Raw genomic sequence first — 72,089 nt, forward strand, 5'->3', positions numbered from 1 at the left:
TCAGGCCAACGAACATAAGCCTGGTACTGCTCAGGAGTCATAACCGGGTACTCAGCATTTGCCGGATGCATGTGAGCATTGTAGAGGTCCTGGTGTATGCCCATGTTGCTCCTCCAAATTTCCTCATTCTGATCCATTAAGAAGCTGTTCTGGTCCCTCACGTACTGGTTATGCATCTGCTGCTCCAGCATAAAGGTCTGCAAACCTGAAAAGTCAAAAGAACCAGCACCCTCAGATGGGCCACCTTCATCATCAGAGAAATGGTATTGGGCTGCCCTCTGCTCTGATTTCTCCCAGGTGCGAATATGAGTGTCAGTAATGGCCCCTTCAATATCTTCATCATAGGGTCCAGAAATGGGCACTCCATTAGCCTTAAGCAATCCCATAATCAAACCCGGGTAGAACAATGCCACCTTCTTAGCACCTGTGGCAACTTTCAAAGCCACAGCCTTCATCTCATTGGCTATGATGCGAGCAATATCAACAGGCACTTCTTTCATAATGCACCAGATGAGTGGTAGAACGGCTTTTGGGGCATCGGATGTATGGGCTCTAGGAAGGGCATTGTGGACAAGGAATTGGAAAACTAAGCGGGCAGTAGCGGTCATCTCCTTGGTAAGTGCATGCCTAATCTCTCCCTTGTCATTCTTGACAAAGTGCCTACCCTTGTTCATGATATCACGCTCAATTTGCTGAAATTTCCAATTTCCTTGAGCGTTTCTCTTAGCATAGGTACACAAGGTGGGCATTGTGGGGTCCTCAGATGGCTCAAGGTTTAAGGCATTTTCAAGGAAATCATTGATTGCATCCCTATCAAATGGGATTTGCTTTCCTCGGACATAAGAAGTCCAAGAGAAAGTCTCAGCAAAGGTAGCGGGTGAGGCATCAGGGACAGCATTACAATAGAACTCCCTGATTAGGTCGGTGTTAATCTCAGTTGCGGGCACAAGGAGTTTGGTCCATTTGCGACCAGTGAAAATGTGGAGCATATCAGCATGCTCACCACTAGGGTGAATGTCAAAGGTCTTCTCGTGCCAGGTTTTGTACTGTGCCATCTTCTTAAACCTGGCAGAGTGGGCAGGGGTGAGGAAACGGTTTGGGATTGCAGGTGCAGCAGAGGTAGAGGCACCTTTGCCTCTAGGACGTTTAGTCCCGATAGTTTTTTCAACATTTTTCGGTGCCATCTGCAACAAAACCAGGAAACACCAACATATTGCATAGAAAATATTAGCACAAAGTAGAATTGGTCATTTAAAAACATCAAAAATTTTGAAAATCTGGGCAAGTAGGAAGATCTACGCTATTAGCGCCTGCCACGCTAATAGCGAAATTTTTCTGGGAAACTTTCGCTATTAGCGTAGGGTACGCTATTAGCGAAATTTTTCTGGAAAAGTTGCGCTATTAGCGTATATTTCGCTATTAGCGTAGTTCTTCGTACCTACAATTTTCAAATTTTCAAAATCTTTGTTCCTGCAATTTCACAACACCAACCAGCAAATTTCAACCCTAGGTTTCATCCTATGTCTCTAAAACACAATAGAATCATGAAAAGGAATCAGAATCACAACATTGGTACACAAATCATTCAAAACCCTTATTTTTCAAATTTACAAAATGGGTCAAAATCAAAAGATGAATGTTTGTTGCATGTGGGTTATGATTATTGTTCCTTTTCCAACTATTATCAATGAAGAACAATCTCTATTCACAAATCAAAACTCTAACCCTAACCTAACCATCTCTAATCATGTCAAAAAACATAGATTTTTTAAATTCAAGAACAAAGATAGGAAGAGAAGATCAAACCTTGTTAATGAAAAGAGAAGCAACACAAATGCAAGAAGAAAAGATGCAAAAATGGATGCTTGAAACCAATTGAAACCTTGTTTGTGAATTAGGGTTATATGTGAGAGAGAAGTTGTTTTGTGTGAGAGTGAGAAAATGAAGGAATGAAACCGTAAAAGGGGAAAAAGAGGGGTTGTGGGAAGTTATGGGGAGTTAATCCCCTGGGCCCACAAAATTTTTTTTTCTCCCACGCCAAACTCACGCTAATAGCGTGGCTCTCTGGAGCTCTCACGCTAATAGCGAAAAATACGCTAATAGCGTGAGGCTTCAGGATCAGTTTTTCAAAGTCTTTCATTTCTGCTTGTAAATGTATATGTACTACTACTATATGCAATAAACATAAAAATACTTACAAAACTGGGTGTGCCTCCCAGCAAGAGCTTGTTTTACGTCCTTAGCTTGACGCATTTTTGAAGAAATCATGGCTCGATTAGTGAAATCGTCGTCAAACACCGATCAATTTCACCACCGAAGTAGGGCTTAAGCCTTTGCCCATTAACAGTCCAGTTGGCTTTGGTGACTGGGTCCTCAAGTTCAACAGCTCCGTACAGTTTGACCTCTTTAACCATGAAAGGTCCGGACCACTTAGACTTCAATTTGCCCGGAAACAACCTCAGTCTTGAATTGAAAAGTAATACCATTTGTCCCGGCATGAATTGTCTCAGAATGATCCTCTTGTCATGATACTTCTTGGTCCTTTCTTTGTAGAGCTTTGAAGATTCATAAGCTTGATTTCGTAATTCTTCAAGCTCATGCATTTGAACTTTTCTTCTTTCACCGGCCTTCTCTTGATCAAAGTTTAGGAACTTCAATGCCCAAAATGCTTTATGTTCGAGCTCGACCGGTAAGTGACAAGATTTGCCATAGACCATTTGGAAAGGAGTGAGGCCTATAGGAGACTTGTATGCAGTCCTATATGCCCACAAAGCTTCATCAAGTTTAGCCGACCAATCCTTCCGAGATGTAGAGACCGTCTTCTCAAGTATGCGTTTGACCTCCCGGTTAGAAACTTCGGCTTGTCCATTCGTTTGCGGATGATACGGTGATGCTACTTTGTGCTTGACTCCATAATGATCTAGGGCCTTGGCAAGTTGTGTGTTGCAAAAGTGTGACCCTCCATCACTAATGAGAACTCTTGGTGTACCAAACCGGGTGAAAATATTCTTTTTTAGGAACTTCACTACCGTCTTGCTATCGGCTTTAGGCGATGCTACGGCTTCCACCCACTTTGAAACATAATCAACAGCTACCAAGATGTACTCATTTGAATATGATGAAGGAAAAGGGCCAACAAAATCTATACCCCAACAATCAAACACTTCCACTTCAAGGATGAGTTGTAGAGGCATCTCATTTCTCTTTGACATTGATCCGGTTCTTTGGCATTCATCACAATACTTGCAATGTAAATTGGCATCTTTGAATAAAGTTGGCCAATAGAACCCGGATTGAAGTACCTTTGCGGCTGTTCTCTCCCCGTTGAAGTGACCTCCATAGGGCGAATTATGACATTGCCATAGGATCTTCTTTGCCTCTTCATCATCCACACACCTACGCAAGAGATTGTCCGCTCCAATTTTGAACAAATAAGGCTCATCCCACACAAAGTGGTTAGCATCATGAAGGAACTTCTTGCGTTGTTGCCATTCAAAATCTTCCGGAATGAACCCGGTTGCTTTGTAGTTCACCATGTCGGCAAACCACGGTCTCACACTGATAGCTAGCAACCGTTCATCTGGAAATTCTTCACGAACCTCCGGTTCATTCTTGGTTACCTCATTGTTTGTCAACCTTGAAAGGTGATCAGCTACAAGATTCTCCGTGCCTTTCTTATCCTTGATCTCTAAGTCAAACTCTTGAAGCAACAACATCCACCGGATGAGTCTAGGCTTTGAGTCGGACTTAGTAAGGAGATACTTAATAGCTGCATGGTCAGTATAAACAACAATTTTGGAACCTACAAAGTAAGAACGAAATTTCTCCATTGCATAAACTATTGCAAGTAACTCTTTTTCAGTTGTGGCATAATTAATTTGTGCCTCATTTAAAACCTTACTTGCATAGTGAATAGCATGAAAAATTTTGTCCTTACGTTGACCCAAGACCGCACAACCAGCATAATCACTTGCATCACACATTAATTCAAAATTTAAATCCCAATTAGGAGCAATGATTATTGGTGCGGTGGTCAACTTTTCTTTTAAAGATTCAAATGCATCAAGACATTCATTATCAAAAACAAAAGACTTATCTTTGTTGAGCAAGTTGCTCATAGGCTTTGCAATCTTTGAGAAGTCTTTGATGAACCTCCGGTAGAAACCGGCATGACCAAGAAAACTCCGAACACCTTTGACATTTACCGGTGGAGGAAGCTTTCCTATGACATCGACCTTTGCTTGGTCTACCTCAATACCCTTAGCAAAAATCTTATGACCAAGGACAATACCCTCGGTAACCATGAAATGACATTTCTCCCAATTGAGCACCAAGCTAGTTTCAATACACCGCTTCAGCACGGTATCCAAGCTATTCAAACACGTATCAAATGACGAACCGAAAACCGAGAAATCATCCATGAACACCTCCATGCATTTTCCAATAAGTTTGGAGAAGATTGCTTGAACACACCGTTGAAAAGTTGCGGGTGCATTACACAAGCCAAATGGCATTCTTCGATAAGCAAAAATACCAAAGGGGCAAGTGAAAGCCGTCTTCTCGTGATCATCTGGGTTCATGGCGATTTGATTGTAACCGGAGTAACCATCTAGGAAGCAATAAAAGGATTGACCGGAGAGTCTTTCAAGCATTTGATCCATGAAGGGCAAGGGGAAGTGATCCTTCCTTGTTGCTTGATTGAGTCTTCTATAATCTATACACATCCTCCATCCGGTGACGGTTCTAGTTGGGATCAACTCATCTTTATCATTAGTGATCACCGTCATTCCTCCTTTCTTGGGCACTACTTGAACCAGGCTTACCCAAGCACTATCCGAGATAGGATAGATCATGCCGGCTTCAAGTAACTTCACTACTTCCTTTCGCACCACCTCTTTCATGTTTGGATTCAAGCGGCGTTGCGGTTGTGCTACCGGTTTAAAGTTTTCTTCCATCATGATCTTGTGCATACAATAAGATGGACTTATCCCTTTCAAGTCGGATAACTTCCACCCTATCGCTTCCTTGTTGGCCTTGAGAACCTCTACCAACTTTGTTTCTTCATCGATGGACAAGGAGCTACTAATGATCACCGGTTTTGTACCATCTTTCTCAAGAAAAACATATTTCAAATTAGATGGTAAAACATTTAATTCTACCTTGGTGTCATCAACTTTGGCTTCTTCCTTGGATTCTTCTTTCAAATCTTCAAGTATGGCTTGATTAGGAAGAACCTCCTTCAAGGAATCTAGCTCCTTCAAACACTCTTCAATGGCACTTGCTTCATCTTCATCAATAGCATTGAGTGCGTCCACCAAAGCACTCTCAAGGGGTGTTCTATTGTGCATTTGCTTCCGAGTAGTCAAGATGACTTCTTCGGTTGCATCCATTTTGAAACATGCACCCTTGTCTTTCGAGTACTTCAAAGCTTCTCGGATGTTGAAGGTAACCTCTTCATCATTTACCTTGACCTTCATGATATTATCATCAAGATCAATCATCATCCGAGCCGTTTGCATGAAATTCCTTCCCATTAAGATAGGCACATCCTCATCTTCTTCGACATCCATAACCACAAAATCAGCCGGAAAAATAAATTTGTCCACTTTTACAAGAACATCTTCGGCCATACCTAGTGGTTTTGCAAAGGATTTGTCGGCCAATTGCAACATCATCCTAGTCCGCTTTATACAAAGGTCACCAACTCTTTTGGCAACGGACAAAGGCATAAGATTGATGCTTGATCCAAGATCAAGTAGTGCTTTACCTACATGTGTTGCGCCAATAGCTACCGGTAGAGTGACTCTTCCCGGATCTTGCTCTTTCTTAGGCAACGTTCTTTGAATAATAGCACTACAATTGGCATCGATTTGGATCGTCTCTTCATCGTTGATTCTTCTTTTCTTGGAAAGGATATCTTTCATGAACTTTGCATAGACCGGCATTTGCTCCAAGGCTTCTGAGAATGGTATATCAATTTGCAACTTCTTGAAGAGTTCAAGAAACCTTGCGTATTGCCGCTCTTTGTCTTTCTTCGATGGAGCATGTGGGTATGGTAAGCGTTGAGCCACCACTTGCTTCTCAACTACTTGTTTCTTCCCTTTATCTCTCCCCACATCTTTATTCTTCCTCTCCATCTCCTCTTGTACCACTAGATCTCTTTTTTGATTTTTTTCTTTTTCAACTAATGCTTCTTTATTTTTTATATACACTTCCTCCTCTATCTCTACATTATCCTCCTCGAACTTCTCTTTGTACTCCTCATTGACAACTTCATCATCCTTATCTTCAACAACAATATCATCACCTACCCCTATACCTACTACTCTCCCACTCCTTGTAGCTATAGCTTTTGACTGCTATGCCTTGTGGTGCTCCTTAGGATTTGGTTGAGTGTTAGCGGTGAAAGCTCCCAATTGCGGGGGACCTTGAGCCATTTGTTGTGCTAACTGACCAACTTGCGTTTCAAGGCCTTTGATGGACGCGTCGGTGTTTTTCTGGTTAGCCATGGACACTTGCATGAATTGTTTCAAGACCTCCTCGGTGCTTTGGGAATTATTCGGTTGTTGGGGGTTATTTGGTGGTGGATTTTGGTATTGATTATTGAATGGTTGTTGGTAAGGTTGTTGGTAGAAGTTTGATGGTGGATATTGATAGTTATTGTTGTACGGTGTTCTCCAAGGTCTTTGTTGGTTTTGGTTGGCCAGATACCTTCCTTGGAAGTTGGAAGTACCCGGATTTTGTTGTGAGGTTCCGGCTTGTTGTGGTTGGTTAGGCCTTTGTTGGTTTCCCACATAGTTGACCTCTTCCCCTTCAAAAGAACCGGGTTCGGGACAATAGCCGGTGGGATGATCCCCCGTACAAAGTCCACAAGTATTGACTTGAGCGGTTCCTCCTTCTTGCTTGAGAGATTCAAGAATTTGTTTTGGCATAGCTCTCATCTCCTTTTGCATGGCTTCTATTTGTTGAGTGAGGAGCTTATTTTGAGCTAAGACCGCATCATTTGCTTCTAGCTCCAGAATACCGACTTTCCTTTGATTAGGATTCCGGTTGTGAGAGGATTTTCTTGTGTTAAGAGCCATTTGATTAATGATTTTGACAGCATCAGCTGGATTTTTCATAGCAATAGAACCTCCAGCACTTGAATCTAGCATCGTCTTGGACATGTCTTGAAGCCCTTGACGAAAAAGATATAGTTGCATTTGGCTATCAAAACCATGCTTTGGACAATTCCTTAGCAATGATTTATAACGCTCCCAAGCTTCACAAAGAGTCTCACTTTGGCCTTGAGCAAAAGTTGTAATTGAAGTTTTAGCCTCAAGATGCCTATCCTCCGGAAAGAACCTTTCTTGAAATGCTTTCTCTAGCTCACCCCAATTTTCCATCAAAGAAGTTGGTTGATCAAGATACCACTCCTTAGCCTTCCCGATCAAAGAATGAGGAAACAATTGCACAAACACGCCCTCTTCCTCATCTTCCTTCATACCTAGTGTACCGGCGGTAACATAGAAGTTGGTAAGATGTCTATATGGATCCTCATGATCCATACCGGTAAACTGGTTATGAGTTATCAAGTTTATCAACCCCGACTTCAGCTCAATTGATTTGGCATTACGATTGCCAAGATTAGCTAGCCTCCTCGGACTAACCCACATAGGTAGAGCATTCTCATCTTCATTAGCCATGTCTACTTCTGGTTCACTCCTCGGAGATGAATGTGCAGAAGAATGTGAAGAATCACCTAGTGATATAGTATGCACCGAACCTGACGGAGAAGGAATAAAAAGTAAAGATTCCGGCTGAGCCAGCCTGGCTAATCTCCTAGCTTCCTTTGCTTGCTTTCTAAGTAACCTAGCAGTTTTCTCAATCTCTGGATCAAATTGTAGGTCTTCGTGAGCAACGGTACCTCGCATAAACAAAGTTCACCAAGACTATACCAAGTGGTTAGCATAAAAAAATAATGAATGATATATGTGTATATGTATATGCATGAAAGAATTTTGTGCAAAATTGACTTAACATGACAAAATTGTTTCAACACTTATGACAAAAATTTCTGTTACTCCCCGGCAGCGGCGCCATTTTGATGTAAGATTTTTCCTACATGTCATATAACTATGTACACGTGAGTATATATAGGATCGTTTCCACAGGGAGTTACGTTAATCATAAGCATTTACACAATCGTTCACATTAAGGGTTTGGATATAATTGGTTTGTTTGTAACACTATATCCATAGATGACACTAAAGTAAAAACGAGAGGGGATCGAACTATTTCGCTTGCGGTATAAGATAACGAGCAAGCATAACAGCAGCAATCTCTCGATCGATTAACAGACTCTAGCTTTATAACCAATATTATCACAATCATTTCTACAATATCCTTCGTGTCCAAAGCGACATCGTTATTTCCAAGTTAGCGTTTAAACATTCGTGTCCAAATTCCTTAAACGATAACAAAGTCGATCGGATAACTTAATCGACCGTGTCCAGCCTGATTAAGTATCCGAAAGCATTAAAATCTTGATTAAAAGTAATTATCAAAGGTTTACAAACTTGTCAAGAGTGATATAACATAAGATAGATTGTTATTCTAGTTCTAGATTCAAGAGTTTGTGTCCAAATCATCTTGAATCTCTTTGAAAGCATTAAAAGCAAGAATAACAACAATATTGAATCATTAAGCTAGAACCTTATATATTAAAAGATCAAAAGATTACATAATAGCTTGATAGTTACCTCAATACTACAAAGAAGGTGATAGACATGTAAACTAATGCAAGGAATGAAGGAAAGATGAAGATTCCATGCCAAGATCCTTGATGTCTCAATGAATCTAGGGTTGAATCTACTCCTTAATCACTTGCTTTGTGTTTCTCTCTATGAAATAGCTCTAACCTCTCTCTAGAAATGTGTAAAATGTTTTCAATGGAATAGTGAATACCTAAAAGAGAGGTAAAAATGCTATTTAAATGGCCTGTGTTTTTGCACCTGCGCTAATAGCGCAACTCACGCTAATAGCGTGGTAAGGCGGCCTATAATCTGGCCAATAGGAGAGTGCCACGTTGGCCTTGCCCTGCTGCTACGCTCCAGCCACGCCAATAGCGTAGCTCTCTGGAGTATTTACGCTAATAGCGTAGATTACGCCAATAGCGTAGTTCTTCTTGACTAGCTACGCTCCAGGTGCGCCAATAGCGTAGCTCTCTGGAGCTTGTACGCTAATAGCTCAGAATACGCTATTAGCGTACTCTTCAAGAGTTCTCCAAAACCTACGCCCCAGGTACGCTAATGGCGTATCTCTCTGACCTTGGCCATTTCTTCATCACGCTAATAGCGTAGGACACGCTAATAGCGTAGGACATTGAACTTTGACGTTTCTTGCTCCTTGCTTGTATTTTCCTGCACAAAAAGGGTAGAATAAGGCTCAAAAGCATAAATGACATATTTACACAATAATTGGAGTTTTCCATAGAGAATCTTGCAAAACAAGTCACTAAAATGCCTAAACTCCTATATGAAATATATCACTTTTAAACACTTATCACAGGCCAGACCAGATTTTTTGTTAAATATAGAAGGTCTGGACTTTTTTAGAAGCCTATTTAGCATAAAAGGTCAGACCACATGCCATTCAAAAAATCCTCTTAAGCCTATTAAGTCGGCGTATTTAAATAAATATGAATAATATTATTTATTATTGTATTATATTTTGTACTTTGAATTAAAATATAAATTTGTTAAATGTTTCAGTAATTTAAGCTTGAGATGATGGTTGTATTTATTTGAAATAATTAGATGCGAATGCATGTGAATATTGTATATTTGTGATGAACGTGTGTATTTGAAGATGTGAAAGGTGATGATATGTTATTTGACGAGTTGAAATGTGACGATGTAGTATGTGAAACTTTGTGAAATTATGTGATTATGTGCGAATTAATGTGAATGTGATGTAAATGGATTAAGTGTGATTTGATGATGGGGATGAAGTTGAGGATTATGAATTTAATTGTTGATGAAGTGATAACAAGAATACTTGTTATATCTAGTGTTGATGGGTTGAGAATGAATATGTTTTGTTGATTGATTAATTAATGCATGTAATGATAGTATTTGAGGAAATGAATATGTATATCCATGTGTGATGTTTTAATTCCTAAATGTTATGCTTAAGTTCATTTAATCTTTATGTTGAATGTATATCTTACCTTCCAGTGGTTGTTTGGTCGCCTACATCACTATGTGGTGTAGACATGCAGGTTGAGGACGCTTGATCGGCGTGAGTCCCGAGGATGGCTTGATGCCTATCCTCCTTTTTTGCTTTTGCTTTTTGGTCTTAGTGGCTGAGCTCTGATTAGGGTGTTTGAGAGTCTGTTTATATTTTATCTTGTTCTGGATTTATTTTTTGAGGAACCCAAGAGTTCTCATAGATGATGTATTTTGAGATGTTGTGACGATGATTTTTTTTGTTATTTTATGAATTCGCTGCGACTGTTTTATGATTATGATGATTTATGACTATTTTGGATTATTGATGGAGTAACATCTTGAACCTTTGTGATTATCTGTTGAATTTATTATTAAATATTGTATTGGGGTTTAAGGGTGTTACAAATCGCACAATTGTAACTGAGCTTGTTTTATCATGGAGACAACGTGGTTGATATCTATCTTACACATAGTTTTTGAACATAGCTATGAGTGTGTTATGTCACATGTTGTAGGCATTTCCGGTGTATTAGGCAGTATTTCAAAACCACTACCACTCAAATACTATGCACTACCACACATGTACTAGTATTTAAAAAAATATATTCTTAACTAAGCGAGGGCCAAGGCCCACATACAACTTCAAGTGGGTTCGTCCCTGCATGTTTTTGAAGTAATTGGTAATTCTAATTCTCTACGTATATAGTCTTCAGTATATAACTAACACGTACGTAGCTATGTACTATTTGTAGATGTACAAAGGATAAATTATGTGGTTTACTAAGGAAAATGAAAAATATTACATGAAAATATATATATTAAATGCATAGTAGGAGAACCGAGTTTGGGTCTTGAATAGAACAATTTTTTATTAGGTTTTACTTGCTTTTAAGCGTATAGGAGAACCGAGTTTGAGTCTTGAATAGAACAATTTTTTGTTAGGTTTTACTTGCTTTTAAGCCAACTCCAAATTACTAGGGGTCCATTCCCCCAATAAATTGGAGGGCTAATAAAAAAACGTGGTTTTTAACATTTTACCTTTTCAAGATGCAAGTTTTTCAATTTTAAAATCCTTTGATACGCTTCATCCGAGTAAGGATACATACAACACACAAAATGACGGGAACCCGTCCCAAACCTTACGTATGCGGGAGCTTTAGTGCATCAAACTGTCCATCTCCATACGCTTCACCCTTTTTCTTATTATTCTCTGTCAATTTTTCTCTGAAAGAATATAACTCTCCATCTATACCTTCTAGTTCTTTCACACCATGTCTTACTTTGGTCCCACATTCCATCCATTCTCTTCAGTTTTCAAAAGGTTCATTATACAAAAGCTAGTACAAGATAGAAAATATCGATCAGACTCTTTGATAACACCTTTAAGACAATAAGCTAATACGCAGGAAAAGCCAATATCTATAACTAATTTTGATTTGGAATTTTATAATTTTTTTCAAGGAGTAATTGGTGTAGATATTTCCCTTCACAGAATCATTACTAGAAGCTCTTTCCAAATATTGGATTTGAAATCGTTAATTTCTCTCAAAATCATTACTACCACTTTCCAGTGATGGATTTGGAGGTGATGTAGCTTCCTTATTCTCCATGAGGTTAAAGTTTCCTAACTAAGTCACGTCTATCATAATGAACCTAAAAAGTGGTTTTTTGCTTATAAATGTGACCGGATGGAGTATTGATTAACCCTTTACTTGTCTTCTTTAAACTTATTGATAATCAAGTTTAATTTACTAATCATTTGATTATCCTTTACTTTATTACTCTTACCTACTAGGGTAACTTTCTTACTTACTATTATTTAATTGTTATCCTGCATAACTTACTTCTAGCCTGCTCTTGTGTTTAAGTACATCAATTCAGTTCATTTAGCATTTAGCACTTGCAAGAAGAAAGAGCAAACAAAAAAGGAAGAAACAAGAAGCTGAAAAATGGAGAAAGACATCATTTTTCTATGGATTGGGATGATGAAGTATCTTTTTTTTTTTTTTTTATCTACTTATGTACCTAAGTTCATTCTTTCTTTTGGATTTTATACTTAAATACTACAAGTGAATTGTTCCATAAGTAATTCCAAAATAAACAATTTATCATAAATTTACTTTAAAGATGTTACAGAAAGGTATACAAGTATATAACAATTATAAAGTCACTGCAGATAACATGATGTGAGGGAATGTATAATTTGCCATTATGATCATGAAATGTATTAAATGACATTGGCATGTATCCATATTCTTGCTTCAAAATAAAAATGTATCCATGTTCTGAAACCTACCTTCAATGAAAATGGAATAAATTAACTACAGGGAGATAAATTATGGTTTGTGTACTACAACTAGTGCGGTGAATAATTTAAGATCTCCTGTTCGATTCTCTCCGGTGTTAATTTAGGTGGGCTAGTTTATCTTCTTTGAAGAAGAAAAAAAGATAGACTAAAGTTATGGTTCAAATATTTTCCTTAGAAACATTAATTATTTATTTAGTATAGACAATATTTATGTATAGAAACTTTTTCTTGACGTTCAATAAACCTCTTTTCAGCCATTTCGTAGTGGATATAAAATAAGCAATAAGAATAATGCAGAATATAAGGGAAAAGAAACACAGTTAAATGTACATTTTTTCAGTTTTAAATTCTAGTAGCTTGTTTCTGAAGATTGTGCTTTAAAAGTTAGAATATGTACATAATTAAGATATAAGAATCTCGAATGACAGAGTGTTGAAACACGGAGGAGGACGATGGCGAGAGGTAGTAGTGCTTACCTTGTGTGCTCTTGAGTGAAAGAAAAACTTATATGCCAAAGTTCTTATATCCCCTCCACAAGCTATAGGGATTGGACAACCCCTTATTACTACCATCAATATTTCACTTGAACCAGTTGAGAATGGAAGGAACTATGTTATGGAACTATTTCACTTGAACCAACTTCCAACGAAGTTTACGAGTGGCAGCTTCATTGATGTCTCTTAAAGATATCAATTCAAACCACACAAAAATTTTAATCCACCAGCCAATGGTGTTGATAAGATATATAGGCCAATAATAATTTTTTTTTCAACAACCGACATAAGGTACGTTAGTATTGGCCTACCTTTATATAGAGAAATGATATTTGTACAACCATTTTCTAACAACTTTTTGACAACTTTCTCTCTCATACTCACATTATCTTCTTATTCTCTCTTTTCCTTTTTCTTTCTCTATTATTTTTGACCAATCAAAAGAGAGAAAACCAAAGTTGTCATGAAAGTTGTACCAAAGAGTTGTTCAAATATCACTACTCCTTTATATATATGGATACCAAGATAAATAAAAGGATCAGTGACAAAAGATCCAAGAATTTCGGAGATCTTAGGGTCTGTTTGAAATACTTTTCAAAAAATCTTTTCTAGTTTTTAAAAACTTAAAAATTAAAAACTTGTTTGATAAACTATTTTTAAAATATAAGTTTTGAAAAGAGTTTTGGTTTTTTAAATGTTGGGGACTAAAAAATTAAAACAGGTAAATTGTGTTTTGGTTTTTAATTTTTGAAACATATTTCGAAAACTAAAAAAAAAAAGTGTTTCAAAGAGGCCCATAGCCTTTTACAAAGTACTTTGATCAACATCTCTCATCATGAAGATTTACAATTGCACCTAATAAAATGTTTGAAGAGTAATGATATTTTATCCAATTTTTTGATGATATTATTTGTGACAACTTTTTTCTCTCTCTTCTTATTGTCAAAAAATAATAGACGGGAAAGATAACATAACATGAGCATGAGAGATAAAGTTACAAAAACTGATTGTACAGATATCATTTATCATGTTTGAAATAGCTATTATAAGGGAAAAGATACAAGTTGTTAACATTCATAAAAACGATTTCAACTCGTTTTATTATTCTTCATTGAAAAATTTCCAAATACTACAAAAGTTTTCTTTTTGACGAATTCCATATACTGCACACAAAATTCGTTAGAAGTTGTGTTGCATATGTTATACACACATGGGTAACTATGAGCATCTGCGGGAGGGACGACTATCCAGGGCACCGATTTTTTAGAGTCACCAGAATTCTATTAAAAATATATTTTTAAAGAACCTTAATTATGAGCTAATCTTTTATATAAAAAATGCAAGAATAAACACATTCAAAAAATTAAAAAGGGTAATCTTAAGACCGACCCTCATACATATATCTATGCTACATCAAGGATTTGGTAAACTCTTGGTTACTACAGAATGTAGAAGCTCCCAACTCTCACTTCCAATTTCAAGATCCCACAATTGAGGTTGTGTTTCCACATCGCTCACGGATCCTTCCACAAATGCTTTCAATCTCTCGCCTATTTTGGTTTCTCCAAATCGTAACAAAGATTGCGGAATCTACATTAAAATAATAATCAAATCAGAAAACAAAGCATTCATAATTGAGTTTCTCAATGTTGAAGAGATAATTGATTCCCTCACAAAATATTGTTAAGACTAAAGAATATATATATATATATATATATATATATATATATATATATATATATATATATGCACTTTTGGTTAAAATCTCTTATTTTTAATCAAAACATGATTTTAGTCTTTCTATTTCTTAGTTCTATTTTTAGTTTCGGGATTTTTTTTACCCTACAACTCAGTTTGGAGTTTATTTTCTATAACATGGAAAGGAAAAAAAATGTTATATCATGATTTATGGTCCAATTTACCAATGTCACACTATTAAATTTAATTTCACGTCATTAATGAAAATGAAACATAATAAAAAAATAAGCCACTTTTCTTCAAAAAAAGAAAAAAATAAGCCACGAGTTAAGTTGTCGGGGAATATCCTGAAACTAGTGAAACTCGAACACAAAAATGTTGTTTCATTTAAAATGTTATTTGCATGTGTATAGGTTTGCGGCAAATGTGGTAATGTGTATATTAGCAATGCTATATCTCTAGAAAAATAATATCAAGAATTCTTCAAGAATAAAGAATAGCCAATCACAATGCACTATTTGCCACAATTCAAGGAGGTGTGGCTGAAAAATAGGAAGTGGACAAATAAATCATCCAATTAAAATTTGCCAACTGTGTCTTGAAAAATTCTTGAAGCTATTTTTCTTGAGAAGTATGCTATTTATCTAGAAAAATAGCATCAAGAATTTTTCAAGACACATGTGGCAAATTTTAATTGCATGATTTATTTGTCTACTTCCTATTTTTCAGCCACACCTCCTTGAATTGTGGCAAATAGTGCATTGTGATTGATTGCTCTTTATTCTTGAAGAATTCTTGATGTTTTTTTTCTAGAGATATAGCATTGCTCATATATATATACCTGAGCAAGCACGGTATGAAGAAGTGAATGGCCAGCCAAAGAAGAATTTGAAGAGATAACCTCGACGTTCTCTTCATGCAGTATTCTCATAATTTCACAGAAAATAAAATGGTCATCAACCCCACATGTTACAATCACTTGTAGAGTGGTTCCCATTTCATGAATCTCTATTTCTGGCAACTTTATTGCTCCAGAAGAACTCGAGCAGCCACCATCACGTGATCTCTTCTTTCCCATTAAACTTTCTTTCTTCTCCTTTGCTAAGTTTATATTTGTCTCTAGGCTCTTTATGCAGTTTATAGCCTCATCTACTTGATCAGGTAATGGTAACGCTAATTCCTGCATTAAATGAAACATAACACCAAATTAATATGTGTTATTCATGTCAATCCAAGAAGAGGTGATAGGGTTTAGGGTTTAGTAATAAGAAGAGGTGTTTCTTATGTCTATGTGAATCTGTGATCAGCATAGCTAAGCTGGTGGAAGTTAGGACCAGGGCAGTTCCTATCTAATTGGAGACTCGGTTCCTATGTAAAAATAAGCTTTTAATAAAATAAAAACATAATTTTTTAAAAGAGTAATTATCGATTTGAATTGAAAATAAGATCCCTAAATATTAAAAAAAAAGTCATTATTGTAACTAATACAGAAAAGATCAGTATTTTTTTTTTTTAGAAATACAACTTCAAGCGAATATATTTATCAATCTTCTAGGTCGTTATTTTTCTTAATTTGTACAAAATCATAAAGAAAAGGTTTATATTTTTTTTTGAGAGAATAATTATAATTTTTGTTCTTTCAAATTAAAAAATTATAATATTTGTTGTTAGGACTTTACTATTTTGTACGATAAATATGAGTCAAAAATTACAAGAAGTGCTCTAACAAAAATAAGAAAAAAAAATTATAGTGTTTTTTCTTTTAAAATATTTAATCCAAATGTTAAAGAGAATTTTGCTGAATTGGAGAGAGGATTGAGGATAGATGAGCCTCAAATCAAAAAGCTCTCTCATACTAAAGAAATATAATTAAAGAAGAAAAAAGAAAAAGAAAAACTAATTAAAGAAAAACATGAATCCAGGGTAAATTAAAGAAGAAAAAAGGAGAAGAAAAAAGGATAAGAAAGATTAATTGAACAAAAAAAAAACATGGGTTCATGGAATAAAACCCAAGACCTAGGTGTAAAATGTTTTAACATCAACTACTGTCCCAGCTAGCCAATACAACAAAGAGTTATGCAATGAATGCCGATTTATTCCTCACATGAATATACATACATGTATATGAATGTGAAGGAAATTAAACAGATCGCCTTTGGCTTATAAAAAAATCAAAGCAAAAAAAAAACACACACACACAATTCACCTTTGGATTATAGTTAGGGAGAAGAGAGTTGAGTTTAGAAAAGAGGATCTTCATTTGGTTTCTCCTATTTTTCTCAACTATCTTTCTTTCGACTTTGGTTGAAGAACAAGGTCGACCTCCTTGTTGATTATGATCCATTGAAAAGTACCCTGAATTTTTGTTACAACAAATAACCTAAAGTTGATTGGGATTTAGAATCGTGGTAAGAAGGTTATGATAAGGTGAAATGTTTATTTATTTATATAAGTGCTTGTAACATATGATATGACTTAGTCGATATATATAGTTGGTGATTCATTCACAAACATTACATAAGAGTGATGAGGTATGTGTGATACGTATAACATTTACAAAGGAAAAGTTTGGGAGTGAGGTCAACATGAACATGTCACCTCAGACACCATTTTGCATATATACATGAAAATTTTTGATTCTCGTACACACTTGCCTTAACTCTGTTGTGGATATTTGTTTTTGTGGTACACAATTTTGCCACTTAATTTCTTCATCGTACAATAAGAACTAGCTAGGAACATTCTACGAAGGCATGATTTTAATAAGGCTAAAATTTTTAGTCCCTGCAAATATGTATTGTTTTGGTTTTAGTTCCTGTAAAAAAAATTTATAGTTTTTGGTCCCTGCAAAATTTTTTGTTTTTTAAAATAGTCCCTGGAGGGACTATTTTCAAAATCAAAATATTTTGCAGGGACCATTTTAAAAAACAAAATATTTTGCAGGGACCAAAAACTACAAAATAGGTTCAGTCATCATGTGCCACGTATGCAAATCATCACAAAAGTAGGGTCCGGGACTATTTTCAAAAACAAAATATTTTGCAGGGACCAAAAACAACAAAAAAAATTTACAGGGACTAAAATCAAAACGAGACATATTTGCAGGGACTAAAACCATATTTTAGCCTTTTAATAATTGTGCTATAAGTGATTATTTTAAAACTCCTACGCTATGTAGATATCCGGTTGTGGTGGTGCGCTCATCTATTCACAGCGCTACCACCCTTAATCCTGATCAGGGTTGTTTCAAGTGGCATTCGGCGTGTTTTATTCTTTCCGTCGTCGCAGACCACTTTATTTTCGTTTAGATCTTTGAGATGTGGTGTAGTGACACGAACTAGGTTTGTTCAGGATCATCCTAGCTGCAACCCACGATGGATCATTATCTCGTCTTCAACGGTTGGGTTCGTTCCGAACCTTCTCATCCGGTTTGGCTCCTCTGTTATTTGGTGGTTGTTTTTGCTATTGAGTTCTTGCCTCTGTGTTGTCGTTGTGAATCGATGGTGTTGCTGTTGTGAAGGTGGATTTTGTTAAGGTGACATCAATTGTTGTTGTTGTTGTGGCGAAGGTGGTTGTTGTTGTTTCAATCTAGGTTCGTTTGTCACTGATTCTCTTAAACAACGGTGTTGCAGCTTTTCAATGGCAACACCGTGCGTTTGTGCTCGTGGTGATGGTTTTGTTTAGTTTGTGCTTGATTTATGATTCTAGGTTTTGGTGGTTTCATCGCTCTCCGGTTGCCGTTCAATGGCTCATATTGAGTGTTTTGTGGTGGTTGATGTTCAGTTTTAGTTTATGTATTGTTTGGTCTTAGGTATATGACATCTCAACTATTTGGGCTGTTTTTTGATTGGTTTCGTAGTCGTTTGGTTGAATTCAGGTGTGGGAAGAGTAACACATGTGTTGTTATAAGGGTTTTCATATGCATGAATGTATGCTTTGGTGGAGGTGTTTGGGAATATTGTGCATTTGTGCCGTTTCGGCCGTATGGCGTTTTGTGGCTGTAATTTTGAGCAACAATTTTTTTGTTGTATGATGTTATAGGGGTTTTTGGTCAGTTTTTGCGGTTCTTTGGGAGGTGTGTTTTTGGATGAAGGTGCTTGGGAGAGCTAATGGTGTTGTTTGGGGTTTTATTACCGTTTGTTTTTCAATGGTTGGTGGTTGTTGTGTTGGTTTTTGACGTTGTTGTTTGGGAGTTGTGTGCTAGCAGCGGAATGTAGGTGGTGAAAGTTGTTTTTGTGGCAGCTTGTGATTGATGTTTGAAGGTTTTGGTACAACTTTTGTTTACGTTGTTGTGCGGAGGTTTGTCTTTGATTTTGGTGTTAGCTTTGTTATGGATTTACAATTGGGTGCTCCCCATCTATCCTTTGTATGTTGCTGATGTAGTATTTTTCTATCAACCAAAAGTAAGTATTTATGTATCGTCTCCTCAGGGATTAGTGCGATATCACAAACCGTTCAACATCGTTTATCATTTTAAGTTAACGATTAATTTGGTTGTTTGTTTAAAACTATGATAACTAAAATACGAAGATAAAAGTTGAGAGTAATAAGGCGTAAAAACGTTGGAATTAGAGTTTGTTGATTAAGCATCAAACATAACCTAATAATCATATATATGGATTCTAGCGTTTTACCGATTATCACGTATCGCTCGACAACATCATTCGTGTCCAAATGATCTTGTGAGTTCAATTGTGTTGTTTAATCGTTGATTTCTCAAACTATTTAACAATCCAATGTTCGATCGTATCGTTTAATCGACGATTTCTCAATCTATTAAACGATCTGAAAGCTTTAAGTTCCGATACTTGTGTGATTATCAAAACATCAATCCTATGTCTAGAATCATTGTTTTGATAGATAAATATTCTAAACCTAGATTCAAAAGTATTTCTCAATAGCATTTAAATCAAAGATAAGGAATAAAAGACAAGAATATCATCAATATCATGTAAAATGCTAGAATCATATATTTGAAAGATCAAAGGATTACATTATCAACTTAATCAAGTACATCTAATCCCAACTAAGGAGATTTAGTTCATCATTGTCATGAGAACATTACAAAAGTGGAAGGAAAGTTGAGAATCCATGCCAAGAACTTGATTTCTCAAAGAGTCTTGATGAATCCACACTCAATCACTATTGCTCTATGAAAACAGTAAAATTTCGCCCTATTCTCACTCTACGACTCCTAGCCTAACACTCTTTATGCTGGTTATGATTCATTGCAATTTTAATAAATTCCATGTTGACTTCTTTTCTTTTCTTTTCTTATTTTTTTTTTTTAAGAAAAAATTGACACTTTTGGACGACAACTTGACATCATTTTCAGCCGCATTATTATTAAGAAGAAAAAAAAAATCATTCCGTTTGTCTTTTAAAGATGTGAGAACAGATGACCCTAAATATAAATTGATGTGAGTGTTCATGCACGCGGTATGGCTCCTAATAATACATGTTCGAATGAATCGGTGAGATTGAAAGTCTTTAATGTGCCATCATATGATTACAAAGTATAGTTTTTAATGTGCTTCTTTCAACAACAAAAAAAATAGCTTTTAATGTGCCATCATATTATTTATAAAAAATAGTTAAAATTAAAAATTATAGGAAAAAAATAGTTAAAATTATCTATAAAAAAAAACTTAAAAGTTTTAACTTTTAGAAAAAGAAAAAAAAAATGGTATACAAGGTAGTGAAAAGACTGATACATTGTGCTTGGTAGTATACATTTTTATTTGGGTAAAATATGCTTTTCGTCCCTGCAATTATAGGCCATTTGAATTTGCGTCCCTGAGCTTACTAATCCTCCCATTTCGTCCCTGTAAAAGTTAATCACTTGAAATTTCGTCCCTCTCCCCTTTTAATCACTGCCACATCAGCAATTTACCAAAATGGCATAGGGAATTGACGAAAATACCCCTGGCTTATTTTTTTCCTTAAAAAAATTTCAAAATTTTGAAAATTATTTTTTTAAATTAAAAAATCTGAAAAAATAATTAAAAATCATAAAAAATTTCGGAAAAAAATGTTAAAATTAAAACTGAAATTTTTCGGAGAAAAAATCGTAAAAAAGAAAATCGGGAAAAAACTGGGAAAAAAAATTTCGAAGGAAAAAAATAAGTCAGGGGTATTTTCGTCAATTCCCATGCCATTTTGGTAATTTGCTGATGTGGCAGTGATTAAAAGGGGAGAGGGACGAAATTTCAAGTGATTAACTTTTACAGGGACGAAATGGGAGGATTAGTAAGCTCAGGGACGAAAATTCAAATGACCTATAATTGCAGGGACGAAAAGCATATTTTACCCTTTTTATTTTAGGAAGCTTGGTAGTATACATGTTTTTTAAGTTTATTTTCATAATAATGTTATTATAAAAGAAATAAATAATTTATTCTACGAAGACCGACAAACTATTATAAGTTTATCCCCATCTTCTCCCGATTGTAGTTTATGTTGTCATGTCTAAAAGAGATAGTACGATTTAGAAATTATTTTTCGCTTTCAAGTTCAATATCCTAGCCGATGAATTATGATTTAATTTTGATTTTTTTTACAAGTGCGGTATTCATATTTATGATTTTGTTACTTAAAGTTATTGGTCATCCAAAAACGTATGTCAAAACTTGCCCACCTAGTTAATGAAGGTTGAAACACTTAATAAGGAGTTTACCTGTATACTTGGTAAAAATATGGTTCATATTGAAAAAAATCAAGTTTCACATAAATTAAAGATAAGATTTAACTAGAGTTTGAGTGACACCCTTACCTTATAAGTTGGTTTTATAATGATGAGTTAGACTAAATATAAAAAAAAAAATATGATATGATATAGAGTCTACCATTGCGGTTAATCGCCATTTATATCCATACATCAAACTCAATAGTATTTTGTGTGAGGTGGTGTATTGAAAAAATCAAATTCATCTTAGATTAATGGTTAAGGTAAGCTTAATCTAAAAAATTTGATATATAGTACAACTCTCACTAAGTTCATGAGGACTTTTTTAGTGTGTGATTATATTTGATATCGTCGGATGAACCTTAAAGTTTACTCTAATTATGATGAGTCTTTGTAATACATGACTCACTTAAATTATTTAAAGGAGAAAGAAAAAAGAAAAGAAAAAAACTTGCCCACCGAAACTCGATGCCTTTAATAGATTTTTTTTTTTTTTAAGAAAGTAGAAACATTATTGTGTCTTAACAAAATAGTCTCTGTAAGTTTAACTCAGTTGATAAAGACAATATATAATATATGTAAGTTCCGAGATTCAAACCTCGTACATAAAAAAAATGCATGCATGGTATGAAGTGGAGTGGTGAATGACGTAAATGACACTGTACACACATATATACGGGGAAATGAATAACATTTTCTAAAGTCAAATTATATGCAATGCAACAAAAAAAATGCATAGAAACTAGAAATGTAATAAACCATGAACATATCTAAAGTTTAATCCGTAAAAGTACTACAATTTTTTTTCAATTAAGAATTTACAAAGGTATGATTGGATTTGTGCTGTTGGTAGTATATTTGGTCCTCTTTTATTTAAAAATTTATGTGATTATGAGTTTAACTAATATGTTAGTCCGTATACATTTATTTTACACATTTGTTTAAAAATGTGTAGCTACGTTAATTAATAAATATGAAAACATATGAGTTGATATATTTATTTGGTCATTTATATGTGATAAAAACATATGAGTTGTTATATTTTATTTGTGTTTTTTCTATATTACTCTTTGATAAATTGAGGGTAATTTACCCTATCAAAGAAAAATCTCATTTTTTTTTCCATCTTTATTCTTACAATCAGTTACCATTTTCATCTCAAGAACATCAAATTTCTCAATCTCCTTCATTCAACATATGATTTTCATCTCCTTCATTCCATAATCGAATCATATTTGTCATTAGGGGTGAATTACCTCAATTCATCAAGGGGTAACATAGGCTTCGCCGATAGGTTTTTTCTTACAATCGGTTACCCTTTTCATCTCAAGAACATCAAACTTCTTCATTTCCTCCATTCAACATGTGTTCTCCATATCCTTCTTTGCAAAATCGAATCATACTTATCATTAGGAGTAAATTATCTCTAATTCATGAAGGAGTAATATAGGTCTCACCATTCATTTCTCACATTCCTTTGGTGAGTTGCCACATCAATTAATTTGATCATTTGGTTATTTCATTTGGTCATTTAGGGGAATAAAAGATTGGAACAATTTTCATAATATTAATCTTTTAAAATGTAAATAACCTCAATTGGAGATAATTCCATTTAAGACGTCATTAGACACTAAATTCATAATATTCATTTTTTAAAATGTAAATAGCCTCAATTAGAGATAATCTTATTTAAGACGTCATTAGACACTAAATGTGGTCACTTCTAACCATGATTCGAACTTTCATTTACATTGTTGTGTGAAACTACCATCTGTATGTTGGGGAGTCTGAGGGTCACGAAACAATGAACTAATGCTCCAAGACTTCAATAAACGTAGACACCACATATCCATCCAAAACTTTAAGGCATGAGGTATATGGGTCACCTCTCTTATATATCTAACATTTTGCTTATTCGTAGGTGATATGAGACTTAACCACTCACAAATATAATACTCACACTTAAAACCAAACAATCTCTCCCACAATTATGAGTCCACCTCTTATTACAGGATCCATTTTAAGATCCACTCCCGCTCCCCTCATCATGTCGAACCAAAGATTTGATACCACTTATTGAGCAGTATGAGGTCACGGGAGAAACAATGGGTAAAATGCTTCATGATAGAATGAGAGGGAGAAGTCACATTTTCATCTTGATATAAAATGATACATTTGTTTCCATTGTTGTCACCGGCAGTCATAGTTCAAAAGAACTATCATACTCCACCATAAAGAGTATAATCACTTGAAACGAAACCACTCAAGAATTTTCACATTGTCTTCATTGACAAACATAGTTCAAAAGAACCCTAGAGATAAGAATGTGGTGTCTCCCCTCTCTAAATAGTTTTATCTTTTCTTTGTGTCAGTTTGGAATACACATTTGTGGGTTTGCTCTTTTGTTGTTAGAATCACCATAATTTGTATTTATATGATGTTTCGTTAGTTCTAGAGATACATTAAGACATTGATCGTAGCTAATAAGAGAAATTTTTGGTTGGACTAAGTCCCGTAATTTTTATTAGGAGTTTTCCACATTTAAAATTCTAATGTCATCATTTACAGTATTTACTCCTTTTTACTCCTTTAAAATTCTAATATTAAAAAGCGATAAATTTAATGATTTCATATATTTTGTTTGCGCACTCCGGTGACAACAATTTGTTGGTTTATGGTTTATGTAAAGATTTTTAATATTTAAAAAAAACAATTATTGAAAATTGAAACCAAAGACAATAAATGAAATGTTTATAATACTGCCCCTAAATCTTGGTTGCTTCCAATCTACGAAGCTTGGATAATCAAAATATAGAGACATACTCATATTGGATACTGATACTTCAAGAATACTCACGGATACATACCCAAAAAATATCGGGATTAATTATTTTAAAATATTTTATAAGATACTCCACATATACACAAGAATACTTATAAGATACTTCACAAATTCATTGATATGCATCCTAGAAAAGGGTAAAAAAATGATACAGTGTTGTGAAAATTCAGTGAAGATATATCGATTCAATTTTAAATATGTATCACTATAATTGTTTCTCGATGAACAACTTAAAATTACACTTGTGGATGAAGGTAACGCAAGAGAGGAGATTCAAAGAAGGTAGAGAGAGAGAGAGAGAGAGAGAGAGAGAGAGAGAGAGAGAGAGAGAGAGAGAGAGAGAGAGAGAGAGAGAGAGAGAGAGAGAGAGATTAATCAACATTAGACAAAATTTATGTTGAGTTCTTTTAATGATTTTTTGTCGATATCTTAACATATGAAGATATAATATGATTTATATGAAAAATTTACATTTTTTTATTTTGATCACATGTATTATTTTTTAAAAATTGTGACTTTCATAATAATATAATAATGAGGGGTAAATCTCCGTGAGCTTAACTCAGTTGGTAGGGATATTGCATATTATATGCAGGGGTCGGGGTTCGAACCCCGAACACTCCACTTCTCCACAATTTAATTGTGTGAGCTCTAGCCACTAGGCTACTTGACCAAAAAATAAATACAAATAATAAATAATGAGGGGTAATCCATATTTATTTTCCTCATGTATTTTACATGCATATAAGTTTTAGTATAAAAATTTGTTAACAAATCTTAGCTGTATGGTATCCCAAATTTTTAAAATTCCACGTATCTTTATTGTATCATACTCGCATATGTACCACGTATTTGGGCTTCTTAGTTTCTAATTTAGGCAGTGTAGTGTTCGTTGGTATACATAACATAGCGCACACAACATTTGACATTTCCTTTTTGAGAAGTTCTATATACAACAAAAGAATTAGTCGTGAAATTTCCCGAAAGCCTTGATGTTATTATTTTAATTGGGTAGAAAACAACACTTTCAGTTTTTGGCGGAAAAAAAGGAGAGAGGGTTTTGTAAATTTCAGTGTTTGTGGGTTATTCGCGAGTTACATTTTCGCTGTATATATACAACATTTTCCTTTGAGCAATGCTATTTCACTCAAGAGAAATTGTCCCGAATTTATCTAGAAAAAATAATTAACCAATTAAATTTCTCCCTGGCCGAAAAACGGGGGATGTGGTGGGGTATAGTTTGGAGAAGATATTAAGGAAAAAGTAGCTTGTGAAACTTTCGTGGAAAGATTCTCGCTATAACTAGCAATATCGTTAATTCGTTTTTTTGGTCTTTTGCCGTTTCAACAACTTTACAAAGACTTTCCTAAAAAAAAAACAACTTTACAAGGACTTCAAATACTTCAATAACTCAACAACATATATTCATCACATGAAAAACATACCATGTTATGATCTTTCCAGGAAAGTATAGTATGCTAACGTTAACATTTCCCTCTTCCACTCTTTTTATTGCGCTAATGCGTAATAATTATGAATAATAGTTTTTATAAAATTTTGATTTTGATAAAAATTATATGTATAGATATTTTTCACTCTAATATGTAACAAACTATATTTATCTTTTTCAACAACATCAACAATATAACAAATATAATCTCTTAAAAAAATATAATAAATATAATATAAATTCTTTTTAGAATGAGAAACATGATATAAGTTCTTATTTTTTTGAATGACAGCAACAACATAACATTTTTATAGACAAATATATGTATGAGTATAATTGAAAGTGAAAAGATCACCTCAAAACCATATATTTTCTTTATACATAGTATAGATAACGAATATGTTTTTATGTTTGTTTTTTAGCAACTATATGATGAAGTGTAGATAAATCCTAACAATAATAAAATAAAGGACTCCTTTTTTTGGTGGTGACCGGGGTTCGAACCCTGGACCTTGCATATTTTATGTATTGTTTATATCACGATGACAAATAAGGGACTGCTCTAAAAGGGAGGGGGGATCATTTAAGAATGGGGGGGGGGGGGGGGGGGGATAATTTAAGAATAGGCAACAAAAAAAAATGAGCAATAGCTAAAGTAGTAGTTCAAGTGCCCCTAAATAGTATTCCAAACTTTTGTATACTCTGCTCAAGTTATCATTTTACCACCTTAAGTAGAAACCATTGATAATACACAACATAAAACTAACCTAAAATAACCTATTAATTTGTGTATTGAATATTACAAATTGAAAGAAAGTTGGGATGTCGTATAAAAAACCCTAAACAATATTCAAGATGGAAGTTACACTATAGATGAACATAATAATGTGAATCGAGCTTCAATGAGTTTTAATATGCTGTCAGAAGTACATGAAACTACATTATTGGAGGAAATAATGCATAAACCTATAGATGCTCCAGAATAGTACTTGAAACTACATTATTGGATGAATAGTTCCTAAACCTATCGATGCTCCAGATTTTTTCCCTCCGATCCTTAAAACATAAAAAGTCTCTAAGTAGTTTTTTTATAAATTAATTATTTATTTTTGTTCTTTTTTTGTTTTGCATTCAAGGAAAGTCATTCAATGACAAGGATTATTCAATTAAATATCAACAATTTTTTACTATTACAAAAAAATCTATAACATACGAAAAAAAGAGTATCAAAACGGTACCAATAATAAAATACATGTTAATAACTTAATAGTAACAATTAATTATATAGCTATGTCCCTTTAAAAAAAAATCACACACACGTAGACGGTGGCTATTTGAATGCTAAAGACAGTGCTTATATATCATACAAATTTGTCATGTATTACTCTGTTTTGTGTTGTTATGTCTTGTCATGTTCTATTCAGTATATTGTGTATGTGTCATATTTTGTGGTAGGGGTATTTCTTTCTAGCAATCAAATACACATTATATATGACGAGGTTTAGATGGGGACTAAATTGACCGATTTCTTCGTAGGAATTAAAAATTGTTTTATTCATTTCAATAATCAAATTGAATTTCACAACTTTTCTCAAAAATTAAAATAGTCTTCACTTCTTTTTTTTCGTTAGTAGGACTTGAACTTGATACTTTAGAGTTTAGAGCATTTGCACACCAATTGCACCAAACAATTGCGCTACATTACCATTGAATATTACACAAAATGGAATACGGGTGTCAAAATTCGTTTTTGAAATATTATTTGGTTTCTTTTAGCAATAAAAAATAATTTATTATTATGTCTTACTTATTAGAAACATGGTCCAATTTTCCCTAAAAAAAAGAAAGAAACGTGGTCCAATTTGTGTCATTAAAAGTTTAATTTTAAATCAAGATTTTTTGTTCATTCATTAGATATTGGCCAAAATGACATACAGGCCGGTATGGCACCAAATTTTCAAAAGAAACATAATTACTAATTAGAATTCAAAAGAAGACTAAAGATTTCATATAAAACAAAAAGACTAAAAATTAAATTGCTTTTCACGATTTTGGATGGAATATTATTGAATGTCTATCATGTTGTCGTTTAAAATGTTAATGGACTTTGTTATATATATATATATATATATATATATATATATATATATATATATATATATATATATATATATATAAACTAGTTTAGTATTTTTTTTCTCAAGTAGCCTAGGTTTAGAAATTCACCTTTTTAAGGTGAATAAGTGGAGTATCTGACGTACGAACCATGTTCCCTGAATATATTATATAATGCTCATACCAGAGTTAAACTTACGGTAACTAGTTTCAAACTTGTGAAGTTACATAATTTTTTGAGATGGAACAAAAACAATTTTTTTCTCATTTGGCAAGGTAAATTTGAATGGAACCTGCGTTATTTCTAGAAAAAATGGTCTTGGTAATTCAAAGTTTGTTGGGAAATGTATAAACTTTGATCAAGAATTGTTATATCCAATAATTAAGCTCATTAAGTTAAGCTAACCACTTAAAAGTCATTCATTTGATTTTTAAAAGTAGCACTTTGTTAGTTAAAACAATGGCAAATTGCACTCACCTCCCTTGAGGTATGTTAAAATGTCGTTATTAAAAAATAAAAATAAAAACTCAAACTTTTATGTTTTGCACCATCTTCCACCAAAAAGATTTCATCAACCAAATTAGTTCTACTCCTTGTGTGCCTCGTTTGTGAAAGAGACCTCTTTTGGTAGAATCTGACAGCACAATTTCCTTAGGTACTAAGGCACCCACTTTAATGACATCATGTATTGTCATCAAAATTTACACCCAATTTCTTTACACAATGAATTTCACTACAACACTAATTGTTTTACATAACTTTGAAAGGGATGGAAATCCTGCAACTAAAGACTTCTCAACCATGAAAGGGGTTGGTTTGAGATTCACAGAGCCCATCACTGAAGACTTGTTTTTCTTGTTTAAAATCATAAAATCATATATTTATTACCTTCAAACTTAATTTTATAAAGATTAAATTAAATATATTTAACCCTTAAGTTTAATATATAAATTTTTTAAAAAGTTAATTTTTCATAGCCTGAAAAAATTATTTTTATTGGCTCCCTAACAAATTACTCTAGCTTCGCCGCTGACCACCACCATCTTCATCTTCACCATATCTAATCCATACGCTTTCGCTTTCATTAAAAAAACAAAGGTAAAAATGAAGCCTTTATTGCAAGCTAAACTGCTATCAAATCAGTGAATCAGTTATGCTAGCTCCAAAGACAAAGATGAAAGCTTAGGCTTCGTAGCTAAAAATGAAGGTAAAAATCAACTGGTTTGGTGAACCTTCAAGCTGGTTATTATTAAATTAAAATCAACTGGTATAAGGAGATTGAAATATGTGTCAACAGAAAATGAAAACCCAAATCTATGTACTCCCTCCGTCCCGGAATAACTGACCCATTTTCTAAAAAAAAGTGTCCCAAAATAACTGACTCATTTCAATTTTCAATACAACTTTCATCATTCACAATACAATATAACACTAAATAATACTACTTTTATCATTTCCAATACAATATATTCCACTTTTCCCTTTATTTATACACTTTTCTTAATCTGTGTGAAAAACCAAAGTAGGTCAATTATACCGGGACGGAGGTAGTAGTAGAGATGAAGTGCTAGCCCTATAGGAGCTTGACGCATGAGCCTAGGGTTAACCGAATCAGGGTTCATGTTTTTGTTTGAAGAATTTATTACTCCCTCCGTTTCAAAATATAAGCAAAATTCACTTTTTAGGTTCATTCATTTAATGATGTATGTGGTTCATAATATGGACCACATACATCATTAAATGAATGAATCTAAAAAGTAAATTTTGCTTATATTTTGAAACGGAGGGAGTAGAGCTTTTGTGTCTAACTGATGTGATTTTTATTGTGTTTTGTGCTTTTTTATTTGACGAGTTAGAGAAATGTGTTTGAAAGAGGGACCGTATAATTAAGTCTTAAAACAATGATTGAGATTTGCAAAAGGATCTATTGAAAGTTCATACATTTATGAAATGAAATCATGGCTAAAAAAAATGTAAAATTTTTCGTGCAACCTGTGTTCCATGTCCAGTAAAACTGCATGAAATAACAAAAAAAAAAAAATGCACCAGCCGGGAATCGAACCCGGGTCTGTACCGTGGCAGGGTACTATTCTACCACTAGACCACTGGTGCTTGTTGTTGAAAACCATCAATTATTTTGATATTTGACTTTGTTTTCTCTTTGCGTCCAAATTTTACTCTTCAAAGTTATATGGACCTATCGCAAAATACGATGAAAAAGACAATCTTAAATGACTTTTGTACATGTACTTATTTATTTATTTTGGGCAACAAGAAAATGAACCTTCCCAAAATAATTTAGATAGAGCATGATTAAGACCCATTATACGTTTCATGACTAATCACAATTTGACTTTTCTATCTTTGAAGACTGAAGACGGAAGACTACAAGCCCATAATTATTATTTCTAAAATATTTCTAAGTCATAATTTAAATATCACAATTGGTGATATTATGGTGGACTCATTAACAAGAATTATTTGAAACTATTATGACCACTACATTTTGTAGCTCTATCCAACGTAATAATGCTCCAGTACTATTGGTGATATAAAGGTTAGTTATATGACATGTTAGTTAAACTAATATTGATTATGAGATAAATGCTACATTATTTGATAGTACATTAATGTTTATATAGCCAATTAGCCAAACTAACTCCTAATTAATCTAACTAATATGTATATCATTAGTATACCGCCTGAAATGTTTGTTTGCTTTTCTTTTCCTTCTCCATCATTTAACAAACATCTTTGATTATTTTGGTTCGGTTTAAATCTAATCTTAAACAACAACATAATCAATGATCGGATTACATTTTCGTCTTCATTTGATCATTAGTTTGGTTTTTACTCTAGTAGTTACAAATTATTGGACAGTTCTTTTTTTTTTTTTTTTTTGACAAAAATTATTGGACAGTTCTTCTGAATCAACTTCAGAACTGTAACACGCAACAACACAAAATATATATATATAAAAGTTTTGTGTACATCAAAAGTTTTGTTCGGGGTGTGAAAAGTTTGTTCTAAAAATCAAACAATAAAAATTGTCCAAAAAAGATAATGTTTAGTATATTTCATTTCATAATTAAATAATTTTATCACAGTCATTTCTCATATCGTGAACAGCCATTACAACGTGGTTTATAATTATCTTGTTGGTACATACAACGTGGTTTATATTTTATTACAACATGGTTTATTTTTTTATTATCTTTCTTTCATAAACAATGACAACATTTCACGTTCATGGGGCAATGGGTTGGGGGAGGTGGAATTGGAATTGGAAATGGGAATTTTATGGGGAAGATAACTTTTTGTGTAGGAGGAAGATGATTTTATCTCTTTTGGTCGGTCTTTTAAATTCAATTTAAATCCTAACCATAAAAAATGAATGGAGGTCTCATTAATGTGGTTCCGATGAAACGTCTGGTCACTTGTTTTTACATTGTAATATGTTTGGTTCTGTATGACATTTGATTTACAGATGGCTGGGCACTTCTGCGGCTGTTCCGCTTTCCAAGACTGATCACTTTAGCCAATTCAGTTATAGCAGTGGCACTTCTAAGTTGCGGCGCTCAATTTTTCAGGTTATTTGGTTTACTACCGTTTGGGAAATTTGGAAAGAAAGAAACAACATGCTAGAGCTCAGTAATTCAGGGGGTTGACAGGATTAAGTCACACGCATTTATGTGGTTGAAGGCGAAATTTGCTTCGCTTCCCTTCAATTATCATGGTTGGTGGCTTAGTCCGTTCACCATGTTGGGCATATGCTAATGGTTGTTTCATTCTTGTATTTTTGGGTTTTTTTTTTGTTGCTCTTGTAATTATTGTTTCGACTTTGCTATCTCTTCCTTGTACACCTTGTACTAAGAAAGACACTTTATTTTAGTAATATATTTCATTTTAGCCTCTTCAAAAAAAAGTTATTTCAACTTAATCATACAAGTGAGTTAGACGTCACGTCACGTCTTGACCTAAAATTTTAACGCATTAGATTTATGTATAAATTTTGTAATTGGTTTGGAGTTTTTCAGTTATACCAAAGGATCCATTTGGAATGAAAAAATAGTTATAGAAAAAGTTTAATAATAAAATATAAGAGTTCCTTCTTTTTTTTAATAATGCAATATAAGCTCAAATTTGATTATTTTTTCTGATTGTTAATATTATTATTTTTTGTTGTAAAAGAGAAATGCTAGCAACGTTCTCTTTTGAGCATTATCTCTAGTACTCACTTTTTTATTGGATGAAATTATTAATAATGACACTTTTTCTATAACTATTCAAGTTGGATAGAATCAATGTCATTTGGTCATTTTTTATGAATTACGTAATATATATTTATTTATATGTGGAAATCATTAATCAATTCCCTCGTTTGATTTTTAATAAAAATCAATTGTAAAAGTCACTTTAACTAACCCACTTTAGTACTACCTTCCATCTGACACATCACACGTCTGTTTATTGTTGGATCTTTGTCGGACGATATATTTTTTATATAATTTGACCAAAAAAACCATATGTTTCTTTGGACTAATTTTAGTTTTGATATTTTTTTTACTACTTTATTAGCTTAGAACATAATAAACACTTTGATGGAAGGATAAATGATTTCTTCCAACTTATCAAAAATTATGTATTCGATCTTCATGAATATAACATGATTAAATCTTTTAAAGAAGAATTTTGTTATCTATTATGATTTTATCCAACTTGAATAGTTAATCAAAGATCCAATAGTTTTGATAATTTGAACCATATGTTACTTTTGACAAAAAAATCATGTTACTTTGGACTAATTTAGTTTTAATTTTTTTGACTACTTTACTTGCTGAGCACATGATGGCCACAATAACAATTTTAAAATTTCTTTAACTAATTTAATCAACTAGTAATTAATTATTTATTGTGAATGGACCTACCAATACTCTTTCTGTCTTTCATACTAATCTTCCTCGAGACAATTCAGCTTCAGCTTTTTGGTCACAACTATAGCTTATATTTATCATAATCAAATAAATGAATCCAATCTCATCAAAAAAATTCAGCACAAGAAGATCTTCTTGTTCAAAACAACCTTAAACCATCTTAACTACCTTAATCCTAATGTCTCTTCTCTTAATCCTTAAAATAACACTATTACTTTTGTTGTCTTCAGTTTCATCAACTGAATTTGTTTATAACAGAAATTTCAACTCAACAAACATAAACCTTAATGGAAATGCAACAATTCAAAACTCAATCCTCACTCTCACAAACCAAACATTTTTCTCAATTGGTCGTGCTTTTTTCCCTCAAAAAATACCAACAAAACCAATCAAAAACTCTTCAACTTTTCTTCCATTTGCAACTTCTTTCATATTTTCCATCACTCCTTGCAAGAATTTCCCAGTTGCACATGGTTTTGCCTTCATTTTCTCACCATCAATGGTGATCAATGGTGCACAATCAGGAAACTATCTTGGACTGTTTAATAGAACCTCTTCAGGTAATGATTATAATCATGTCTTTGCAGTTGAGTTTGATGATTTTAGAAATGAAGAGTTTGATGAAGTTAATGATAATCATGTTGGTGTTGATTTGAATTCTATTATTTCTAATTATTCTGAACCTGCTGAGTTTTGGGGTGGTGGAAAAAATGGTGATGAATTGGAAAAGTTGAAACTGTCTAGTGGTGAAAATTATCAAGTTTGGATTGATTTTAGGGAGTTTGAAATTAATGTTACTATGGCTCCGGTGGGGAAAAGAAAACCTAATAGGCCTTTGATTAGTAAGCCTATTAATTTTTCTAGGGTTTTTTTGGATGAAATGTATGTTGGATTTTCGGGTTCGACTGGGAGAATGGTTGATACTTGTAGGATTTTGGCTTGGAGTTTTAGTCATTCGAATTTTTCGATTGGTGATGCTTTGAATACTAAGAATTTACCTGTTTATGTGAATTCAAAGAAATTCATATACAAATCTAAGGGTTTTATTGTAAGTGTGATTTTTGGTTCGGTTTTAGTCTTTGGTTGTTGCACTTTGGTTTCATTCATTTTGTTGAGAAAAAAGAAGGAAGAGAAAGAGAAAGAATTTGAAGATTGGGAATTGGAGTATTGACCACATAAGATTAGCTATAAGGAGATTTGTGATGCAACAAGTGGATTTTGTGAAGAGAATGTAATAGGGATTGGAACAAGTGGGAAAGTATACAAAGGAGTTTTGAAAGGAGGAGACGAAGTTGCGATGAAGAGATTCAATCATGATACTCAGCATGGAATGAGAGGCTTTCTAGCCGAGATTTCAAGCTTAGGAAGACTGAAACACAGAAACTTGTTGGGTTTCAAAGGTTGGAGTAGAGGAAAAGGAGGGAAATTGATACTGGTTTATGATTACATGGAGAATGAGAGTTTAGATAAAAGAATCTTCGAGTGTGAAGAGACCAAGTTGCTTAATTGGGAAGAAAGAATAAGAGTTCTAGAAAATGTAGCTAGTGGAATTTTATATCTACATGAAGGTTGGGATTTTGAGGTTTTGCATAGAGATATTAAAGCAAGCAATGTGCTACTTGACAAAGATATGAATGCAAGAATAGGTGATTTTGGTCTTGCTAGGTTGCGGCATCAAGAACAAGTAGCTGACACAACGAGTGTGATAGGTACTTTAGGGTACATGGCACCAGAACTAGTTAAAGTCGGTAAACCATCAACTGCAACTGATGTTTATAGTTTTGGAATATTGGTTTTAGAAGTTGTATGTGGTAGAAGGCCTATTGTAACGGATGAACCACCATTGGTTGATTTGGTATTTTCTCTTATGGAGAAAGGTGAATTGAGTAGCGCAATTGATGAACGTTTGAAGGGTCAAATGGAGTGTAAATATAACAGTGTGGTAGCTGAGAGATTGCTTCGTTTGGGTTTGTTATGTGCTAGTGTAGACCCTGGTGTTCGACCAACAATGAGACAGGTTGTGAAAGCTTTGGAGGGCGTAAAATGCACCGAGTGTAATGAAGAGTGTGTTCATGTGGGTCTTATTGGAAAAATAAACTTAGCAGCATCTTGGTCTAAGAATTCTTATGATTCGGCACGTTTAAACTCTCCTACCCTTGCTGATATTTTGCCATTCAAATATTTTTCTGGAGATTGTTTAAGTGTGTCTTATGCCAGCATGGAGCCATTGTCTGATTCTCTCTCAGAAGGAAGGTGATCGAGAACCAAAATCGAGCAACTAAACCAGGTGGCACTTTCCAAAGTTTGTTACAAATTCTGAGCATGTAAGCTAGGTAGCATTCCATAAGTAGGAGTTCTTGGTTTAGAATCCAAAATCTCTATTTGACTAACCATAGTTTTCTTTTGTAACTTTGTCATTACCACTTGAATCATTTATATTTGAATTCTAAACATTAAGGATGTTATTTCCTTACCATTGTTAATGGAAGTCTTTTCAATATTGATCCTATAAGAATTTAAATTCCTATTGTTCTGTGACTATAGTAAACCACTAGAGATTTATTAACAATCTTTTTGATTTAGCAGTTACTGTCTCTAAACTTATCTTTTTTATTATGCCAATCTTTGATTTCTTCAAAACAAGAAACTATTGGAAGACTTTGATTCAAAGTCCAATCCTGAAATCAAATCACTTATTTATAAAGGGCTATAACTTTGATAGGTTTGCAATGTTTTATTTGAAACTTGAATCAGTTGGCCTCCACTCACTTGGAACTCTTCTTCTTCCGGTTACTCACAATAACATAACATAACATAATACGAAACACCATAGCTTAACAAATCTGCAATACAATTACTATTAACAGCTGGGAAGGGAAAAAAAAAAAAAAGGGTACTGTCATAACATAGGCCCCCCAGCACCAAATAATGCAGAAATGATCAAATTCACGACTTTCAACCATAACAGTCCACCGGATCCTATCTCCCGATCTGCTGCCAAACCATATATTGGTCAGTAAATACCACATCCATAACCTGCACAGATCCTGCGAAACCGGTGCAAATCACATTCCTTATAAGCATGCAAGTGGATTCCCCCATCCATTGAGGTATAGAAAAGTGGAACCCATTTGCTTTTGAATGAAGCCAATTCCAAGACAACATCTTGGCCTATTCTAAAATCTTTGTTGATGATATTGAAATATATTAAGACGTTGATGAGATTTACATACTTAGTAATCTCTCAATTGCAGACCATCATGTAGATCAGACATGTTAAGCTATAAAAGCATTGAGTCTGCTAAAATTTTATACCGAGTACATTGATACATGTGATACTATTTTATAAGAACTTTCATTTACTGCTAACTTCCTAATATTCTTACTAGTGTATACAAATACATGATTTCTTATTTATAAATAAGACACTTATCCTAAATACATAACATATAAAGTAACTAATAATAGTTGCCACGTTTGATTTGAATAATATTCATCTTGACCAAATATTCCCGAGTTCTTGTATTCTGTTGACTAAATCACAGGCAATTTCTTAACAAGGGTCTTCATCCTTCTTTTTAAACTTTGACCCTAAATTTTGCAACTGTTGACTATTATTACTATAACTCTTCTATATCTGTGTAATGAAGGTTTGATACATAAAATTAACTACCAGGTAATTTTCAGAACTTCTCAAATTCCTATATCTGATTAAACATCTTAATCATTCAATAAAATGAAATCGGATTTCGTGCAGTCACTTTTGTCACGCATTCACGCAGTCGTGACTTCAGTGGCCATCCAATCTTTATCGGACGGTCCAGAAAAAGCATATTTAAATTTTATTATAGGTCCGATCTTGATCAAACAGTCACCAACATGTGACTGCGTGATTTGTCAACTGCAAGAAATCGCGGTCCCACCCCTTAATAATGTACATAATTTCATAATATCCAATGCAACTGTCTAGACTATTTTTGAATTCATGTGTTGACATGCAATGAATGTGAGCTGGTATGTAGTAGTAGTACTTTTCAGAAATAAATACTTTCATCAACCTTCAACTGTTCCTTCTTCTTAATTATACAAGAGATGAATAATAATCTTATGCTTCAAGCCTTCAACCAATTTCAATTTAGCAAAAGTTTCTATCATAAGAAATCCATTGCCAATGCCTCAACTTAAGCTCCTTATCACTCTTCTTCACATTGTAAGCATAATTACATGTTGTGTTTCCACTACTGAATTTGTCTATAATACAAACTTCAACTCCACAAACATTATCCTATATGGAAATGCAACTATTCACTCCTCTATTCTCACTCTCACTAATGGTAGTTTCTTCTCCATAGGCCGTGCTTTTTACCCTAAAATAATACCTATCAAACCACCCAACTCTTCCACCATTCTCCCCTTTGCAACCTCCTTCATTTTCTCTGTTGCCCCCATCAAAAATTCTATTGCCGGACATGCCTTGTCCTTCCTATTCACATCTTCAAGAGATGTAAATGGCACAACATCAGCTGAGTATATGGGCCTTTTCAATCTCACCAATGAAGGTAATCCTAACAACCATGTTCTTGCAGTTGAATTCGATATTGCTAAAAATGTAGAAGAGTTCAACGATATAAATGACAATCATGTTGGTGTTGACATAAACTCGCTTACATCCTTAACTTCACATGAGGCTGGCTACTGGGGTGGAAAAAATGACAATGAATTTAAGGTGTTGAAGATAAAAAGCGGAGAAAATTATCAAGTATGGATTGAGTTTATGCACTCCCAGCTAAACGTTACAATGGCTCTGGCAGGACAAAAGAGGCCTCATGTTCCTCTCATCAGTACGAATGTTAATCTTTCTAGGGTTCTTATGGATGAAACATATGTTGGATTCTGCGCATCCACAGGGCGATTAATAGACAGTAGTAAGATTCTTGCTTGGAGCTTTAGTAACACAAATTTTTCAATTGGTGATGCTTTGGTGACAGATAAATTACCTTCATTTGTCCCTCCTAAGGGATGGTTTTCTGGAGCAAAAGCTATAGCTGTAGGAGTCACTAGTGTTGTCTGTGTGTTAATCCTTGGTTGTGGTTGTGTAGTGTTTTTCATCCGATATGTAAGAAAAAAGGGAGAGGAAGAAATTGAAGAGTGGGAACTAGAGTACTGGCCACATAGAATTAGTTTCCAAGAGATTCATGAAGCAACGGGAGGATTCTCTGAAGAAAATGTGGTTGCTGTAGGAGGGAATGGAAAGGTATATAAAGGGATTTTGCAAGGAGTTGAAGTTGCGGTCAAGAGAATCCCTCAAGAAAGAGAAGATGGAATGAGAGTGTTTCTGGCAGAGGTTTCAAGCCTAGGAAGAATGAAACACAGAAATTTAGTAGGGTTGAGAGGTTGGTGCAAAAAAGATAAAGGAAACTTGATTCTAGTGTATGACTTCATGAATAATGGAAGTTTGGACAGATGGATATTTGAGTGTGAAAAAGGAAAGATGCTAACATGGGAAGAGAGGATTCAAGTTTTGAAAAGCGTAGCCGCGGGGATTCTATACCTCCATGAGGGTTGGGAAGTTAAGGTCTTGCATAGGGATATCAAAGCAAACAATGTTCTACTTGACAAGGACATGAATGCTAGATTGGGGGATTTTGGTTTGGCTCTTATGCATGAACATCATGGACAAGTTGCCAACACAACAAAAGTATTGGGGACATTAGGATACATTGCTCCGGAAGTGATTCGAACAGGAAGAGCATCGACTATGTCTGATGTGTTCGGCTTTGGAATATTGGTGTTGGAAGTAATCTGCGGGCGAAGACCTATTGAAGAACATAAGCCAGGGCTAATTGAATGGGTGGAGTCTCTAATGGTGCTTGATAAATTGCACAATGCTGTTGATGAAAGGTTGGAGACCGAAGGAGGATGCTCCGTTGAAGAAGCTGTGAGATGGCTTCATTTGGGTTTGTTGTGTACAAGTTCAGACCCTAACGTTAGACCAATGATGAGGCAGGTTCTGAAAATGTTGGGGGGAGAAATTGACAGCATTGAGTGTGATGGTGAAAATATGGAGACAAGTTTGCTTAGAAGAATACAATCAGCTGCAACATGGTCTAGAACTGAAAGTGCACTTCCATGCAGAGGTCATCCTACTTTTGAAGAAACTGGAATGTTCAGTTATAATTCAAAGACCTCAAGTGATATCATTTGGGAAGGTAGATAATGTTATTAAGTTTTACTAAGGATTAGAGTTTAAAACTTTTAAGTTTATGCATCATGCTCTGTAATGAATAAAGAATATTCAAAGTCTAGCTTATTTGGAGTTTATGTACACTGCACACTAACCCAAAACATGGAAGACCATCCAAAGAAGGATGCATGCCGTGCTTGTCAAGTTATTTGGGGAATGGATTTTTCTAGAGTTGTGTGAGAGCTACTTTGATAGCAACACTTCTTTGCTTTTAGTGGATGTGAATGAAACTGGACTTTTCTTCATTTATCATTTGTCAAGCCCTTCCACCCCTGCAATTGATATCCAATGAGTTAAAATTGTTTTCTTTTTCTTCTATAATTTTATAACATGTTATCATATAGTGTCATTTTTTTAAGGCCAAAATTCTGGGTGTAATGTTATAAGATTGCAAGCGATCATCGGAGAATGCAACTTTCGAATAAACGAGTCGAGCCATGACCATTAAGGTTGGACACCTGATTACGAAGATGCGATTATTGCTAACCATTTATACAACCCATGAAAAAAAAATCAAAATACTAATACAAACAAGTTATTGTTCTGGAAATCAAAGTGAACCCTTTTAATGACAAGTGTTAGCATTGATTGTTATTTGTTAGTATTATGTTGAGTTAAAATCAAAACATTCACCTCCTAACACCCATAATCCTTACTAAAGAGTGCTCGAATGAGATGACACAAATCTCTTATAGTTTAACTAGAGGTTGAGTTTAAACTCTGAAAATGCAGCAACATCAAAACTCCAAAAGGGAGAACTTTGTCACTCATGTGGTTCGATTCAACTCGAGTATTCGAATACCCAATTGATACCCCAAATAATGTGGATCTGAGTTATAGACAACATAGCATGTGTTCAAAGAGGTATTTACAAGCTTCATTCCTTGAGTGTTGCGCCGACACAAGATGTATCTTACCTGGGCACTATCATAACAGAATAGGATGAAACCTCCAAAAAATAATGCTGAGATCAAATCAGAAGGGACAAAAAGGACTTTGAATGCTGAGAATATTCATCTGTCTAATCCTCCCAATGAGGTTCTTTAAGATATGTCAACTTTGATGGATATTGTCATAGTTATATGGGTTGGAGATATAGTAATGTAAATTTTCTACTAGATTACTTACACATAAGGGTATCACAAAGAATGGATGGAACGGCAAATTCCGATTGTAGAAGCCTATTTATTATTATTTACAAAAAGGAGTGTGCATGAATACACACTCCCCCAATCTCTCTAGTTTTGAGAGATAAACAAATTGTCATAAAAAAATTATAAAAAAAAAAAATGGAGCTGTATAACTAAAAATAAGTATGTAATTGACTACTAATCGTCCTACTTCTGTTGTGCTCATACTTTCACCTTTAGACCTATTTAATTCTGGCTCGTCTTGAATATTCTTGCAACTTCCTATCGCGCTCTTTGAGCATCTGATCCATATTGTTTGATGAAACCAGTAACGGACCAGACATATATAGATTGTTTCCACTAGATACATTCCCATCCTGAAAAAGAGGCCAGTGTTTATATTCAGCAAAAACCAAAGATACATAACAAATGTATACAATTAAACGTTGTCGATGGCTAGCAAAGGTTTTCACTGACAATTAGTAAAGCAAAAAGGAAAACGAGGTTAAAAAGGAAACAATAACAATTGAAGAAAAACAGAACAGAATTTATGTTTCAGTGAGGAGACCTACCTTTCCATTTTCTGTTTGGCTGAGATCGACTATCTTTGAATGGCGTTTTTTATCATGCCGTTTTCTTGACTCTGATCCATTACTCAACCCAAAAGACTTTTGCGCTTGAATTGTATCTTGGGGCCTCCAAGGAGCTGGATTTTCTTTTTGGTTTCCAGAGAACGAAGTCCTAGATGGTTTCGATAGGTTGGCTTTAGTTGAAACAGGAAGCGGCCGCTCACTGGCTTCTTTTCCAATTTTGTGCCGGCCCGAACCTGGAACCAGTAAACCTGAATGTGAAGACCTCGGATAAAGAGGCCCAGAGAAATAATTAGCCGTTTCTTTAACATCTTCCGACTGTTTGTGTGGCAAAACCATAAATCCAGATACAGGCTCTCTGTGAGGGTTGAATGATTCATTCCGGCTTGTCATGTTTGGAAAGCGCTGCCCTTGCTACGCAAAATAAAATGATGATGTAATGAGATGAAATGTGGCGGAATGATAGATAAAGGAAAGGGCATAACAGGGGAAGATTATATAAGCTGATTCTAACTTGCTTGGATTACCTGCATTGATGTGTGAGATACAGCATTGGCTTTGGGTAAGACAAATGACTGAGGTTCTTTCTCTTGTCTAACTCGTGACCCAACTTTTTGTTCCTTTCCCCCGAGAGCTCCTTCCCTGATACAACAAAAAAAGTTCTATACTCGTTAAATATTCGTAGATCGTCTTTCCCTCAACCTCTGTTTACAAAAAGAAAAAAAATATATCAAGCTACAAAACATACTTTCTTGTCGATTCTTCCCGCATTTTAGCGTCAATCTCTTTGGTGGGAGGATATTTTGGCAAAGTTGATGGATCACAAGCAACGGGTTCCGATGAAAAGAACTGTCAATAGAGAAGGAAATATTAAAATGGAGAATCAAGTGCCTCCCAGGAGGATAGAAAGGAAATATATTGACTATTAAACAGAAGTATTGCATGAGAAATATAATCATTATTTTCTACTTAATAAGGTATGTGAATGCAGGAAGCAGCAACAAGTGCTACATGATCATAAGCACACACATTAGGCTGAGACAGTGGTAATCAAATCTCATTGAAAAAGTCAAATTATACAATCATTTACCTCGTTCTTCAGAGCTGTAGCTGCGGTTCCTCGAAGTGTAGGATCTAAAGAAAGTAGGGTTTCTATAAGCCTCACAGCAGCAGATGGAACTTCTTTAAATGTATCTTTAACACAATTCCTATAATGGTGAGGAGGCCTGAACACTGTAGAATGGGGCAGCCGCAGTTTACGCCAATAGTCTACAGATGGTGATCCACAAAGTTTAAAAATCCTATGCAATTGCTCAACCTACAAACAATGAACAAAAAGTGCACTTCAGGTACCTATCTCTATTAATTCACAATTTTAATTGAATAATTTTCACATACAGTCTAAACGTGTGTATGTTGATTTTGAATATGAAATTGTGCATAGGGCAGTGAAGAGTGAAGACCACTTAATAAAGTCAAGTATTAGGCCACAGATACATTATAGTGAGTAAACGACAGAAAACTAGATTTTGATGATGCATCGTACCTCTGTTTTTCCAGGTAATATAGGCCTGCCACTGTATAGTTCACCCAGGATACAACCAGTGCTCCACATATCAACTGCAACTCCATAATTTGATGATCCAAGTAAAAGTTCTGGTGGTCTATACCATAAAGTTACTACGCGGCTGGTCAACGGAACACTTCGATTGGGGTCAAAAAAATTTGCCAAACCAAAATCTGCAATCTTTAAAATGCCCTTATTGTCAATGAGAAGATTTGAGCCCTTTATATCACGGTGGAGGATACCACGACTATGGCAATGATCCAATCCACTAAGAAGCTGCTTCATGTAGCATTTAATCTGACATGTAAGGAACATCAATTAGAATTTTATGCATCTAAGTGTAGAGGAGAGCACGCACATTTGCTTGAGAATAGTTTAAATAAGGGCAATGCTCCCCATCATTAAGAACACAGATCAAAAAACCTCAAGATATTAGGAAAAAGGTTTCGTTAATTGTTTTATTACATCTCTAAGACACTTGAAGTTGAAGCATGGACAAAGCACAAGCCCAATTTCATCATGTGCTGAAATAAACTCTTTTTTCAGAAGAATCTGGGTGGTAAGGATTGAATTCCTAACCATTTAGTCTAAGAGCTAAGAAGCTCTGATGCCATGTTATGACAAACTACTACCAAAGCTTCTTAAATATTTAGGTGAAGTCTAATTGAAGGTTTTACTACATCTTTGACAACAACAAAAAAATTCGACTCACTCAATGTAAAACAAGAGACTGAGAATAAAAAGATATAACTACCTGTGGTTCAGAAAATTTGATACCAGGTGCTGATACAAGTCCTGTAAGATCATGTTCCATATATTCAAAAACAAGGTACAAGCTTCGAGAATTCTTCGATGTTATCAATCCCTCCAGCTTTATTACATTTGGATGGTCAAGCTTACGCAGAAAAATGATTTCCCTTGCCATGAACTTGACACTCTCATGATCAAGATTATCAAAACGTACCCGTTTCAAGGCAACCACCTTTTGGCTAATCAAATCACGTGCCTTAAAAACAGTGCTGTAAGTTCCTTGGCCAATCTGCATGGTAGAATTTCACATTACTCGATAAGCATATATGGGATAAGATCTTTGCTTCATCAAAATAAGAAGTTATAACGGGGACAGTGACAAATTGAAGACCCTAACTATTACGTCTCTCTCTCTGACAAGAACAGAAAGAAAGGGAGTGCATAAAAGCAATATTAGGCCCCGCGCCGCCTATGCTTCAAATGTGAAACTGTTGTATGATTGCTACTCAAACATTCACATTATAAAATTTATCATTTTATGAAATTTAAAATTAAGCTACCAATTTATTTCCGTTTCGATCTGTTCCACTCTACACAGGACAGGACAAGAAAGGATGATTTTCTTAGACAATCCAATGTTTAGACTTTTAACAAGTACATTCACGAGGCAGTAGTATAAATAATTAGTTAATCACAAAAAATGCAACCATAGACAGAGCAAACAAGTTGGTAATTTACTCACTTTATCATACTTCTCAAAAGTACTTGCACTCCGCGGCAACCACCCATTGATAGCTTCACCAGCAACAGAAGAAAGCCAAGTTGGCCATCCTGCTGCAACTTGCTCACCTTCTAAAGCCTTTGGAACCCTTCCTCCAAGACTCGGATTATCAACAACAACAGCCAATTCAGGTTTCTCCATTTTCCTCGTTTTCTTCTCATTATAATCATCATACAACCTCACGGACCCATTATCCGATTCCTTCTCAATCAATGAAACTTTCATACTGCCAATACCATCCAATAACTTATCTTTCTCCAAAACTCCATCAACCCTTTTCTTCGTATCCGATCTCGAAACATTCCTTGCAAAATTCCTTTTGCTAGATGATGCCAAATCCTTTGTCAAACCTTCCTTGCTGTCATCCACAGCTGAGGTCTTCGAATTTATGCAACCCATCTTCACCACCAAGCAACTCTTCAACTATGCAATATTCCTATTATCTTTCAACAATACCTTCATACAAATTCATGCAAGTCACTAACATAATTCATACATCATTTTTCCAATAAAAAAATGATTTTTTTCTTAAAAATCAACGCTTTATGTATCTATCTGAAAATCTAAAACTGACCCAATTCAAAATTCATCAAATTTAATCAAATGGGCTATTGAAAACTCTTCAATCACACTAAAACAATAATCATCAAATTTTAAAATGAATTTTTTTTTCAAAAAATAAAAAAAAGGGGTTGATGAATGATCAAAATCAAAACAGAGGAAGAGTATAAATCATAGAATTAATAATAATAAAAAAAAATGGTTCCTATGAAAATGGAAATGGTTGAAAAAATCAACGCGTATTGAAATTGAAATAATAATTGAATTGAATAATAAAAAAGAAGAATGTGAAGAAGAAGCTTACAGACACACACGACGGCTGCCGACTAAGGAAGCTCAGTCAAAACTAAGACGTCTCTCTAATCTCGTCCCTCACGGAGCTTCTCCATGCCTCTCGCAACTGGCAATAACAGAGTTTTCATTTTTCTTTTTTATTTTTATTTTTTCTTTACAATAAAAATGTTAACAAAATAATTTTGTAATAAAAATGGAAAAAAAAAAATTGAGGGGAAAAAGGGAATATTTTTATGTGTATTTAAAGACTAAATTAATTATTTATTATAAAAAAATTAAATTTTTTTTGGTAGTGAAAAAAAATTAATTTTTTTATAATAAATAATTAATTTAGTCTTTAGACTATTGCTATCTCGAGTTGAATATGTAAAGTATATGAAAATAATAAATAGTCAAGTATATGGAATTTGTTAATTTAGTCTTTTTGGTGGTGGTCGGGGTTTGAACTCCGGACCTTGCATACTTTTATACATTGTCAATACCAACTGAGTTAAGCTCACGAGGAGATTTTTTAATTTTGTCTATAATTATCGAAAATTTGTCAAAAAAAAAATTAATTAAAAATTGGTCAATTTTATATATTATATTGAAGGATTTATATTGTTTAAAATTAATTAATTAATTATATAGTATAAAATTAATTAATTACTTTGTCAAAATAATTAATTAATTATTATGCCTCAAAAAGAATTAATTATATTAATATATTTTTTTAACAAGCCAAACTAACTCATTGAAATTGACATCAGATCGAACGTAACACTTCAAAAAAAAATTTGTCAAGTAGTCTAGTGGCTGGAGCTCACACATTTTAAATGTTGAGAAGTGGGGTGTTCAAATTTCAAACCCGACCCCTATATATATTATGCATTGTCCCTAACTACCTAACAACTGAGTTAAGCTTACGAGGACACTTCAAGGTTTTCATATAACAGGTTTTCAAACAATATGCTCAAGTATATTCTAACAGATTAAATATATGTTTCTTTTCATTATCTTATTAACTAGGGAAAACACAGACACTCACGTGCCAATCTTTCTACTCTTTTTATTGCGCTAACTTTTGAAAATTATGAACGGTGTTTTTTTTTATGAAATTTTGATATTGATTAAAACTAAAAATATAAATGTTTGTTGCTTTCAAGTTATAATAAACCAAACTAACCATAATTATTTATTTCAATGATACCAACAATATAACAAAAATATATAATCTAAATTCTTGTTTTTAATGACATCAACAACAATTTTTATTATAGAAAAAGTTGTTTAATGGTATAATTGGGATAATAAAAAGTAAGTATAAATATACTTATCTAATTTGTTACACTTTTTAAATGATAAAGGAAAAAAAAACTAGACATATATTCATATCGAGTTTGTTACATTTTTTTAATATTTAAATTTATTTTTATCTATTTTTTCCATGTGTTATTTGTATTGAAAATTGAGGGCATTTTTGGAAATAGAAAAAACAAATAAAAAAAATTGAAAGTGGTTTTTTTTATATATATATTAAATTAAATTTTATATTATATAGATCATTTCTATAAAGTTTTATGTAAACCTTAAGACTATATGAAATACTTTAAATGAAATACTTTAAAAATTAATGTATTTTACTAAAGGTTATAACTCATTTGTATTTTGTATAAAGCTTAAAATGGGGAGATGCCCAACGATCAACATGACACATCAATGTAAGGAATGATGTGGCACGAGAGGTAATCTTGGTGTCATTCATAGAATGAACGTATCAATAGATAAAGGTTATGAAAGCACCAACTTGCTTTTACCGTTTCACACATCATGTAGAATTTACAAATCAAATGTGTGTTGTCACTTACTATCTCACTATTTAAGGAGGGTGGAAATATAAACCATCTACAATGGTTAAACATCATTTTTTGTTTAAACATCCACTTTTTCACTTCCCAACACTCCACATCATTTTCTCTCTCTTCCATCTAAACATTAAACAAACATTCACAAATAACCCTCTCCAATGGTTAAACAACATTAAACAATCTACCCCACCAACACTCTACCCCACCACTTTTTTAATTCATATTCTTATTTAATTTTATTATTTAATTTTATATTTTTATATTTTTAATTACATAAAAATAAAAATATCAATTATAATTAAATTAAAATAATATACACTTAACGATTATAATTAAACAAAATTTATTTAAATATTTTTTTATTTTCTTAATTTGAAATGCAATACAAGAAACTAAGCACGCGACACACAAATAACTTAAAATGCTAAACAATAAACTAAGCACACAACACACAAATAACGTAATTAGTACGATACAAATTATCTTCAATTCCTAAACATTCCAAACTTTGCCCATATGTGCTTTACTAGATCTGCTTGCAATTGATGATGAACATTTGAATCACGCAACTCGGATCTAGCACGCACATGATTTGCAAAAGCGGGTAACACCTCGGTCGAGTATGGTGGTGGTTGCGGTGTACTAGATCCACTTTCCTCATATTGCTCAAAATCGGTCCAGCGTTGAGAATATGTATCCCGTTCATCCTCAACAATCATATTATGTAATATGATGCATGTCATCATGATGATACCTAAATCTCTTATGTCCCACAAGCGAGCTGGTTCACGGATGATTTTAAATCGAGCTTGAAGAACTCCAAATGCACGTTCGATGTCCTTCCGATATCCCTCTTGATATTTTGCAAATAACTTATCGGGTTCACTTTGAGGAAGTCTAATGGATTTAACGAAAGTTGGATAAGAAGGGTAGATACCGTCAGCTAGATAGTATGTCATATTATAGGGACGTTGATTCACGAAGAAACTCACACTTGGAGCCTTTCCCTGTTCCACATTATCAAACACTGGCGACCGATCTAGAACGTTTATATCGTTCAATGTTCCCGGACATCCAAAAAAGGCATGTCAGATCCATAGATCATGAGATGCAACTGCTTCAAGAATGACTGTGGTGGTTCCCTTATCCCCCCTAGTAAATTGACCTTCCCATGCTTTAGGACAATTTTTCCACTCCCAGTGCATGCAGTCAATACTCCCGATCATCCCTGGGAACCCCCGCATTTCACTAACATGTAGTATTCTTTGCAGATCATCTTCGGTTGGTACTCTCAGGTACTCTTGCTCGTACAATCGTATGATTCCTTGACAGAATCTACGTAAGCACTCCAATGCTGTAGAACCTCCAATTTTGATATATTCATCGATCGCATCTGCTGCCACACCATATGCTAACATTCCCATTGCTGTGGTACATTTTGCTAAGGGAGATATACCTTCTTTATAGGCTGCATCAAATCGTTGGATGAAGTAGTCATCACTACTTGAAAGGTCCTCAACGATTCGAAGAAAAACATGTTTTTGCATCCTGTACCGACGACGAAACATTGCATCGTCATATGTAGGCTCATTGGCAAAGTAGTCCTCAATTAGTCTTTCGTTTGCCGCTGCATGATCTCTATTGATAAATTTTCTTCTACGAGATGCATTCTTTTCCTTTTCCTCTGCATTTTCTCGACGCTGAATAAATTGGTTGACCATAAAAGTGTCTTCATTATGACGGTTTTGTGTGTAGGCTTCGATATCATCAAAATGATCCATTGATAGTTTTTTGTGAGATTGGAAGTGGAATGAGATTTGTGATATAGGAAGTAGATATGAATGAGATTTGTGATATTGGAAGTAGATTGAGATTTGTGATATAGGAAGTAGATATGAATGAGATTTGTGATATTGGAAGTAGATTGAGATTTGTGATATAGGAAGTAGATATGAATGAGATTTGTGATATTGGAAGTAGATATGAGTCTCTATATATAAGCATATTGTGTGGAGGACATTCTCACGAATAGTAGCTGAAATAGTATGTGAGATTTGTGTGGTGGATATATTAAAGCAAACAGTGTGGATAATTATTAAAGCAAACATTGAGATAGTATGGGAAATAAAGTCACGGATAATTATTACAGTAGGGACTAGACAACACTGACAATTTTTAAAGCAAACAGTGTGGACTAGACAACACTGATAATTATTAAAGCAAACATTGAGGACTACACAACACTGATAATTATTAAAGCATACATTGGGGACTAGACTAGACAACACTAATAATTATTAAAGCGCACACTCGGGACTAGACAACAATGACAATTTTGACCGAATACAAACAAATTTTTCCAACAAATTCAAAACAGCTGGCGCTTCAACCTTTCCAACAAATTTTTCTTTTCGTCATCGAGATGCTCTTCGTCTCTTAACTTTAGATACATTTCCATTCTCTTTAGTTGGTTTTTCTCCTTCTTCACCAAGGTTAACTCTTTCATTTGTTCAATCTCAGTCTCCCTGATTTGTTTGAATTCAACCCACTCTTTTGCCACCTCCTCCACGCCAGCGTCCTTGCTTTTATTTTTAGCCTTTTTTTTAGCTGCCTCCCTACCCATTGGACGAGCAGTAGATCCTACAGAGTTTGAGCCACATGCATCACCGTCGTGAGATCTCTTAGATCCACTACTTCCTGAGCCAATATTTCCTCCTACTTGACTCAGATAACGTGGTTGATCACGGAGAGCTTGCCATTCTTCCATCAAAATAAATTTATTAGTCCCTCCACATGCATATAATTCCTGCGCTTTTCTCAAAACATCATTTTCCGACCAACCGCTTCCTTGCAAACGCTTAGCGCTTTCATAAGCACCAATCCATTTATTTATTTTGCTGCTCATATAATTAAAACGGTTTCGGCATGCAATATGATCGCGCGGTTCATCAAATGAGCAATACTCATTACAAGAATCAGCAACAAGATTCCAAAATGTTGAACCTCTCTGATTTTTGCCAACAATACTGTATGTTCCATATTTAATCCACGCACTGATTAACACCAAATTTTGTTGCGTGGTCCATCCTGGTTGCTGGCTTTTCTTGCTCTTAGGAGTTGAATCTTCTGGATCAGGAGTGACTTGATTAGCAGCTGCCATGCCACCAGGAGTTATTTGTGTTGAAAATCCTGGAAATTCAGGTGCACCAACACTCTGAACATTTTCAGTCCCCATTGGCATATAACCAAACGAGGGTCTTTGAGATGAATATCCCGGGGGTGTTTGAGATGAATATCCCATCATAGATCCATATGGAGTATAGTTTTGAGCAGAGGATGACGGGTTCAAATATTGAGTATAGTTTTGAGCAGAGGATGTCGGGTTGAAACTTGATGGAAAACCATAGTTAGGCATGTTTTGAGGAGGATGGTTGAAAAATTGATGATTTTGATTTTGAAAATTGTTGGGATTTTGGTAGCCATGTGGGTAACTAGAAGAATTCTGGTTGTTGAAATTGTTATTATTGTTCTCCATTTCACAACAAAAAAAGTTAACAACTTCACTAATTTTGCTAATTGAAAGATAATAATAAGACTAATATAGTGAAAAACTTGGTTTTTTTTTTCTGTGTCCAAATCAAATGAACCAAGTCTCTATTTATAGAGAAAAAAAAATCATGAATTTTGGTTTTTTTTTTTTTTGAATTAATTTTGGACGAAATAATTGAGTTGAAAGTATTGAAATGATAAGAATCCGGACAGCCAATAAAAACAGGCCACGTGTCACTATCTATCCGTTGCACATTTTCTCTTTCTTTCCTCCCTGCTCTGACGCGCCACTGTCGGCGCGTGTCTTACACGCGCCTGGGTTGACGAAAGAAAGCGGGACGCGTGTCCCATTGTGGCAGGCAATAAACGGTTTATTTTCCTCAACATTTTTTCCTTTTCAACAGAACCTAAACAACCATTGCAAGGCATTTTTTTGTTTATTGTGGCTTTAAACAATGGTTAAACAACCATTGCAAATGGTCTAAGGTTTGGGGGGTTCAACCAAACTCTCAACTTACAAAAATGCAAATATACTCTTATATATTTTATACTTTGAACCCCTTAATTTATTTAGTTTGCACCACTAGTCCAGAACTCAATTTTTAACAATTATGTCAAGATCCTAGTGTGTAACATTTATCACAATATGAAATCAAATTAGCATCTCAAGTCACAGACTCTAACCTAAGTATGATCACATAATACTCAAGACACTTGTTATCTGCTCACATCTTGTCTTGCCTAACTAGCATCAAGCGTGAATGTTTTACATAAGGAAAATGCTAGATATCAAGAATGGATTTTCTTGATGGATTCAAGAATGACATGACAGAATAATCACCCTTAGATTTCAATCTTATTTATTAAAGTTTCATAAAAAAAAAAAAATACATAACACCCACCACCCCATGATTTCCGACCAGGCTGAGATTTTATTGGCTAACATTAATTTCGGGACAATTTCTTGATAAAATCTTTCTTGATATATAGTACTACTCTTTACATAATGACCATGATTACTTTACTTAACACCTTAATAATTAGGTGACATTATGAAATGATTTGATTGGTTTTATGTGTAAAAAGAAAATTACTGTATTAAAATATGATTATATAAAAAAGGGATATCCTACCTCTGTTATTTATTCTGGCCTCAATGATCTCTATTCTCTAGGGCGAAGTTTAGTTTTTTACATGTAAAAGCACCAAAATAAATTGTATGGCTAGAATATTTTTGAAAAATTGGGGAAGGGATAAATCTTTATTAACTAAAGTGTTAGTAATAAGCATTTTACAACTGTCTTAGGGGAATTCAAATTAAGCACCTTGAGGTTATAAGACTCAACTTGTACACTCATATACCACCTCAAATGTAAGACAGGTAATAATTAAAGTAGGAAAAACAAAAAGAAATGCAGGCAAAATGGAAGAGAAAGGGAACCAGGTGGCTTGCTTTGGGTTTCAATTAGGTTACATTGTCATTTGACATGTTTGTTCTTATATCTCTCATAACTAATCATTCTTTCACATTTAAATAATTCATTTTAATCATTCATAAACTATTATCTCTCATCTAAAATACATTAAAGGCATCAATGACATTAAAAGTCAATGACATCTAAGTGAAATCTACTTGCGCAAACATAAGTATTTACTCCCTCCGTTTCAAAATGAGTGTCGTTTTAGGTGTTTACACACATATTAAGAAATGCAATGATTAAAAGAAAGAGAATGATTATTTTACCAAATTATCCTTATTAACTATTGGTTAGTTTTAAAATTAATACTTTGGAAGTAGTGTGCTGGGTATTAATTGGAGGGTACAATTGAAAAGAAAAAGTTATTATTGCATTGGAAACTGAAAGTGACATTCATTTTGAAACAAATTTTTTTGGCTAAAGCGACACTCATTTTGAAACGGAGGGAGTAGTTTTGAGGAATTATTTTCTCACCCGTCTTCCTTCTTACACGCCTTCCACAAATTTGATTTTGCCTTCGTTCAAATTATATAATCCGTACTCACACAAAAAAAACACACACACAGTTCGGATTATATAATTCGAACTCTTCTTATATATGCAACGATCAGAACTCCCCCTCATTTAACGGTTATAATTTTTGCCCGAAAACTACTATTACACCACCCAAAATCCAAACCACCACACATTGTGTGATTCTTGAAGGTTTTTTTGGTTGAAATCATCACATTGAAGCCTTTTCAAACACCAAACACAAGGTAAGGTTGCATTCTTGTCGAAACGTTTGTTGAACTAGTTTGGATATGTGCAGACCATTCTCCACCATCCACATTAGTGTTATTCTCCCCTGACAACCGGACCAGAGGTCAGTGGCGGAGCTAGAAAATATCCTGGGGGTGGGTCAAATTATTTTTTATCCATTCAAGTGACCAATTATTTCATGTGCAAATTTACCGCGTAAATGAGTTTTATTTTTGGATCAACCAAAACCTAAAATCGACATAAAATTGTATAAAATCTCGCAAAATAGACCTATAATTGAATTATTTAAATTTTTTGGGTGAGCCACTACACCACTTTACGGGAATTTGGATCAACCGAAACCTAAAACCGACACAAAATTGTATAAAATCTCGCAAAGTAGATATATAATCGTTGATTTTTTAATTTTTGGGGGTGGGCCGTGGCCCACCTCAGCCCATGAAGGGCTCCGCCATTGCCAGAGGTGTCTCGACACTACACAGAGTTTTTTGACCGTGTGTTGTCAACCCATGACCCGGGTCAAGTTGTCGTGACTGAAATAGAGATGGAGTTTAAATACATGAGTATTTTAACATTTCACATCCATATGTCATACCTAGACGGAGGCTCCAGAGCCACATGAACAGGAGGCCTTTGATGAGATTATTGTAGAGGAGTATAGGACATGCAGTAGCTAGACATGAGTACAAGATTAGGATGAATTAGAGAGCATGTCATAGGGATATACATAAATACAAAATAAAATATAATAACTTGGGAGTGACTACAAATATTGATTAGATAACACAATTGGGAAGAAAAAAATTGCGTTAAAACCTAAAAATACTAACCTTTATTTCGTGTCAATTTATTTTGTTACAAGTGTTATATGTGTGTGTGTGTGTATATATATATATATAATGAGATATTATTTATAGATGTATGTTTAGTTCAATTATTTAAGAGGAGGGTCTCATATCCTTCAATGTCCTAAACACATCTGAAAAAAATCATGAAAAAATTCAACATTTTGGTCATTTTTATGGACTTATGTGAAAAGAAAAAAAAAGTAAAAAATAGAAGGAATATTAAATCACAATGTTAGAATATTCTGTTTTTTTGTTTTATTTTAATTTGTTTAAGCCTTATGTCACTTTTCATTTTTATTTTAAAAGACTTCGCTACAATACAAAGTATCTTTTATGCCTTTAAATATATTGGACTGACAGGTGGCACTTTGGTGCCATTAATGGCACCATGCCATTAGATCTCCACTACACACACATCCACAATGTTTGGGTGCCATCAATGGCCAGGATGTAATGGCACCCAAGTATATCTATATTTGATACACAAAAAGGTTTATGTTTTCTCGCTGAGCAGTGTTGAATTTGGTGTTAAAACTTTTAAAATATAAGCAAACAATTCAACACCCCATTCATGATCACCAACGAGAACCCCAGATTTTATGGGTTTAGGGAGGGTGAAAATTGCGTCATGTACACATTAGAGTTCATTCCTGGAATTTTTCGTTCATTCAATTTTCTAGTTCCGATGAATTTCTAGTTCATTGATGGATATATAAGGAAAATAAATGCTACTAGGTTTTAGCAAGAGGAAGAAACCTTGTCAAAAAAAAAAAAAAAGCAAGAGTAAGAATATTACTTATGAGAGATAAACACTTAAAAGACTTATGGTAAAAACACATAACTTAAACCCACTCTGAATATTTTTGTAACGGAAATTCTGAAAAATGGGAACTGTGTGTGTGACAGAACTTAAATGATCAATCTAAAAATAAGAAGAAAAAAAATTAAAGAAACAATCTAAAAGAAAAAATCAAACTTAGAAGACAACGGGTGCAATTTTGCCTTTATTTTATTATTATTTGGTCATCGATGCCTTACTAAGAGTTAACTTTGATCCTTTCAAAATAATAATCATTAATCAACATGCCAAGCATGAGTACGCCATAAAAATCATAGTTCTTTGTCTAAAAAATAAAATAAAAATCATAGTTCTTTTTTTTTGGTAACCTCATAGTTCTTTCATGCTAAGAGATCTTTTACTATAAGTTATATAAGTATAATAATCATGTGTATTAACAATGTTTTATTTTACTGATACACAAGATTATAGTTCAACTATCTTATGTCAATATTATTAGACCGAACACATTTATCTGAGTTTGAACCCAAAATCTTACCGTTTAGTTTTAGGTGGTGTATAAACATAAGCATAACAGATTACTATCTTGCATAATAAGCTTACTGAACCAAATCAATGTGAACTAAAAGTATCATGATGATTAATTTTGTAGCTTAAGTAAGTAAATGTATATGAGAGAAGTTTTGAATTCAATCATTCTTCTTTTTGGTCAGTGCAATGTATGATTTCTTACTCTATTAGTCTTTTTGATTTGACAAAAAAAGACATTAGACCAAATCCACTTAGCTATAAACACAGATTTGCTTGTGAGTAATATGATATGATGCGTTTATGATACAAAAGTGGTAGTTCTCATTCATTGACGGCCACAAATTCAGTCTAAATTAATTAAATCATCATCCTAAGATATATAGTAATCGATAATCATCATGAATTTGCACCTCAACAAATGAGAGAGATTGAGAACGATCCCATAGCTTCCTGTATAATTATGTCCCCAGTCTAACAAAAAGAGGGTCAGAATTAATTTGTTCATTCATTATCACAACATCGTTCTAAAATGATGAAAATGAAGATTATTAAGTATCGTATTTTGTATTAAAGTTTTTTATTTTTATTTATTTACTTTTCTTAGAGGATTATTTATTTATTTGTTAATAGTAATTTACTTTTTTACATCTTTTTGCTTGCTTTGTGTGTCCTAAACGGACAAGGGTTATTTACCTTTCATCCAGGAAAGGTAGAGTGATTTTAGACAGAATGTAAAGTTATCAAATTCATATCCGTCCGAAACTCATGAATTCCAAATCAACAAAACAAGACTAAGGCTATGACCATTAGTTGAAAGAAAAAAAAAGAAAAAAAAAACAGTTGCAATTTATGTGTAGTAGGGAATTATTCCTTTATGGACATAATGTTAGGTCACAAGGGGGTTCAGAAATCGTCACAATGGATTAATGAGAGAGAATTTGACACAATATCTTTATGTAAAACTTTAAGATATTTGGTTATTAGTCCTCTTGTTCAACATTAACTTTTTCAAACAATATCTTTATGTAAAACTTTAAGATATTTGGTTATTAGTCCTCTTGTTCAACACTAACTTTTTCAAACAATTTGAGACTGTTAATTTACACTTGACACACAACAATCTTCATCTCAAATGTAAGTTCATCCATTCTTTTGAGTATGTTTCTTCTCAAATGAAAGATTTTTCTTCTCAAATAAAAAAGTAAATTACTATTAACAAATAAATAAATAATCCTCTAAGAAAAGTAAATAAATAAAAATAAAAAACCTTAATACAAAATACGATACTTAATAATCTTCATTTTCATCATTTTAGAACGATGTTGTGATAATGAATGAACAAATTAATTCTGACCCTCTTTTTGTTAGACTGGGGACATTTGTACTGCCGTTAACCCTCATCTTCAATAGAATATGTCGTCCGACCATTATTATCAAGAAGACTTTCGACACAAGAGTCGTTCCCCTTTGACAAACCATCGACTTTGATACCACCATTAACAACCATCTAAAGAGAATTTTACATAACATTTTTACTAAAAACCATAAAACATTAAGTGTATGAGTTTTATGACTTAATTGTTCAACACCCAACATGAAACTTCTAACTTATATTTAACAAATATGAGTGATATGAACACTCTCTTTGTAACACTGTATTTAACATTTTTTATTAGGTGAAATTCATGTGGGTACCACACATTAAAAATAGATCTTATATAAAGTGGCAAGGCTAACATAAGGTTAAGTTTCACCTAATAAAATAGTAAGTGTTAAAGAGAATGTTTCTAACGCATCTCTTTAAAAAATAACAATGGGATCCACATTTTCTTCGTTAAAAAAAATCATGAAATTTACTTAGAAAATCCATGTCCAATTTCACCTGGTCAACAGTCAATGTAATATAATTTTGATGGTTTGATAAATATGTCAAAAAAAATTACATTACCATTGGAAATATATAAACTCAGTTATATATAAAAGTAATTAATATAATTTTAATATTAATATAATAAATATATTTCAGTCAAACAAATATAAAAGATATATTTTCATTAAATACATGCTGGTTACCATTTTTATTTTCTATACATTAAAAATGCTAATTTAATTTTTTTTGACAGAAATGCCTGTTTGAATTTATTTAAAAATGTCTGTAATCAAAAAAGAATTTATTTAAAAATGTCAATTTAATTAATGCAGAAATGAAATGCAATAAATGCAAAGTGGAACTCTAATATGAGAAGTTGAAAACAATGGGACTTGATTAAAAAAAGAGATTTTTTAAGTCTTTTTTACGATACTAATCTATTTTTAAATATAATACAAGTATTTTTGTTGAAAGAAAAAAAGTTTATCATTATAACAGGTTTATTCTCTCTAACAAAACAGTTTTTAAATATGGGTTATGATAGAAGACACCTTTTATGAAGGTGTCTTTTATCAAGTTACTCTACGAGCATTTGCGAAAAGACACCAACTTACTTTTAGGAAGGTGTCTTTTATCAAAGTTATAACTAAAAAGTAAAAATCACACCTTAAGGTGTGACTTGATAAAAGACACCACCAAAGGGTGGCTTGTAACATAACCCTTTAAATATAATACAAGTCTTTTTGTTGAAAGAAAAAAAGTTTATCATTATAACAGGTTTATTCTCTCTAACATGGTAGCACTTGGGTGACATTGTGGTGGTGACATTGTCCAACCACAATGTCACAAGTGGTTTTTCTTTTTTCTCTTTAATAAGGTATTTTTGTTTTATGTACACTTGTGACATTGTGGTTGGCCAATGTCACCAACCACAATGTCACCTAAGTATTTTCCCTCTCTAACAAAACAATTTTTTAAAATATATCTCTTACATCGAGACTAGCATCTTGGGATGTTTGTCTGTTCCTTTTATCATGTTAATGCGTGTAATTTGTCTTTTTAAAACTTTGTGTTAACGCGTGTAAATTAATTTTTTTGAAAGTTCATTATCCAACCTAATCACCGACTAATTCGAGGAGGTTCAATTCCATCGTTCCCCTTTAACGTCATAATATAGCTTTGTATGGACTAACCCACCAAAATTGACACAGGGGGAAATCAAACATGAAACCTCTTGAGAAGCATGCTCCAAGGTCCCAAAACAACACCACTAGACAAACTCAAATGAGTTTTCATGCGGGTAAATTAAGAACAATGTTTTTTTATGAAAATTTATTTTTGATTAAAATTATAGGTATAAATGTTATGATTTCAAGAGTAATAGTCAATTTTACCTCCAAATACCGGTAAATAGGAGTAGGAATAGTTCTTACCAACCTATGTGAGTCTACAACTTAGCCTGCGTTAGACTTGATTAGACCAAACTTTTTTGTTAAACAACATAGACTAAGTGTTTTTTTTACAAGCCAATTTAGCTAAAATGGCCGTTTGAAAAAGCCTCTTGTGTAACACCCCGTTTTTCCAACGTAAAAATTTCATAATTAAAAATCAGAGTAATTTAACTTTAAACGGAATGCTACACTTCTTAAAAATTCATAAACTGAATAAATTACAATTTATTCTTCAAAATCATTGAACATAAGTAATTCAAAACTTCACAGCGGAATTAGTTCATTCAACATAAAAAGTCTTTGGCACGCAGGCCTCATCAGAAAATCTCATAAGTCTTAGTTCAATATTTATTCATAAAAGTTCATAAACAATACGTAAGGAATAGAAATAAAGTCAAGTCCCATCCCGTTACGTATCAGAGCACCTAGACACACATGTGAGGAGTCCACTCACGACGCCTCTAATCTTGATTACCTGCAAGTTACCCATACGAAGAGCAACATTTCCAAGCAGAGGGGTGAGATTTCTCAAACAATAATATTAAACATATAAATCATATAAAGTACATTTGTAACAGCCCGATTTTCGCTAGTTTTATTTTATTAATTATTTATGTGTGTTGTGTGTGCTATTATGTGATTATTTGCTTTTGTGTGTATTTTTGGTTGGGAATTGTAGTATTCGGTGAAAAAGGGTATTTTAGTCATTTTGGTCTTAGGGGCATTTTGGTCATTTTGAGAGTAGGGGTAATTTTGTAACTTTGGTTGAGGATTATTTTTGAGTGTTAGTAAGAATATTATTTTACCAAGTTACTAGAGAGAATGTAATAATTATTTTATTTACCGATAAGTGACAGTTAGTGTTGTAATTTACCGTTAAGTGAGTAGTGACATTTTGAGTGTTAGAATAGAAATGGGTTAGGCCCATTAAGGTTGAGAGATAAGCCCAATTGATGAGAGCACATATATAAACTCTAGTTGTGGGTGAAAATTAGGTTTCACAACATTATTCATTTCATTTCATTTGGGAAGAGAAGAGGTAGAGGCTAGAGACAACAACAAGAGCAAGGGCTAGAGCTAGAAGAGTGGATTCAACACCTAGGAGCTAAATTGAGGCTTGAATTAAGGATTCTTGGAGTTAGAGGTAAGGGGGTTAGTTTTTGATCATAATTTCATCATTTTTCATTGGAACCCATTTTTATGGAATTGATAATTTGAATCCATTTGTTCTGAATTCGTGCATAATTGTTGCTGTTATGATAGAGAACATGATTTGTATGATAATTACATGTTAGTATGTGAATTAACATGTTGAAATGTGCATTTGTGGGTATATTGTGTTCTTGAGCAATTTTGATGAAAAATGAGGTTGTGATGTTGAATTGTACATGAATTTGTGTTCATTAGTTGTTGTTGATGATTGTTGAAATGTTGGAAACAAAATTTCGTAACTGGAAACGTTGTTTATGGATTCATGAGGAGATTTGTGGTTATGTTGGTGTTTTGAAAGAATTTTGTGAATTTGATGAAATGAGCTATGTTGTTGTTTTTAATGCTTGAAACATGTTTGTTTAAGTGTATTGAACCTGTTTTGACACATAAACACTTTCTGGAACTTGGTTTGGGAGTTGGGGATTTGAAAAATGAGATTTTGGGTGAAAATGATGAGGAACCCGTAACTACTGCAGTAATTATCAAGAACTGCGCTAATAGCCCAAATTGAGCTAATAGCCCAAATTGAGCTAATAGCGAAATTTCCCAGAAGCAGTTTTTCTTCAGTTTCGCTAATAGCCCAAATTGAGCTAATAGCGAAATTTCCCAGAAGCAGTTTTCTTCTGTTTCGCTAATAGCCCAGATTGAGCTAATAGCCAAATTGCCCAGAAACAATTTTTTTTGGTTTTGTTTGTTTTGAGCTTTGGGGGACCAATCCAATACTTCTAAAATGTTTCTTTGGACTTAATTAACCTCTGTTTACACCTTTAATCCTACTGAAACATGATTTGAGTTGGTTTGGACTTGAATTTATGAAAATCGTCTAACTTTTACCGAAACGGTCCAAACGTCAATTTTTCCAAAAACTCTTTTTCTCCGGAAATTGAAGTGGGATTAGAGTTGTATATTGTTTATATGATTTTTAAAAATGGATGTGATTGGTTCTATCAAGTTTGAACTTGTTTTGCTTTGAAAATGGAAAATTTTGTAAAGAGTGGAAAAGTGAGACGAACTTTGAGTTTTTTATGAATTCGTCGTTTTTGGCCGATGAAATGCTTATGTATCCTCTACTGCACCTATAAGTGACTTGTGAGGATACATGGCATAGGCAATTGAGCTTGTAGAGTTGGTTTTGATTCATAACTTCTAATATTTTTAAAACGATGATTTTTGGAGACGAATTTAGTAGAAATGAATCTTGATGAACTAAAGTCTTATGAATCTCTTGTGAATGATCTCATATGACTAAATGATTGTATTTGAATGATTGTGGAGGGATGAACATGATGTTTATCATAACTTGTTGTGTTATTCCGTTTTACTTGGTTTATGTGATGTAAATGGAAATGAATTGCGAGCCGATGTTGATGTATGTTGATAATTAAGATGAGGATGATGTTGTTGGTTGTTGATGAATATGATGATGATTATGTTGATGATGTTGATGTATGTTGATGAATCTTATGTGAGTTGTGATTGTTGAATGTATGGGCATGATTCTTGATAATGCAATGTTGTTGAGTTGTTGAAATGTAAAAGGAGGTGTACTTTTACATTGTTTGATAGTTGTTATGTTGGAGTTGTGCATTATCGAGTCATTGCTATATGTCCATGCATCATGACATGTTGTTGTTGTTGTTGAAATGTAAAAGGAGGTGTACTTTTACATAGTAAGAGGAGGTGTACTCTTACTTGGATGTTTTTGTTGCATCCATTGTTGTTGATCTGGTACCACATGCATATATGTGTCGAGTATAGGCGCATTGCATATTGAAATGTTATCTTGTTGTTGCATGTGAATGGTGAATGTTGATGATAAGTGTGTTTGATGAATACATACTTGTGATATTTGGAATTGAATGGTTGATGAGTTGTGACATAATTGAATATGTGACTTGATGATTTTGTGTATTGGTGAAATTTGGTGAATGTTGTAATTATGTGGATTGGTGTATATGTATATTGGTGGATTTTGTTGATGGTTGTGAAATAAATGCTCTAATTGCATGTCTTACTTGTTGTGCTTATACACTTGGTGAATCTATTTGATGATAATTGGTTGGATGATAATGATGAGGTGAGAATTGTATATGTATATACATAAGATGTGGTGATTTCTTTGATGATGATGATTGATTGCTTGTAACTTGAAATGATGAATTGTTCTTGTTGAATTAAGCATGCTAAATGAGTAATGAGGTAAGTGATGTGATCATTGATTGATGTTGATAAATGATGAGCTTTTATTGATGACTTGATTAGAGGTTGATTATGCATGTTATGCTATGATAATAATGTGATAGCTTGAGATGCAAGTAATGGGGGATGTTAATCACATGATGCTAGTATTCTAGGAGGGGTGGTTATGTATATGTGATATGTATAAATTCTTGAATACCATGTTTTTATATGTGGATTATGATTAATGTAATACTTACCCCCAGTGGTTTCGACCGCCTACCTGTCTGTATGGATGGGTAGACGTTGTGCAGGATTAGACGCTTGGTGAGTTGCTTGTTGGATGTTTGGACGACGGGAGCTTTCTCCGTTGTCGTGTCAGTGTCGTAGTATCTAGGCTCTGATTAGGCTTAGCGTCTATTTGTTGTTTTGGATTCTGTTGCTATGTTGTTGCTATTGTCCACTTGTCGGACTTGGAGTATTTTCATTTGAGGATTTATTGACCATGGCATGTATATGTTGAAGTTTATGATTTGAATTCCGTTGTGATCGTTGAGATATTATATATATGCATGATATTGTTGGGTTTGTTTTGAGACGTAGCATCTATTTCTAGAATATTTCTGATGTATTCGCGCGTTTTACCGCTTAATAGAAATAGGGTGTTACAACATTCAACAACTTAAACATCATATAATTCATTAATCATATCTAGCAACTTAAACTTCCTTAACTAGTATCATTATTCTTCCTACATTAGTCATATACTTCATATTATATCATCATATAAATATCATCACATATCTACAAATATTAGTCATAAGCATTATCATATATCCTTTTAATCATAGCATCTTAATCATAGACATAAACATCATCATATAACATCAAGTACTAATTGTAACACCCCGTTTTCCCAACATAAAAATTTCATTTAAAATCAGAGTATTTTGATCACAACGGAATGTCACATACTTCATTTAAAATCATAAAACGGATAATAATAATTATCCTTCAAATTCAACATCATGAAAATCTTAAAATTGTTGCAGCGGAAAATAGTTCAACATCTAAAAGTCTTGGCACGCAGGCCTTATTGAAAAATCTCATAAATTAGTTCATAAAAGAGACACGTAAGGAATAGAAGTAAAAGCAAGCCCCCATCCCGTTACGTATCAGAGCACCTAGACACCAAGTGGGGAGTCCACTCACGAACGCCTCTAATCTTTACTACCTGCACATTACCCACGGTCGAGGCAACATATACGCAGAAGGGGTGAGATTTCATAATCAATACATTAAGCATATAATCCAATAAAATGCATTTAACAACTTAAACATTAATAACATATCAACAATTACCAATTAGCATATTTTTCATTACATAACAAATACAATCATCAAATACCATTACTAATTTTCATCACAAATCATAATCAACTTAACACTCAACTTGACGACACAACTCATCCTTGACCATGCAACTCTATCAACTCTACAACAACTTGACAACTTAAACATCATGAACTTCTTGATATGCAAATGCATGTGGTACCAATCAACAACAAAATGAGCATAATAGGCTCTTCAACGTGTGAGCACAAAGGCTGCCGGGCCTAAAGCCCCCAACTTTAATGAGCACAAAGGCTGCCGGGCCTAAAGCCCCCAACTTTAATGAGCATGCAATGAACTCAAACTTCCAACGACTTAGACGACGACGTGAACAACTCATACGACTCATAATCATGGACAACTTCTTAAAATTCCAACAACATAGACCGACTCATGCAACTTCAAGACACTAACAGTCAACAGCAGCAACCAGCAACATTTACATCGTAAAACAGTGTTTAAATAACATAACAACATTAAAGGGAATGAATCATAACCACTTATCATCATAAAGCATCTTAAATAATTCTTATACAACATCACTACTAATCTCAGTCACCTAAACAGACTTCTGGGACTTCTGAAAGCATCCTAAACAACCCTCTTTCTTACTTCTAAGATCAACTCATGACTACACGTGCGAAAGGATCGCATCAGAACAATTTTGGGCAACTAACGGCCTAACTCGCAGTTGCGAGTAACTTTGCTCGCAATGGCGAGCAAAGCGTGCATTCTGGGTTCCTAAGTCTTTACTCGCGGTGGCGAGTTATTCTGCTCGCAGTTGCGAGCTTACAGGTCACTCGCAGTTGCGAGTTGCATTGCTCGCAGTTGCGAGTTCTGGGTTCTAGCTCGCAGATGCGAGTGTTCTTGCTCGCAGGTGCGAGCGATGAATGTCAGTACGGCCAGAAACCTAAAAATCACAACTTTTCACCTATATTCATGATTCCTTCATCCAAATAGCATCTAATTATCATCTTAAGTCATATCTAAGGTCTGTACACTAATTTTGCATCAATCTAACATCTGTTCTTGATTCATTCATCAAAATTGATCCTAAACCTAATTCTCAATTCTCACCAAAACTTAACCTAATCATGCTAAATTCATCCTATAGAATTTTACCCTTAATAATATTGAAAATTAGTCTCACCCTTACCTGATAATAGCAGAATCGCAGCCCTCCTTGGTTCTTCTCTCTTTCTGACTTTACTCCCTTTTTCTCCAAAAACGTACGTACTACTTTTCCTAACTTATGTCTGTCTATTTATCTCTCCTTTTTACTCTTCTCACTACTAATTGCTCATCTCACCACGCAGCCCAATCTTTAATATTTTTATTTTATTTCTCATATCTTATTTTATTTAATAAAATAAGTCATAACAACATATCAACTTCACCACAACAAAATACTCCACATTATGCAGTTATAAATCATATAACCCACTCAACTTCATGAATCATAAAATTCACACATATCAATCATGAAAATCACGTAAATCATATATATAAATATATTTTTAAATAATCGAATAATTAAGACGGGCGTTACAACTCTCCCCAACTTATAGAATTTTCGTCCTCGAAAATTTACCTCAAGCAAACAACTCTGGATAAGACTCCATCATCTTACTCTCTAGCTCCCATGTCAGGCTTTCACCAGTCGTTCCACTCCAAACAACTCTCACTAGAGGTATCTCCTTGCCTCTCAACGTCTTCATCTTGCGATCATCAATCCTCAAGGGTAAGGTCTCTACCGTAAGGTTGTCTCTAACTTGCACATCATCACTCTGAATCACATGGGATGGGTCTGGAACATATTTCCTCAGCTGCGACACATGAAACACATCGTGCAAATTCGATAAATGCGGTGGTAAGCCAACTCTATAAGCCACCGTGCCAATTCTCTCGGATATCTGATAAGGACCAATAAACTTTGGAGTCAACTTCTTTGACTTCAATGCACGACCAACACCGGTCGTTAGAGTAACTCTCAAGAACACATGGTCTCCCTCTTGAAACTCAAGGTCTTTCTTACGCTTATCATGATAACTCTTCTGTCGACTCTGCGACGCTTTCATCTTCTCTTGAATCATTTTCACCTTCTCAGTAGTCTGTTGAACAATTTCTGGTCCTAGAACCACACTTTCACCTGTCTCAAACCAACACAACGGAGTCCTACACCTCCGACCATACAAAGCCTCGAAAGGTGCCATTCCAATACTTGAATGATAGCTGTTGTTATAAGTGAACTCTATCAACGGAAGATGACTATCCCAAGTTCCACCTTGCTCAAGTACACAAACTCTCAACAAGTCTTCGAGTGACTGAATTGTTCTTTCCGACTGACCATCTGTTTGAGGATGATAAACCGAACTCAATCTCAACTTAGAGCCTAAAGCCTCTTGCAAACTCTTCCAAAATCTAGAAGTAAATCTTGGATCTCTATCTGACACGATGCTTGAAGGAACACCATGCAATTTCACTATGTCTCGAATATAAATCTCTGCCAACTGAGCCACAGGAAAACTAATATTAATCGGAAGGAAATGTGCCGACTTCGTCAATCTATCAACAATCACCCAAATAGCGTCATTTCCCTTAGGAGTATTCGGCAAACTCGTCACAAAATCCATGGATATACTATCCCATTTCCATTCTGGTACATCTAACGGTGTCATCAATCCTGCAGGTTTCTGATGCTCTACCTTCGACTTCTGACAAATCAGACAAGAGTACACAAATTGTGCTACATCACGTTTCAATCCAGACCACCAAAACAACTTCTTTAAGTCATGATACATTTTTGTAGCTCCGGGATGAATACTTAAGCTACTTCTATGACTCTCTTCAAGAATCATCTTCCTTATCTCGTCATTGTCTGGAATACAAATCCTACCTCGAAACCTCAACACACCCTGATCATCGACCTTAAAGTCACTATCTTCAGTTTGATTACTAGCAACCAACAAGTCCACAAACTTAACATCAGCTTTCTGCGCATCCCTAATATCTTTTAAGAAATCATTATCAATTTTCAGCATTCCTAACTTAACGCTCCGAGACGACATTTCACAAACTAAGCTCATATCTCTAAATTGTTCAAGCAATTCAAATTCCTTCACCATCATAGCAGACATATGTAAACTCTTCCTACTTAAGGCATCCGCAACAACATTAGCTTTACCCGGATGGTAATTCAAACTAAAGTCATAATCCTTCAACAATTCGAGCCACCGCCGCTGTCGCATATTCAATTCCTTCTAATCAAACAAATACTTCAAGCTCTTGTGATCACTAAACACCTCAAATCACAAGTAATGTCTCCAAATCTTAAGGACAAATACGACTGCAGCTAATTCAAGGTCATGAGTAGGATAATTTCGTTCATGAGTTCTCAACTGTCTTGATGCATAAGCAACAACTTTACCATCTTGCATAAGCACACCGCCTAAGCCCAATTTGGACGCATCACAATACACTGCAAAAGGTTCATCAGGTTTTGGCAAAATCAAAACTGGAGCCGTCGTCAAACGCTTCTTCAATTCATTAAAACTGTTCTCACAATGAACATCTCACACAAAGGTTTTACCTTTACACGTCAACTGTGTTAACGGAAGTGCCAACTTAGAAAATCCTTCTATAAATCTTCGATAGTATCCTGCCAAACCCAAAAAGCTTCTAATCTCTGTAACTGACTTAGGAGTCTCCCATTGTGATACTGCTTCAACTTTAGATGGATCGACTGCAATACCACTACCAGAAATAACATGGCCCAGAAAACTTACCTCGTTCAACCAGAATTCACACTTAGACAATTTAGCATACAACTTCTTCTCTTTCAGCACTTGCAAAACGATTTTCAAATGTTCTGCATGTTCTTCTTCTGTCTTAGAGTAAATCAAAATATCATCGATGAACACAACCACAAAGCGATCCAAAAATGCATGGAAAATGCGATTCATATACTCCATAAACACGCCAGGTGCATTACTTACACCAAAAGGCATCACCTTATATTCGTAATGACCATATCGCGTCCTAAAGGCCGTCTTCTGCATATCTTCATCTTTTACTTTAATCTGATGATAACCCGACCTTAAATCAATCTTGCTGAACACACGTGCACCCACCAGCTGGTCCATCAAATCATCAATTCTAGGAAGTGGATATCTATTCTTTATAGTTACTTTATTCAGTTGTCGATAATCAATGCACAACCTCATACTTCCATCTTTCTTCTTAACCAACAATACCGGCGCTCCCCAAGGTGAAACACTCGGTCTAATGAACTTCTTATCTAGCAATTCCTCCAACTGTTTCTTCAACTCAGCCAACTCAGAAGCTGACATACGATAAGGTGTCATAGACACAGGTTTCGTTCCCGGAACAAGGTCAATAGAAAATTCAACTTCTCTCTCCGGTGGTACATCAGGGATTTCATCAGGGAAAACTTCAGGAAAATCACACACCACCTGCAACTTATCAATCACCGCTTGATTCTCCAAAGATAACGATGCCATCAAGGAAAACATCAAGATCCCATCGCGTTCTAATTGCTTCAGCTGCTTAGTAGACAAAAACTCTGCTCCACTTTCCTCTTCAGCAGAAGAGAACCGCACCGACTTACTAAAACAATTAATGAGAACATGGTTGTACTCTAACCAGTTCATACCAAGAATTACATCCATTCCACTCAGAGGCAGACAAACTAAATCAATCTCAAAATCACGATCAAACATAGACAAAGGACATCGTAAACAAACAAGAGAAGTAGTCACCGAACCCTTAGCTGGAGTTTCGATAACCATTTCTCCACTCATATCAGACACAGCAAGACCCAACTTAGAAGCACAATCAAAAGCAACAAAACAATGTGTAGCACCAGTATCAATAATAGCAACTAAAGGAGTATTGTTAATATAACAAGTACCTCTGATCAAACGATCCTCATTTTCAGTCTGAGTACCAGTCAAAGCAAACACTTTCCCTCTAGTCTGAGTCTTCTTCGGATTCGTACACTGAGACCCAATATGACCTTCTTCTTTGCAGTTAAAACACACAATGTCTGCATGCTTACACTCTGCAAGTGTATGTCCTTTACTGCCACAACGAAAGCACCGTTTAATATCCTTAGTACAAGCATTACTCTTATGGCCTTTCTCGCCACAAGTGTAACAAACAACCTCAACACCAGCATCCTTCTTATTTGACCTCCTCTCATCATTAGCTCTTCCTTTTCCTTTGTCAGCAGGAGCACTGTAAGGCTTTGGGCGACTTTGTTGGCCCTTACCCCTTTTCTCACTCATAATCTTATAATGAGCTTTGCTGTCATCTTCATAGATTCTGCATCTGCTCACCAAAGCAGAAAAGTCACGGATCTGTTGGTAACCAATGGCTCGCTTAATATCAGCACGCAAACCATTCTCAAACTTGATACACTTGGAGAACTCAGCATTGTCCCCCGTGTAGTGTGGATAGAACTGAGCCAGCTCCACAAACTTTGCTGCATACTCTGTCACCGACATGTTTCCTTGCTTTAGCTCAAGGAACTCTTTTCTCCCGCGAACATCCTCAGGAAAATATCTGTTTAGGAATTCTCTCTTAAACACAGCCCAAGTAATAACTGCATCATCCTGCTCTAGGGTAGGTTGGAGGCTCACCCACCAGTCATCAGCTTCCTCAGCCAGCATATGCGTTCCAAAACGCACCTTCTGATCATCAGTACATTGCATAACTCTGAAAATTCTCTCAACCTCCTTGAGCCACGTCTGTGCTCCATCAGGGTCGTACCTTCCTTTGAAGGTAGGAGGATGATTTCTCAGGAAGGTCTCCAACATTCTCACATCAGCATTCGCACCAGCACCAGCATTTGGATGTTGTCCCACAGCTTGGGCTACAGCTTCCAAAGCAGCAGCAATCGCAGCATCATTTCTTCCAGCCATTCTAGTCCTCTTATAGCAAATAAGATTCGCAGCCTCCAGGTCTCTTCTCTGCACAACACACAACATTTAGAATATCATAATAGTGGTATTCCAACTCCTAAGACACAACTCGACTCACTACTTGGCCGGACGGACCGACCTGCTCTGATACCAATTGTAACACCCCGTTTTCCCAACATAAAAATTTCATTTAAAATCAGAGTATTTTGATCACAACGGAATGTCACATACTTCATTTAAAATCATAAAACGGATAATAATAATTATCCTTCAAATTCAACATCATGAAAATCTTAAAATTGTTGCAGCGGAAAATAGTTCAACATCTAAAAGTCTTGGCACGCAGGCCTTATTGAAAAATCTCATAAATTAGTTCATAAAAGAGACACGTAAGGAATAGAAGTAAAAGCAAGCCCCCATCCCGTTACGTATCAGAGCACCTAGACACCAAGTGGGGAGTCCACTCACGAACGCCTCTAATCTTTACTACCTGCACATTACCCACGGTCGAGGCAACATATACGCAGAAGGGGTGAGATTTCATAATCAATACATTAAGCATATAATCCAATAAAATGCATTTAACAACTTAAACATTAATAACATATCAACAATTACCAATTAGCATATTTTTCATTACATAACAAATACAATCATCAAATACCATTACTAATTTTCATCACAAATCATAATCAACTTAACACTCAACTTGACGACACAACTCATCCTTGACCATGCAACTCTATCAACTCTACAACAACTTGACAACTTAAACATCATGAACTTCTTGATATGCAAATGCATGTGGTACCAATCAACAACAAAATGAGCATAATAGGCTCTTCAACGTGTGAGCACAAAGGCTGCCGGGCCTAAAGCCCCCAACTTTAATGAGCACAAAGGCTGCCGGGCCTAAAGCCCCCAACTTTAATGAGCACAAAGGCTGCCGGGCCTAAAGCCCCCAACTTTAATGAGCATGCAATGAACTCAAACTTCCAACGACTTAGACGACGACGTGAACAACTCATACGACTCATAATCATGTACAACTTCTTAAAATTCCAACAACATAGACCGACTCATGCAACTTCAAGACACTAACAGTCAACAGTAGCAACCAGCAACATTTACATCGTAAAACAGTGTTTAAATAACATAACAACATTAAAGGGAATGAATCATAACCACTTATCATCATAAAGCATCTTAAATAATTCTTATACAACATCACTACTAATCTCAGTCACCTAAACAGACTTCTGGGACTTCTGAAAGCATCCTAAACAACCATCTTTCTTACTTCTAAGATCAACTCATGACTACACGTGCGAAAGGATCGCATCAGAACAATTTTGGGCAACTAACGGCCTAACTCGCAGTTGCGAGTAACTTTGCTCGCAATGGCGAGCAAAGCGTGCATTCTGGGTTCCTAAGTCTTTACTCGCGGTGGCGAGTTATTCTGCTCGCAGTTGCGAGCTTACAGGTCACTCGCAGTTGCGAGTTGCATTGCTCGCAGTTGCGAGTTCTGGGTTCTAGCTCGCAGATGCGAGTGTTCTTGCTCGCAGGTGCGAGCGATGAATGTCAGTACGGCCAGAAACCTAAAAATCACAAATTTTCACCTATATTCATGATTCCTTCATCCAAATAGCATCTAATTATCATCTTAAGTCATATCTAAGGTCTGTACACTAATTTTGCATCAATCTAACATCTGTTCTTGATTCATTCATCAAAATTGATCCTAAACCTAATTCTCAATTCTCACCAAAACTTAACCTAATCATGCTAAATTCATCCTATAGAATTTTACCCTTAATAATATTGAAAATTAGTCTCACCCTTACCTGATAATAGCAGAATCGCAGCCCTCCTTGGTTCTTCTCTCTTTCTGACTTTACTCCCTTTTTCTCCAAAAACGTACGTACTACTTTTCCTAACTTATGTCTGTCTATTTATCTCTCCTTTTTACTCTTCTCACTACTAATTGCTCATCTCACCACGCAGCCCAATCTTTAATATTTTTATTTTATTTCTCATATCTTATTTTATTTAATAAAATAAGTCATAACAACATAGCAACTTCACCACAACAAAATACTCCACATTATGCAGTTATAAATCATATAACCCACTCAACTTCATGAATCATAAAATTCACACATATCAATCATGAAAATCACGTAAATCATATATATAAATATATTTTTAAATAATCGAATAATTAAGACGGGCGTTACACTAATCATAACCATAATCATCAAATCATAATCATCAACTCATAAACAAACATCATCATCAAAACAATCATGAACATCAACAACAATAATCATTTAGCATCTTATAATCATCATAACAGCTTCTTAATCAAACTCATAATCGACTTCATAATCATAGTCATAAACAACTTCATGATCGACTCGACTCTTGACTTGACAATGCGACTCAACTCGACTATGCAACTCTTATCATCTTAAATCATCTTGAATCATCATGAAAATGCAAATGCATGTGATACCAATCTAGGGCATAAGCCCTCGTCGCTTGTGAGCATAAATATACTCCTAGGGCATAAGCCCTCGTCGCTATTGAGCATAAATATACTCCTAGGGCATAAGCCCTCGTCGCTATTTGAGCAAAAGCTCCTAGGGCATGAGCCCTCGTCTCTGGTTGAGCATAAGCTCCATCGTCGTGGTTGAGCAAAAGCTCCAGGGCATGAGCCCTCATCTTTAAATGAGTATGCATGGACTCAACATCTTACGTCTTAGAAACTTCATGAACATCTATGACATCTTAACAACTTGACGACTTCATAACGACTCGACGACTTAACAACTTCATATCATCTTAACGTCTTAACATCTTAACATCTTAGCATCATGACAACATATGGATCACATAAATAATTCATGTCATATCATAATATAACAATATCAAATGATAATAAACAACATCTTAAAACATCATATTCACCAATCATAAACAACATCATATAACATCATATTTAAACATCAACAATAATTCACTATGTATCTTTGTAAAAACATAATAAATTATCCACAACATATTTTCATGTCAAACCAAAGCTACTGGAAAGGTATCACAAATATCAACAACTTTCATGTTTACAACAAAGATCAATTCAAAACAGAAACATATGAACAAAACGCAAAAACATGAAACAGAGAATGCTGTCACCGTACAATTTTGCTAAGACCTCCCTGTAGTATTTTCATCATAACTCAAAGACCAAACATCATTTTCACGTCAAACCAAAGCCACTGGAAAGCTAACAAAATTATCTAAAACTTTCATGTTTACGCCTAAGACCAATTCTGTACCGATCAGTACCAGTTTTATTTTAAATTCGGAAAAGTTGTGCTGAAAGTCCATAAAAATTCACTGTGACCTACATGCAATAATTTGACCATAACTCAAGTTCTATAAATCCTATTGACGTGAGACCAATGGTATTAGAAAGCTAACATCCATACCTACAACATTTGTGTTTACACCTAAACCCAGTTCAGAACTTAAACTTGTCAAACTGAGACAATAAAAACGCGTTTTGCACATTG

The 72,089-nt window shown here is 34.4% G+C and overlaps 4 protein-coding genes, 1 non-coding gene and 3 pseudogenes across 7 annotated transcripts; 3 read left to right on the top strand and 5 right to left on the bottom strand.

Moving 5' to 3' along the window:
- Window positions 1-14,397: 14,397 nt before the first annotated feature.
- LOC146950570 (transcription factor bHLH162-like) lies at window positions 14,398-17,055 on the bottom strand. Its single transcript, XM_085741572.1, has 3 exons — window positions 16,918-17,055; window positions 15,553-15,891; window positions 14,398-14,603 (listed from the first exon to the last, which is right to left on the bottom strand). The coding sequence occupies exons 1-3, from the start codon at window positions 17,053-17,055 to the stop codon at window positions 14,427-14,429; spliced, it is 654 nt and encodes a 217-aa protein (XP_085597698.1). The 3' UTR covers window positions 14,398-14,426.
- A 12,790-nt stretch (window positions 17,056-29,845) lies between these two features.
- Window positions 29,846-29,916, bottom strand: TRNAG-GCC (transfer RNA glycine (anticodon GCC)). Its single transcript has one exon. It is a non-coding gene; the product is annotated as a tRNA-Gly (tRNA).
- Window positions 29,917-32,837: 2,921 nt separating this feature from the next.
- LOC146950573 (putative L-type lectin-domain containing receptor kinase VII.2 pseudogene) lies at window positions 32,838-33,909 on the top strand (annotated as a pseudogene).
- Window positions 32,838-35,247, top strand: LOC146950574 (putative L-type lectin-domain containing receptor kinase VII.2 pseudogene; annotated as a pseudogene). The gene has a single exon (XR_015027599.1). The product of XR_015027599.1 is annotated as a putative L-type lectin-domain containing receptor kinase VII.2 pseudogene (transcript).
- Window positions 32,838-39,227, top strand: LOC146950572 (putative L-type lectin-domain containing receptor kinase VII.2 pseudogene; annotated as a pseudogene). The gene has a single exon (XR_015027598.1). The product of XR_015027598.1 is annotated as a putative L-type lectin-domain containing receptor kinase VII.2 pseudogene (transcript).
- A 904-nt stretch (window positions 39,228-40,131) lies between these two features.
- LOC146950575 (putative serine/threonine-protein kinase At1g54610) lies at window positions 40,132-44,772 on the bottom strand. Its single transcript, XM_085746499.1, has 9 exons — window positions 44,666-44,772; window positions 43,762-44,256; window positions 43,024-43,308; window positions 42,249-42,566; window positions 41,793-42,020; window positions 41,451-41,551; window positions 41,230-41,344; window positions 40,685-41,116; window positions 40,132-40,489 (listed from the first exon to the last, which is right to left on the bottom strand). Exons 2-9 carry the CDS (start codon window positions 44,197-44,199, stop codon window positions 40,355-40,357), a joined length of 2,052 nt encoding a protein of 683 aa, XP_085602625.1. The 5' UTR covers window positions 44,200-44,256; window positions 44,666-44,772; the 3' UTR covers window positions 40,132-40,354.
- A 3,822-nt stretch (window positions 44,773-48,594) lies between these two features.
- LOC146950576 (uncharacterized) lies at window positions 48,595-50,531 on the bottom strand. The gene has a single exon (XM_085746500.1). It carries the CDS (start codon window positions 50,035-50,037, stop codon window positions 48,871-48,873), a length of 1,167 nt encoding a protein of 388 aa, XP_085602626.1. The 5' UTR covers window positions 50,038-50,531; the 3' UTR covers window positions 48,595-48,870.
- Window positions 50,532-62,136: 11,605 nt separating this feature from the next.
- Window positions 62,137-69,544, bottom strand: LOC146950577 (uncharacterized). Its single transcript, XM_085746501.1, has 2 exons — window positions 67,503-69,544; window positions 62,137-62,414 (listed from the first exon to the last, which is right to left on the bottom strand). The coding sequence occupies exons 1-2, from the start codon at window positions 68,578-68,580 to the stop codon at window positions 62,401-62,403; spliced, it is 1,092 nt and encodes a 363-aa protein (XP_085602627.1). The 5' UTR covers window positions 68,581-69,544; the 3' UTR covers window positions 62,137-62,400.
- Between the last annotated feature and the right edge of the window lie 2,545 nt (window positions 69,545-72,089).

Source organism: Medicago sativa, chromosome 2 (assembly GCF_051527215.1).
Source record: "Medicago sativa cultivar Bolivia chromosome 2, Bolivia_mono, whole genome shotgun sequence".
Classification (NCBI taxonomy): Eukaryota; Viridiplantae; Streptophyta; class Magnoliopsida; order Fabales; family Fabaceae; genus Medicago; species Medicago sativa.

Coding starts and splice junctions, on each gene's coding strand:
- LOC146950570 (XM_085741572.1), bottom strand. CDS start 17,055: ATGGATCATAATCAACAAGGAGGTCGACCTTGTTCTTCAACCAAAGTC. Junction 15,892..16,917: donor TCCCTAACTATAATCCAAAG/GTGAATTGTGTG, acceptor CATTTAATGCAG/GAATTAGCGTTACCATTACC. Junction 14,604..15,552: donor TTCATACCGTGCTTGCTCAG/GTATATATATAT, acceptor ATTTTAATGTAG/ATTCCGCAATCTTTGTTACG.
- LOC146950575 (XM_085746499.1), bottom strand. CDS start 44,199: ATGGGTTGCATAAATTCGAAGACCTCAGCTGTGGATGACAGCAAGGAA. Junction 42,567..43,023: donor TCAAATTTTCTGAACCACAG/GTAGTTATATCT, acceptor CTTACATGTCAG/ATTAAATGCTACATGAAGCA. Junction 41,345..41,450: donor CGGGAAGAATCGACAAGAAA/GTATGTTTTGTA, acceptor TTGTTGTATCAG/GGAAGGAGCTCTCGGGGGAA.
- LOC146950576 (XM_085746500.1), bottom strand. CDS start 50,037: ATGGAGAACAATAATAACAATTTCAACAACCAGAATTCTTCTAGTTAC.
- LOC146950577 (XM_085746501.1), bottom strand. CDS start 68,580: ATGTTGTGTGTTGTGCAGAGAAGAGACCTGGAGGCTGCGAATCTTATT.